This window comes from Notamacropus eugenii, chromosome 4, assembly GCF_028372415.1.
Source record: "Notamacropus eugenii isolate mMacEug1 chromosome 4, mMacEug1.pri_v2, whole genome shotgun sequence".
Classification (NCBI taxonomy): Eukaryota; Metazoa; Chordata; class Mammalia; order Diprotodontia; family Macropodidae; genus Notamacropus; species Notamacropus eugenii.
In genome coordinates, this window is record NC_092875.1 from 30,950,433 (window position 1) to 31,022,521 (window position 72,089).

Here is a 72,089-nt window from a genome sequence, read left to right on the forward strand (position 1 = left end):
GTATATAAAATTATAAAATTATAGAAATATTACAGAAAATTAATGAAATTCTAAACACAAAAATTAATAGTTAGCTGGACCTTTGCTCCAGTCTGTGACCTGACATGAAGTACTGAATGATCAAACATAGCTATCTTGGCTGCTTAGAGCACCAGGCTATGAGGGTTCCCCCAGCAGGCTAGTTAACTTTGTGCACCCATGGAGCGTTCTCATCCTGACCTGCTCTCTTCCAAATGTTGGTAACAAAGAAAGTTGGAGGGGGGAAGGTATTGATGAGTAGTGGAAGGAGTCCTGAATTTGAAATTGAAAGATCAGATCACTGTTTCTACTATTTACTATTTCTGTGACTTTGGGGAGGTCCCTTCCTTTCTCTGAACCTCGGTTTGCTCGCTTGTAAGATCACTGGCTCTTGCAGTCAGCCAGAAGACTGGAGTTCAAGTCCCACTTTTGCAGTCTTAGGGAAGTCAACCTTCTTGAACCTCAAATGAGAGTTTAGACAAGCTTCCTAGGTCCCTTCAAGTTCTGAATCTCCTAGCCATCCAATGACTCTAAGATCTCTAAATTGTCTTCAAGATCCAAACCTATAATCCTGATTATAATAAGGGTGATCAAGGGAACTCCAGATTTGCTGGACCAGAGTACCTCCCATGTTGCACGAGATGAATTCTGACTCCTTACTGAGAGAGGTACACCTTACTGGGATGACTCAGGGAAGGAACTCTTGACTGGTCTCCAGTGATGAGGAGCTATACCAGACCAGTGAATCAAAGGTTCTCCTAATGACCCCCGATATAATGCTGGCTCTTGGATACAGAGAGTGAGTGTATAGTTCACAGAAATCAATTCCCATTATTAGAGGGAGAAAAAAAGCCTGTGCACACAATCCAATCTAATAAAGTTTTGTTAAAAACTTCCTTTGTACCCAATACTGTGCTAAGTTCCAGTGACACCAAGACAAAATGGAGACACTTTCTGCCCTCAAAGAGCTCACATTATACTAATTATATTTAAAATGAAAACAGAAATAGAAATTTTAATACAAAGTCATTTTGTTTGTTTGTTTGTTTTGCTTTGTTTTTCTGGAGGAAGGGAATACTCATGAGAGAAGGGGGAGGGAGAATTAGGAAATGTTTCTTGTAGGAGGTGGAATTAGAATTAAGCCTTGAAATGTAACAGGATTCTAGCTAGCATTTCTATAGCCCTTAAGGTGTGCAAAGCATTCACTTTATCTCATTTGATCCTTAAGGTGTGCAAAGCCTTCACTTTATCTCATTTGATCCTCCTAACTCTGTGAGGCAGATCATCTTATCATCTCTAGTTTACATGAGGAAACAGACGGTTCAGAGAGGTAAAGGGATTTGCCCAGGGTCACACAGCTAGTAAATGTCAGAGGTAGCATTTGACCTCAGGTCTTTCTACCTCCAGTCAATCATTCTATACAGCACACCACCTCCCAATCCAACATTATCCACTCTACTACCTTGATGCTTCTAAGAGGTAGAGATGAAAAGGCAATACTTTCCAGGCATGGAGAGCAGCAAGTTCCTTATGTGTGTGTACACAAAGGCACATAGATGGGAAGTCGTATGTTCTGTATGGAGGAGAGGAATTGGAAGAATTTATAATAATTGATTTAAAGAAGTAAAAAGAATCATTTGTCTGCATTGAGTTAGGGGGACTAATGGGGGAGGGAACCTTGAAACTCCACCTTTCTGTTCTCTGAACTCCAAAAATTCCATTATCCATCCTCCTTCCCTAGGTCCTCCTAAATCTCATATTGTCATTTGTTGAATATCTTATGAGATCCCCTCAGGATTTTGGCTCAAGGGCATTCCCTTCCTCATCCCTCCCTTGAGGAATTTCTTAAATAAATCTTAGGTAGTAATCCTCTCACCTGAGAATTATGGGCTGTGTGTGTGGAAACAGATGGGAAAAGTCAAAATTCCACTCTGGGGTTGAAAAGAATCTCAAAGAAAGGGAAGGGACAGCCCCTCACAGACATCCCCAAGGGAAAAAAGGGGTGTTCAGACTTACTGACTCACCCCAACCTGGCCCCTACTGCTTCGGGTCCTCAGGAAGCTGGAAAGTGGGGCCCAAAAGACAAACAAAGAGATAGAGAAAGAAGAAAAACAAGTTAATTGTATAGTGGGGAAGGGGGAACTATTCTAATTATGTTTGAAAATTGGAAACCCGTCTTGTTCCATCTAAAACCTTCCTTCAAACTACCAAAGTGTTTGCTCAGAGGATGAGAGGCTGGATGGTAATTACCATCTCAGAATCTGGGCTCCAAATAGGCTGGATAATCTCCTTCTCCTATTGTCCAACCCAATCATCAGATTGGGTGTGATGAGTTACTGACCTTCCATGGTCCTTCATTGTTAGCTCACATGGCCTAACAAGCCACTTTCTCTCAATAGACTCTCTGGGGTCCCTCAAAGATAAGGAATAGTGAGGGTTGAAGACAGAACTGAATTAAACCTAGATCTCTGCTAGGATTTCCACAGGGTCATTTTCCTTTAGCATTCCTCTGGATTGACCAAGAAAGAAAAGATTTTCTCTTCCTTAAATAGATGGTGGGATTGGAGGAGAGAGAAAGAGAGAGAGAGAGAGAGAGAGAGAGGATTTATTAAATTCTTACACTGTCTCAGGCACTACACTAAGAATACAAAGACAAGAAAGCAAAACAATCCCTCCTCTCAAGGAACTTATAGAGACTATATGTAAAATGAGGGAGGGAGGTTGCAATGGAAAGAAGGGTACCAGAGAGGTTCAAGGGAAGTGTGAGAAGTATGTTGGTCCCAGAGAGAGTTTTCAGTCTCCCATTCAGTGAAATTTTTTAGTTTGGTTTTTTTTTCATATATTTGGTATTTAGCTTTTTTCTCTGTGTGTAGTAGAAGACTACATGGCCCATGTCTAGGTCCTTTGGGTCCCATGTGTTCTGGTCCACTGGAAGAAATCCAGGAGCAGGTCCCTCCCCATCCATGCTCCATGGGATGGCCCCAGCTACACATATGTCCATAGTGTTTCCCCCTAAATGCAGTCTCTCTGAGGGCTGGATCTATTTCATTTGTCTTTATGGAGAGGGAGCTGCCATCCCCACCAACACCAACTGCCAACCAAATGCCACCAAAGGGCAGTTTAGCCCAAGAACCCTCAGAATAGCAGGTCTGTCTCTTCACCCACCCTCACTACTTCTGTGTCTAAGCAAAGTCTTCATCCCATTGAAACAATTCTCATTGTCTCCTCAACCCCCACAACTACTGAAGACTGGGGAAAGAAAATTCTCTGTATCAAAGTCCTTGGCACTGTCACCTGGTTCCACCGCAGCTGGATGGCCGAGTGTCTAAAGTGTTGTACTTGAAGTCAATAAGCTGAGTTCAAATTCTTCCTGAGACACCAGCTGTGAAATCCTGGAAAAAAATCACTCAACCTTGATTTTCTCATCTGTAAAATGAGAGAGTGGGCCTAAATGGTCTGTAAATTATCTTCCCATTCTTAACTGATGATGCAATGATCATCAGTGGAGGAAACTCAGCATGGAAATTACCATCCCACCATTGACATAGATAAGCAATTCCTCTGCAACTTAGGGTCTTATAAGGCTGTTGGGTGGCCCAGAGAGTTTAAATGCCCTTAAGTGACTTACCCAAGGTCACAAAGCTAATAAGTGTCTGAGGTCACATTTGAACCCAGGATTCCTGAATCCAGGGTCAATGGTTTAACCACTACACCACTGCCTCTCAAGCTAGAGAGGTAAATTAGTGCCAGAATGCTAATAAGATGTATCAGTCAATGAGCATTTATTAAGCACCTACTGCTTCTCAGACACTGTGCTAAACCCTGAAGATACAAAGAAAGCAAAATGTCTCTTGTTCTTAAGGAACTCACAATCTAATGGGGGAGACCACATACAAACAGCTGTGCCCAAACAACTGGGAAAACTGGAGATCATTAGCACAGAGAAGGTACTAGAATTTCAGGGAATTGGGAGAGGTGGGAGCTAAAGGAAGCCAGGAAGTGGAGATAAGGTCTAAGGATGAAAGGGGGGAAGCCAGCGAAAGCTCTCCAAGGAATGCCAAGGAGGCCTGTGTCATTCTATGGCAGAGGACATAGTGGAGGATGAAGGATGCAGGACCCAAGCTCCAAGAAGATTGGGAAGGAAAGGGGGCTAGGTTAGAAAGGACTTTGAACACCAAGCAGAGGATTTTCTCTATGTTCCTGGAAGTGAGAGGGAACCATTGGAGTTTACATGGTCAGCCCTGTGTTTCAGGAAGATCCATTTGCCAGCTGAGTAGAAAGTGGATTGGAGCTGGTAGAGAAAGCAGAGGAATTCCCACAGCTGGGGAGATCCCCTTCTAGTCTTTGTCCCAGAAACAAATAGGGATTCTCCCTAAGAACAAGGAATGTAAGGCTGGAAGGGACCTTTGAATCAGTCATCATTCTGGTGACCAAATATAGGTTCAGAGAGGGGAAGCCATTTGCCCAAGATCACACAGCTAGGATCTGCTGTCCAGGTCCTTGGAGGGGCTTCATATTCGGGGCTCTCTCCATCCCAGCACACTGTCCACCCCAAAGGAGCCCTTCTCCCATGACTCTCCTTTCCTCTCCCCCAAGGTATTTTTTTCTCTTGCTGACCTCAAAGCAAAATTGGACTAATGAGCCCTGGAAGTGGCCAGAGAGAGCAGGGCTGTGAGAAACAAAACCCGGAGATGAGAGATGTTCTTGTTGCATCATTAGGGAGATTGGTTTCCCAGTCAGGGCCTCAGTGCCCCTACAGCCACTGAAGGCGTCTCCGGGGACCCATTCAGAGACTTTAATTTCTCGGGGCCTCCTTAGGCAGGTGGTCGCTGGCAGGTAGTCAATAGAGAACTTCTGGCTGAGGACTAGAGGCTCTTTGGAAATGTCAACTCCAGAGGTCAAAGGGGAAAGCCAGAGAGGTCGCTGGGGTCAGGAGCCATCACGGTGACAGATGACCCTTGCACATGCTCCAGCTTTCTGGGGCCCTCCCTTGTCAGGAAGCCTAGCCAGGGTCTCTTGAGACAGGGACGGCCTCCAGTGAAAGGTTAGCTGAGTGTCTGGCGGGCACCTCTCAACTGGTCTTCATTAGCTGGAGGATTCCTCTCTTCCCCAGCCCTCTGCCCTGTGAGGAGAGGGTGCTGTCTCCATACCTCTCAACTGTTCCTCATTAGGTAGAACAGAGCCCTTTTGTCCTGGATGAAAACGTCTTTGTTCTGCCCGCCCGGCCAAGTAGGGGAGCCAGAAACCTAGGCAGAACAATGCCACACTATGCAGAGGGAACCCTGGGTTGACAAGGATTCTGGGCAGTCTATGTCCCTGCCAGCACTCCCTGGGTTTCCTGTGGGGTATATCTGAGATATCAAAAGTAGTTATCTATCAAATGAGGGGTTGGATAATGTGCTCTCTGAGACACCACCCACCTCTAGTGATCTCTATATGACTTCAGGTCAGTCCCTTAAACTCTCTGGGCCTCAGTTGCCTCATCTGTAGAATGAGGGAAAGGACTGGTTGGTTTCTGAGATCCCTTCTGGATGTAAATCTATGACCTGTGATACCAGAATCCTCTAACAGTCTGTGGCTGTCACGAGAAGAGGTCGCCTATTTGGATACGTGCACAGAGACTGAAATGTAGATGGTGGGCTTGAGACGAGGAATGAAACAGAGTGGAGAGAGTCAGTTTCAAATCAGGAACACAGGACAGGGTTCAAGCCCCTCCTCTGACATGTAACACCTGGTGACTCTGGGTAAGTCATTTATCCTTGAATTTGCTCTAGGCAGCTCTTGAAGACTTTGAGATTCTGAATAGAGCTGGCCTTCATTGATACAAGGGGTTTTCTCATGTGGGAGATCTCTAGACCATTGAAATCACAGGCCCAGGCCTCCTGCCCTACAACCTAGCTCCCCTGTTTTGCTGTGAAACTCAAATGAGAAAATGAATGGGAAGCACCTTGTCAACATTAATGTGTTACAGGGGAAAGGAATGGGGAGGAGACAAACTCATTAAGCACCTACTGTGTGCCTAAGCACTTTACAAATATTCTTTCATTGGATCTTCACAACCTGGGGAGTCCGGTGCTATTATTATACCCATTTTACAGTAGAGGAGACTGAGGCAGACAGAGGTGAAGTGACTTGCCTAGTAAGTGTCTGAGACTGGATTTGAACTCTGGCCTTCCTCACTCCACCCCCACCCCCCAATTCTATCTGCTTTCTACATAAAATGTCAGTGATGAGTGTTGCATTTTATACAGTGGGCAAGTATAGAGGTAGTGTGGCTTAGTGAATAAGGTTCTGAAATAGAGTCAGAAGAGATAAAATCTGAAAGAAAGTTCTAGATTTGTAGTCAGAGGGAAAAGGTAATGGGCATAAGCATTTATATGGCACCTATGGTATGCTAAATCATTGCATTATCTGTTGGTTTTGTTTTGTTTTTTTTTTTTACAAATATTACCTCATTTGATCCCAGAGGACCAGGGTTTGAAGACCAGCTCTGTGTGATCTTGGGCTAGTCTGGCCTTCTTGGTGTTCCTTACAAATGTGAACCTTTGCCCTGGCCTTCCCCCATACCTGTAGTGTGCCCCAGCTCTCCCCCAACAATGGTACTCTGCCCTGGCCATCCTCCATATCCCCCTGGGCCTCAGTTCCTTCCTTTGCAAAATGAGAGGGTAAGACTAGATGGTCTAAGATTAGACCTCCGAGGTTCCTTTCATCTCTCCATTGATGCTGAAGATATGACCCTAGGGTGCTAGAACCTGGAATGCCCTCTCTACATGCCCGTACTTTCTAGAACTCCTGACTTTGCTCAAGTGCCCCATCCTGTATGAGAGCTTGCCTGACGCTTCACGTCCCCCACCAAAATAGCTATGGATTGATTTTGCCTTTTTTTGTTATATGCTTATGCATGTACATAAGATAATATTAATAATAATAATTAACATTTATACGGGACTTTAAGAGTGACAAAGCTTCTTCCATGGTATCTCACAATAACCTTGGGAGGGAGGAGCTTTTATTATTCCCAATTCATAGATGAGGAAAATGGAGATTCATAGAGGTTAAGGACTTGCCCAGAGCTCTAAGTATTTGAAACAGGATTCAAATTCAGATCTTTCCAAGTCTCATTCCCACCCTCTGACTGCCTTACCACTTAATTTGAACTCGTCAGAGAACCTATGTTCTACCACTTATTGTCTGAGCCATCTTGGACATATCACTTCATTTATGCCTCAGTTTTCTCATCTATTAAATGGGGGTTTGGGTGAGTGGGATTGGACTCTGTGAGCTTTAAGATCTCATCAAGCTCTGAAACCCTGATCTTCAATCATTAGCTTCAGGTTCCAACTCCTTGGGCTAATTTTGCAAACCAGGGAAAGAAGTAAATGCAGTGACCCAAGAGAGAACAGCTTTAGAATGTCTGCCTCCAGCTGTTTGGTACAGCTGCAGCCAGATTGGATGGGGATGAGCTCTCCCAAAATGTTCCCGTGTTGGGTTCAGGCTCTGTAGAATGCCAGGGAAAAGTGATTTCAAGAATCAAGAATCATTCTTCTCATTGAAGTCCATTCTAAATATACTTTCCTCGTCCTGCCCAACTGCAGGACCCCAGCTTTCCTGCTTTCCTTTTGCTACTGGGGCAGAATGTTAGGCCAGGTGTATTCTGGTAAACGGTTAACAATTGTATTGCTAGAATTTTTTTTAAATGTACCCAGAATGCTTTTCACTTGAATTTGCATTATATTAGCATTCTCTCTATCACTTCCTCAAGTCTCAACAATCAACAAAACAATAAATAAATCAAGCCTCAATTTGTAGCATTTACCGATTTCTGAGATGTAAATGTTCCCAGGAACAATTTACAATCAGTTCTCAGGAGCTGGTCTAACTAAAGGACAGAAGCTGTCTTTGGCATCCTTAGAGTCTGGCAAAGTGCTCAGCACACAGTTGTGGTTACTGTTCATCCTTTGTTTTCAAAGAAGATCAATGATGTCACAGAGACTGAATCTCAGTCTCTTACTCTCTAAAGTGAAAGGGTTGGACCAGCTGGCCACTGAGATTCCTTTAAACTCTTAAGACTTGATCTCTGAGTGACACACCTCCTAAGGCTTTCGTGTAATATAGCACAACCTTGGATATTATCAGGGCAAAAGTGTCTATTCAACTTCTCTTCTGGTCAAGGGGTTACTTCTGTGCTCGTGGAAATCAGAACATTCATTAACTGATTAATTTAACCAATGTTCATTAAGCACCTATTGTGTTGCACTCCACAGTGCCCTCATGGTAGCTAAAACAAATTGTTCTCATCTGTCATTCTGCTGGGGGAAGTCTTCACATGCTTGGGGTGGACATCCCCCTAACTCGCTGATGGATTTGAGGGCTGGTTTGGCTGGTCTGAAGAGACAGTTTTTCCAAGATGTGGCCTCTGTGCAAGCTACAATTTCTTGGAGCCACAGGTGAAAGTTGAGTAAGGGATTGACCCCAAAGGTGGATGAGCAGCACTGGAAAGAGATCAACAGTCCTTTCATCAGAAGGGCTAGTCCTGAACACTCCAAGTATGTAATGACATCCCCTGGCAGAATGGGCAAATGAGAACAATTTGTTCCAAGTCCACGAAGATGGCTGAAGCAGGCACCATGGAGCACTTAGAGCTTGGGCAGACATAGAAGACACCAAGGTTATCCACTGCACCCCGGGCCAGCAGCAGTCATCTTGACTTTTGGTTTGCCACTGGACCATGACTCTGGAGGAAAGAGAAAGGCTGATGACTTTGCTTGCCTCACTTAAATCCAATTCCCAAGCAAGTCAAGACATCACCTGTGTGCCTTTGGTCCTCTTCGAAAACTGACGAAAACAACATTAAGCACCTGCTGTATACAAATGCACCATGCAAGGCATGAGAATTACAAAGATAAAATGGGAGTCCTTGCCTTTAGGAAGTTTGTACTCTCCTGGGGTGGGAATGGGAAAGGAAGAGTAAGAAATGTCATGAAGAGAAGGGTGAGAACAGTGTCTTTTGTGAAGGTAGCAAAGTAGAACAGAAAAAGAATTTAATCTGGAGTTAGTGGAACTGGGTTTGAATACTGACTTTACATGAGATGATTCCCCTAAAGCCCTTTATCGATCTAAATTTATACAACTATGATTCCCCCACTTCTTAATTCTCTCTATCAGATTACTTTTGCTTTTACTTCTCTATAAACATGTTGATTCTCCTGAATAAAAAATAAGCTCCTTGAGGGCAAGGATTTTTTTTTTTATCTTTGCATTCCCCTGTACCTAGCTCAGTGGCTGGCACATAGTAGGTCTTTAATACATACTTGTTGAATGAAGTTGGATTGAATAAGCATATGACATGAGTACTGAAGTGGGTACCCTCCAAGAAGCACGTGCCAGGGGATGGTTTGGTCAGAGTGACAAGAGGTACAAGAGAGTATTAGTACCTGGAGAATTCAGCCAAGGCTTCCCAGAGAAAGTAGCACCTGGGATGAATTTCAGAAGAAATGACTATTGGTGCCCATTCTTCTGAAGACCACTGAATGGAACCCAACCACTCCAAGAAGGCAGCTGAAAATAGTGAGACTGAGGCTCTCTTGGCTTTTCCCACTTGCACAGAAATGTGAGATCTGAAGGACACAGGCAATCTTTAGATGAAACAGAGCCATATGTGCCCATTGTCACCTTTGTTCAGCATTGGAAATGACAAGCGGAACTCATGAATCAAATTCTCCTTGACTGTCCGGAAGACCATGGATTGAATGGATGTAAATAGACGTCCCCAAGTTGAAATGATTCACGTGATATTCCCCCTTGGGTGGGGGGGAGGTGGGAAAAGGAGAGGAAGAAAGGCAGATAACATGGGAAGATAACAGTCCTATTTTGGGGATGCTCCCTCAGACAGCGTCTGCATTGGTCTTGTGGCGTGACTCCAGCTGCTTCCCTGCGTCTTGCCCAAAGAAAGCTCCTCTTGGAGCCGAGAGTGCCAATGCTAAACAATCTATTTTCAAGCTGTTTGATGATAACAATCGGTCCAGCAGGATGAATGACAGGGGACAAACACAGGAAGGAGCCCCCTGATTAGATAGGGACAGGGTGGCCAGCAGAGTGGAAAACAAGATGCCCAAAGTGATGAATGAGCACTTCTGCAGAGGCTGCCATTCCTTTTGGAGAGCAACTAAGAGAAAAGTGGGGAAATCAGGGAAGGGCATGGTATAGTAAGGGTAGAGAGAGGGCATCATGGAAGGATTCCCCTGCCTCAAGCCATGAAGATAAAGTCATTCAGAAGGGTCAACAAAGGAATCCCCTGAGAATGACTGCATTGTTTCCAGTAAAGCCTGGGCACCTCACCTCTCTGTGCCTCAGTTTCCTCATCTGTTAAATGAGAGGGCTGGACTCTATGTGCCTCTGGGATCCCTTCTAGCTTTAGATCTGGGATCCCATGAAATCACATTCCTTCTCCAAGTCTCAGTTTTGCCTCATCTTTAAAATCAGAGGGTTGAACTCAGCGACCTCCAAGGGCCTTTCACTCCCAGATTCTTTAAGCCCAAAGAGAGTTTGCTCAGTTCTATTCTCCCTGTGCCTACCATGACCCAGCATTGCATTAAGAGATAGAAATATGGAGATAAAAATAAAATACCCCTGCCTTCAAGGAGCTTTCCTTCTATGGAGAAATAACCTGTGCAGCAAGGAAATGCAAATGTGTGTAAATTTATGGTAATGAGTCAGAGGAACTAGATTCAAACTTCAGATTCCCTCTTGCTACCTAGTATCAATTCTGTGGGCCTCAGTTTCCTTATCTGTAATAAAAAGGAGGTTGGAAAAGGTCATTTTGAGCTCCCTTCCACCTCCAAATCACAGTGGTGATTTTCAGAGGGGAAACATTTTAAATATAAGCCTCTTGAGGACAGACACTCTAATTATTTCATTCGCAGTGCCTAATACCCTGTATCGCACGTAATAAACATTTAATAAATGTTTGTTGAATTGAACCACATTATCTCAGAGCCACCCAACAAACCAATAGCTCACAAACAGTGAGTAGAGAAAGGTCAGTATTGGAAATTGGCTTCTGATTTCTGCTTCTAATTTGCTAGGTGACTCCGACACTTCTCTCTGAACTCCAAATTTCTTCCCCTCTAATATGGGAATAATAGTCTCAGCCCTGCCTACTTCACAAGGTGGATGAAATGATGCAGGTAAACTGCTCCATACCTTTGCACAGACTGTGCCCTTTGCCTGGTGTGCCTTCCCTCCTCTCCACTGCCTTTTAGAATCCTTCAAGGCTCAGGTCAGGTGTTGCCTCCTTTCCTGACCTTTCAGATTATCATGGTTCTACCTTCCATATACCTTTGTACATGTTTTCTCCTTATTTTTCTTGTGTACCCTTTGTCCCCACCACCCTTCCCTCAAGATTTCAGGATGGGGGGAGCCTGGAAAGGGTTGGGGGTTGTAGTTATCCTTAGTGCCTGGCATATGGTAAACAATAAATTCTTGCGTAATAGAACTGTATAGGATTATCTTTTCTATGGCAAGACTCCCCAAGAGACCATACCCGTCCACTAGCACATCTTGAAGAGTATAAGGCAGTCAAAGTTCGCAAGACAATAGACTGGACACCAGGAAACTTGGGCCCCTGTCCCAGCTGGGCCCTGAATTTCCTGTGTACTCCGAGAAAGCCTCTTCTTGTCTTCCAACATCCAGAATACTGAACTTTCTGATTTTTGTTCACAGATTATAGAGACGCTGCTAACATCTGACTGCCATCAGAACCCCAGCCTGGGATCAATCAGCAGGCGTTTATCATGCCCCTACTATGTGCTCCGACCAGAGTAGGGTCTGGCAGTGAGAGCTGCCTTTTACATGTGCAAGGTCAAGTCTTTGATTGGAATTTGATTAACCTGGATGAGATCTCCATTTATGCATACAGACATATGTGTATGTACACACGTATGGACCCTATATAACACTCTATATTGGCATATATAAGCACTATATATGAACATAATCCGTAGTTGTTGTCGTTCAGTCATTTCAGTTGTATCTGACTCTCCGTGATCCCATTTGGGGTTTTCTTGACAAAGATACTAGAGTAGTTTGCCATTTCCTTCTCCAGTTCATTTGACAGATGAGGAATCTGAGGCCAACAAGGTTGAATGACTTACCCAGGGTCACACAGCCAGTAAGTGTCCGAGGCTGGATTTGAACCCATGAAGATGAATCTTCCAATTTCAAGGCTCCACGCACTGCACCACCTAGCTGCCCATACATGAGAGCTATAAAGAACATATATAAGGGCTATGTATATCCTATGCTATATAATATACATATATAATATGTTATATATTGCTTTCCCTGTTCAGGGGAACTTGATTGCATTTCTGAGAGGTTAAATTGGTCTAAGATTCAGGTTACAGTGACCTCCAAGAATACAGATATAAAGGGAAGGGTTTTGCAGTTCATGTGTTTAACTTCAGTCCATGATCCCAGGGACTAAAGTGTCCCAGTGACCAAAGTGAGGATGGACAAATGACCATAGAGCTGTGTTACCCTGGACAAGTCACTTAACCTTTCAGTCTTGGTTACCTCAATTGTAAAATGGGAATAATAATCGCCCCTACCTCACGGGGTTGTTAGGAAGATTTAATTATATTGAATCACCTAACATGTAAAAAGTTTGACAAACTGTAAAGTGCTTTATAAATGTTAGTCATTATCATTGTATAATTTAAAGAAAGCCTTAAATGAGTTTCACTGGCCTCAGAGATAAATCCTTCATTTTATAGATTAAAGAACTGAGGTCCCTAGATGGAACATGACCCAAGTCACAGGAAGAGGAGGAAGGGGAGGGAGAAAGACATACAAGGAAAAAACCCCAGTCCCCAGCCTGCATTTTAAGCCCTGCAGTTGTACCAGGTCTCAAAGCCTCAACTGGCCTGTGTGCCTGCTGTCAGGGAGTCTCACCACATGCTCTGCTCAGCATCATGGATGGATTTTTTGATCCAATAGAAACCAGCCTCTTTCCCACTATCTGGCTCCCATAATTATCCTGGCAGATGTTCCAGGTCAATTAGCTCCTGCTCTGGCGCCATAGGAGTGTCCCCAAGAGATCTCAGCGTGCAGCCTAACGCCCTGCTGCCCGGTCTTCCACAATCATCCCAGAAATCATTCTGTTCTCCCTTCAGTACTGACAACAACGTCCTCGCCATACCAACGAGGAGTGGGGTCGACCAGCTTCCCCAAACCACATCGCAGTAAAGGAATCAGAAGGAAGCGAGGGGTTCATCCATCCCATATCCCGAGTTCCCAAGCCAGCTCCAACCAACTTTCATGTTTCTGCCCAGTTTCCTCAACCACAAACCTCTGTGCTTCGCTCACATTTCCACAGGCTTTCTCATCAACAAGGAGCTTTACACACACACACACACAGACACACACACACACACACACACAGACACACACACACATACATACACAGACACACACACAGACACACACACAAACACACACAGACACACACAGACACAGACACACACACACAGACACACACAAACACACACACACAGACACACACACAGACACAGACACAGATACACACACAGACACACACACAAACACACACACAGACACAGACACAGACACACATACACACACACACACACACACACACACTACTTTGAAGTCAATAGATCAAGTGTTATGATTCTCATTTTACAAATGAGGAAACTGAGACTGAAGGAGGGGAGGGAATTTGCTGAGGGTCAGACATCTAGGAAGTGTTGGACCAGGGAAGCTGGGTAATGGTGATTTCCTACACTCCTTCCACTGAGACCACCTAATTGTTCATGATGAATGACATGTCCCCTACCTTAGGAAACAAGGAGTCATCAACAATCTCTTATTAATCACCTACTATATTCTAAGCACCTTGTTAGTCACTGAGCATACAAAGAAAGACAAAAAAAAAAAGCCCCTACCTTCCCAAGGTGGGCAACTGGGGGGTGAGGTACATAGAGCACCAGTACTGAAGTCAGGAAGATTTATCTTTCCAAGTTCAAATCCAACCTCAGGCACTTACTAGCTGTCTGGCCCTGGTCAAGTCACTTTACCCTATTTGCTTCAGTTTCCTCATCTGTAAAATGAGCTGGACAAAGAAATGGCAAACCACTCCAGTATCTTTGAAAAAAAAAACAAATGGTGTCACAGAGCATGACTGAACAACAAAAGTCCTCACAAGAAATTCATGCTATAATGGATCTAGAGTTGGAAGGGACATTAGAGGTCATGTGGTCCAGCCTAGAGTCCCAGGGGTCACCTGGTCTGCCCTAGAGTCCTAGAGGTGATCTGGTTCAGATCCCATATTGTACAGAGAAGAAATCTAAAGTTCAGAAAGGGATACATCTTGCCCAAGGTCATCACGGTAATTAATATTAGAGCCAAGATTCACTCCCAGACCCTCTGACTCCAGGACTAGTGATATTTCCATAGCATCCCACAGAGTCCGAGTGAACTCCAAACAGCCTCACACCAAAGGAATTCATCTGTTCCAAAATATTTAGTAATTGACTTTATGTACAAGAAAGGTCTCATGCTAGGCATTGGAGTTGTTACAGGCATGAATAAGTCATAGTTCCTGCCCTTAGGGAGCTTATAATCTTTTAAGTGAACTAAGCCAGGAATTCAGGAGTGGACTTTGATGCTTTGGTGGTCTTCTGTACATGACTGGCATGTGTCAGATGCCAAAACAGGAAAAATGCTCCCTCCCCTGTTCCCCTCTTTGGAATATGGGCATTAGCAGCCAGGTCTATGTCACGTTTTAACCACAGGGTCATCCTCCTCCCTAGTCCCTACCTTAGACTCTAAGAGCTTTCTTAGAGAATCCCTGTGGGGAGGAGTAAGAATAAGTAAGTGTCGGAGGGTGTGTGACTCAACAACCCATCCTTGGTGTGTTCCTGGAAATGAAGCTGTGGCTCCTTTTAGTCTAAGATCAGAAGGAAAATCCTCTGATGCAGTTTAATCGAGCCTTGTAAAAAGCTTATACAAATAATAACAATGATACTTTTTTTTAAACCCATAAGATTCTCTCTCAGTTTGACTAGCACCCAGATAAGAAAAAGGCTGTTACTTCTAGGGATCAGAGTTCAAATCCTGATTCTTTCTGCAACAGTCTTCTTCCTGCTGTATCCCTGCTGTTTGCAAATAAGATAACAAACAGAGGTTAGCACAATTATATTTAAGCTGACAGCAAAATACGTTCATGTTACTTAAATAAAAAGGAACAAAGCAACCGTACAGAACAGAGCAAACTTTCAAATCAGCGTCTGACTTCAATTAGCCGAGAGAACAGGGAGGGAAGAAGAAGTTACGCGTCTAGCACCCATCGTTCCAAAAGAAAGTCAGCAGCCACGATTCCAGTCTGGACAATGAAACTGGAAGCAGTTGCAGTTCCCAAGACTCTAAAGGTGGCCCACCCTTGTGGCTGCTGCTCCTCAACACCCAGCTCTAATGTCCTCCTTCTGGAGTAATTCCTTCCCTTCTTCACTGGATATGAGCACTGCATTGGATGTGGCGTTGGATGCCACAACCATTCACACCTGCCACTCACACTGTGCAGTCAAAACATTCCTGCTCCAGAGAAACTCCATTCCACTCCTTTCCTGAGCTGGCTCAAAGTGTCGTACCTTCCTACTGTGGGGAAAGAAATAGCGTATCTCTAGGATTAAATTTTGCTAGGCCCTAGAGACTACCTTTGCCTGCAGAGATCTGACTCCAAAAGTCCTTTACAGATGGACACTCCTGAGAGGAGGGAGAGTCTGGTGCAGTGGGAAGAAAAGTGGCATTGGAACACAGATTCTGGGCTCCGAGACCTTTTGCTTAGCACAGAACAGTTCTCCCTGCTTTCCAAGTACTAATGATATAATATGAGGCACATGTACTTAATACAACATTGAATAGGAAGGGAAAAATAAGACATATCTTGTTCAAATGTTCTAGGAAATTTTGAGAGGAGAATGAACAGAGTATTCAATGTATTGAGAAGAGACTTCAGGGGCAGCTATGTGGTGTGGTAGATAGAGCATCAGCCATGGAGTCAGAAGTACCTGAGTTCAAATCTAGCCTTAGACACTTACTAGCTGTGTGACCCTAGGCAAGTCACTTAATCCCAATTACCTCAAAAAAAAAATAGGGCTTGAAGCCTGGTATACCTAATTAAATCCCACTTCTGACACTTGCAAGCTATGTGACTTTGGGTAAGTCCCTTACCTTCTGTGGGACTCAGTTTCTTCAAATTTAACATGAAGATTCTACCTCCAAGGTCTTTTTAAAAACCTTTAACTGGAGGGTCTGTAGGAAGGGAGGGTCTATGATAGAGGTTGGATCTTGATCTGAGCCTTGAAACAGGAAGAGGTAAGAAAGAATTGACCATATTCCAGGCCCAGCAGCCTTTCGGGAGGGGAGAAAGGGAGAGGGAATCACAAGAGAAGCAGGAAGAAAGGACAGTGAGTGGAGAGCAAGTAAGAGTGTCTTCAATAATTGTTTGTTGATTGATTAAAGTGAAAGGTCCCAGGAGGCCATCGTGGGAAGAGGGTTTGAGAGAAGGCACAGAGAAAGAACAATCTTGGAGGTTATACTCTCCCCTTCCCCCCCCAATTTGGCTGGTTCTTTCTCCCTTCTGCTAAGTCACAATTATCCCCCATCTGTGGGCTTTGGACCAACTTCACTTCCTTTAATCGGCCCTTACCCCTCCTTCCTTAAGCTTCTACCATGACATAAATCAGAGACACCCTCAGTTCCACTTGGGAAACAGTATGTTTACTTAAAAGTGCAGTCAGGCCTTCTAATGTCTTCTTACACCCACATCCAAGAACCATTCCTCCAGTTAAAGAGCCATGGAGCTGAAATGCCTTCGATGATATCGGCCGTTAGAAAGCTCATTAATTTTTGTATTCGGTTGGTGCACCTGGAACCAAGCAACAGGAGATTTAAGCAGCTTCATCTGGAGAAAGGGAGAAAGGTCTTTTCAGCAGGCCATTAGGAGCAACAAGTTCTGATAGTTAATAATGATAGATAGTGTTTAAATGTCCCTTTAAGGTTTGCCGAATGTTATCTCATTTGATCCTTTCTCTCCGTCCCATCCCTTTCCTACCCTCCCTAACAATTGTAACACTATTTGCCTTCCCACACTCCTCTTGAGTGCATGTGCGCACACACACACACACACACACACACACACACACACACACACACACACACACACTCCCCTTAGGATGATTTCTACCTGGAGCCTGCTCACTGATTCATGGTTCCCTAGCCAGCATCTCCTTTCTTGAGAAGTCCTACCATTGCTACTGATTTCACTTGTCATTCCATCCCTGGTCTATTCCAATTCCCTACCAGATTCCTTCCCCTCGCTGGGGTTACTCTCTCCTGGTTTTCTAGCTCCCCTTTATGTTTTGTTATCCCCCATTATTACTGTAAACTCCTCAAGAACAGAGATTACCCTGTTTTCCTGTATCTGGATCTCCAGCATTCCCAGGGGTAAATGACAGAGTAGAAAGAGCACTAGACCTGGAATCAGGAAGTCTTGGGTCCAAATGCAGCCTCTGATCCTTGCTGTGTAACCCTGAGCAAATCACTCCCCATCTCCCTTAGTTGGGTTTCTTCACTTACACAATGGGGTTCATAACAGCACCTGCTTCCCAGGGCCCATAATTATGAGGATCAGATGAGAAAATATTTGTAAAGTGATTTACAAACTTTAAAGCTTACTATGGGGTAGCAAGGTGACACAATGGATGGAGCATGAGCCTGCAGTCAGTAGGACCTGAGTTCAAATCTAGCCTTAGATATTACTAATTGTATGACTCTCAGCAAGTCTTTTAATCATGTTTGCCTCAGTTTCCTCATCCATAAAATGGGCTAGAGAAGGAAATGCAAACCATTCCAGCATCTTTGCCCAGAAAATCCCAAATGGGATCACAAAGAATCAGATGGGACTGCAAATGATTGAACAACAGAAGTTCTCTATATAAATGTCAGCTATTATTATTATCTCCCAAGATAGCCTCTTCCATTCTGGGGCAGCTTCATCCATTTATTCAGTCACTTACCAGGCTGTTTGTTGAATATGAAATATGTGCATCCTTCTGGGAAGTTGATAGCAAGTTCTTTCTTAGGTTGAGAGGAATTCTGTCCAGCTTCAGCCTCCCTGGGCCAAAGCTGGTTTTCCCTGAGGGGCCAAGCAAATCAAGTCTTCTCCCTCTTCCTTTAGATGGCCCTTCTTCTATTCAAAGCCCCTGGTGCCATTTGATTCCATTGTCTCTAGCTTTCCCCATTTGCCAATAGTGACATCTTTTCCTGATGTTCTCCATCACTTTCTCTGTCATCTCTGCTTTTGTGATGACTTTGTAGTCAACAAACATTTATTAAACACCAATTATTTGCCAGGCACTATGCTAGATGCAAAAAACAAAAAATAAAACATAAAAATGGAGATAAATAGTCACAAAGAGAATTCTAATTTTTCCTAGTAGGAAAAAAAACTGAAAAATTAATGTGGTCCAATGGAAGGGGAGTGGACCTGGAATCAGAGACATGGATTTAAATTCTGGCTCTCTACTTAGTCCCTGTATGACCTTGGGAAAGTCATTTCAACTCTATGGGCCTTCAATTGCACCCCTGTAAATTACAATTCAACCCAACATGTATCTATTGAGGTTCTAATAGCAAGGCAGTATATATGACGGATAAAGAGCTAGCCCCAAAATCAGTCAAGGATTGCCTCTGATACATATGGATTGAGTGACCATGAACAGATCAGTCTCTCATCGTCCTCTCAGATAACTCTCTAAAACTTCCTAAATTGTAAAGAAGGTGCAATCTACATTCTCACCTGAAATATCACTGAAATCATCAATCCATTCCCTGTTAAGCATCCAGGGAAGGCACGGTGCTAGTCATAGACTAAGGATATGAGCCTAAAAACAAAAGAATCCCTTCCCTCAAGGACCTCACAATCTTTTGAAAGCACTTACACTACATGACCTTGAAGGTCTCTCTTCTAGTTCTGGTTCTAGGATCCTAGTGGTGCTTTCTTGCAAGGAGATAGTCCTGTAATGATTTTTTTTCATTAAACTCTCTCAGGGCTCAGATCCATTTCTCTACGAAAGGCCCATAATATCAAATAAATAGCTTTGCAGCATGTATTCCTGTTATGTGTATGGGTGTCATTAACAGTTCCCATATTTGGGGCGGATGACTTGGCATCCCTTCTCAGTAAAGCCAATGAAAATTCTGTTGAGGAAATAATGAAGATGATTGGAGAAGGGTAGGGTACCAATAGCCTCATGATTGCCAAATCCAATGACCTTTTCTTAGTCCTTATTGGTCATGACCTCTCTGTATCACTTGACATGACTGGGTGATTGTTGCCCTTAACCTCATAGAGGACCAAAATGACATCACTATGTTGGGGTCAATATACAGTGTGTCCAACTGAGGCCAATCCGACCAACATGAGCTCAGAAGGCTCTACCATAGGTCAGGCATGAATAGTCCACAGGAACATTTGAAATGGAGATGGTTCTAAATCTGTACATCTCATGGTTGACTATGCCCTCCTCCCAGACAGCATCTCTTCCTTGGGTTTTTTGTACATCGCTTCCTCCTTGTTCTACTCCTGTCTGGCTGGCTGACCCTTTTCTCTCGCTTCATCATAATTTCATTCCCTATAAATGAATGTACCCTAATACTCTGCCTTGGAACCTCTGCTGTACACTCTCATCATGACCTCAGCAGTTCTCATGGATCAGACTATCCCCTCTATACACAGGACTTCCCGATCTATATTTCTAACCCTCCTAAGGTATAGTCTTTTATCACCAATTGCTTATTGAACACTTCACAAGCATCTCAAATTCAACATATCCAAAACAGAGTTCATCTTTTCCCTCAAACTTTTCCTTCTTCCTAATGTCTGTTTTCAGCTAGGTGGTACAGTACATAGAGTGATGTACCTGGAGTCAGGAAAGTTCATCTTCCTGAATTCAAATCTGGCCTCAGATACTTACTGGCTGTGTGACCTTGGGCAAGTCACTTAGCCCTGTTTGCTCAATTTCCTCATCTGTAAAATGAGGTAGAGAAGGAAATGACAAATCATGCCAATATCTTTGCCAAGAAAACCCTCACAGAGAGTCGGACAGGACTGAAACAACTGAACAATGACAAAGAGTTTTTATATAGTGTTTGTCATTCAATAGGAAGTTAATAAATGCTTATTGATGAGCTAATTAATAGTTCTGCTAGGAACTCTCATGTCAAGTCTACATCTGCCTCTCTGCAACCTTCATCTATTTACTCCTCATTCAGAATCTCAGAAATACAGCATTGAAAGGACCCCAAAGGGCTATCCAGTCCAATCCACATCTCCTTTGCAACAGTCTGTGCTATAACATCCTCAATGAGTGGTCCTCCAATCTAGGAGGTTTCTGAACACCCGTTCTCCTTGGCATAGACAACTGAACCAGGGGAGTCAGAGAGAGAAAAAGGCAGAAAGCATGCAACATAACCATCCCCTAACTCTCCTTCTTTTGTTGCTTGTGTATACTTCCCATTCTTAGAAGATCCCTGAAAACTCACCAATCTTGCAACATTCATCCCTGATGCAGGAAGAAGGCTGCCCTAGGGAAGAGAGAGCACTTGGGTATCTGGGAGAACACCACAGAACAGCAACATTTCTGCAGTGCTACATGCTTTTTACATTTTGAGCTTGGCAATAGGTAGATAGGTATCACAAATGTCATTATCATTCCCATTTTAAAGGTGAGGAAAGTTGAGGCCCAGTGAACTAAATCTGATTGCTAATCACCACAGTTAGTATGCTATTAGTGGTCGTGGTTTAAAGCTACAGAGGGTTTAGGGGAAGGAAAAGTTTCTTAGCATGGGAGATATGGCAAAGTAGGAAGGGTTGCCTACTGGATTCCCATGTTCTGGAATTCTTCAGGTAGAGGATCATAGAGTCATAAGACCATGTATTCAGAAGAGATCTTAGTGCTCATCTTAGTCCAGAGGAGTCAAACTCCACAGCCTCAGAAATCCCAGATTAAAATGTAATTTGAAAACATTTGACAAAATAAAAATACAGTGCAATGCTGGTGTTGTTCAGTGGTCTGATTCTTCATGACCCCATTTGGCGTTTTCTTGGCAGAGATGCTAGAATGGTTTGCCATCTCCAGCTCATTTTAAAGATGAGAAAACTGAGGGAAGTAGGGTTAAGTGACTGGTCCAGGGTCACACAGCTAGGAAGTGTCTGAGGTCAGATTTTAACTCAGGTTTTCCTGACTGCAGGTCCAGCACTCTATCCGTTGTGCCACCTTGCTGCCCACAATACATAGATAATGTTAATTTGTGGTTTTCTAAGTCAAGATGCAGCCTGCAGGCATCTATTTTTATTTGAGTTTTATTTCATTGATTTAATCCATTTGGCCTCATTTGATAAATGAGTAAACTGAGACCCAGAATGGTTAAGTGACTTGCCCAACAGAGATTTCATAGGATCATAGATTTAGAATTGGATGGGGTATCAGACATCATTTTGTCCTACATACATTTTACAGATGAGTAAACTGAGGCCCAAAGATGTTAGATGCCTTGCCAAGGTCACACTGGTAGGAAGAAGTAGATGGAGAATTTGAACTCAGGGCTTATGATGCCATGTTTAGTTCTTTTCCACTCCTCCATGGCTTGTTGATTATGACATGGGAGGATTTGAGACACAGGTTGGACCAGGCAATAATAATAATGATTATTGCCATTCATATAGTTGTGAATCAATGTATATACATTATCTCATAAAATCCTCACAATGATCTTTGGATTATTATTTTGGATTATTATTGTCCCCATTTTATAGATGAGGATGAGGTTAAGTGACTTCACTAGGCTCACACAGCTAGTATGTGTTGGAGGCAAGAATTGATCCCAACTCCCTCCAGACTCCAAGGTTGTCACTCTTTCCACTTCTGCAAGGGAGGTGACCCCTTCAGTCCCTTCAAACCCTGGGATTCAGGGTTGGAAAATGAAGAGTCAGGAATTGAATCCTTTTTTTTGATTCCAGGTCTAATGGTCTCATTTCATGGTATAGGGATGGTACAATGTTACAAGGTTATACTTATAATGTTACAGTGTTATAATAGGAATGGCCCTTGAATCTGAAGACCTGAATTCAAATACTGCCTCGGATGCTTGCTACTTGTATGACCAGAGACAAGCCTCTTCATTTCTCTGGGCCTCAGTTTCCTCATCTGTCCAAGCTGGCTTCTGAGGTCCCTTGCAGGGCAGCCACTAGAGCTGCCCAGAGAGTTAGAACTTAATTCTGACTCTGGCACTGGAGAGCTGTTTGATCTTGGACAAATCACTTCATCTCAGTTTCCAACTTGACAGATTCAGTTCTGTTCATCCAGCATGTATTAAGCACCCACAATGAAGAAGGCACATAGGTAGGATAGTGGATAGAGGGCAGGTGCCAGAGTCAGGAGGGACCTGAGTTCAAATCCAGTCTCAGATACTGGCTCAGACCCTGGACAAGTGACTTAACCCTGTTTGTCTCAGTTTTCTCATCTGTACAATGAGCTATAGAAGGAAATGGCAAACCACTCCAGGATCTTTGTCAGGAAAATCCCAGCTGGGGTCACAAAGTGTTGGGCACAACTGAAAATGACTCAGTGACAACATGTACAAGGCAACCTACTAGGTGTTGGGAAGAAAAAGACAAAACAGAATCAGTTCCTGCCCTGGAGAACCTTACCTACTCCTGAGGGTTTGGGAAGATACCAAGGCCATTAATATGCCATGTCTCCCTCCAAAACTACCTCTTGTCCCTTAGGAATATTTGCTCCATAATCCATAGGATTATAGCTCCAGGACTGGAACCTAATCCAACCCCCATCCATTTCACTTTTGAGAAAACTGAGATCTAGAGATTTTCAGTGACTTGCCCAAAGTCACACAGTTAGGCCACAGAGGCAAGATTTGAACTCAGATCTTCTGGTTTCAGAATCAGTGCTTTTGTTTACTTGGTTTTTCCCCTTTGTGCCGTTACTGCCTCAGTTAATGGCAATCCCAGACAGCAGGGGGAAAGCTATCACTGGCTTGACTACTACACCCCCCCCATCTTTGGGGCTTTGGGATTCAGGTACCAAAGATGAGAGTTGAGGGCTGACAGAGTACATGGCCCTGTATTTCTGGGGCCTGGCATTGGCTACCACCAAAAGTAAGGATCCCTTTATCCCAGTCTGAATCCTGTTGATAGAGGTTATCGCCAGTGTTTGGCTCGGATGTGCCAATCGTTTTATTTCTAGATCCTCAGTTTTCAGAGGAGGAAATACAGCAGCCTGCCATATCTCTCACCCCCTTGATTCAGCTTTCTCTTTTTTTTCTTCTTCTTCCTGGAGGAGAGTAGGGGTTGTCTGTCATGTCAAGTTTGGGGGATTGTTTGAGACAGGATGGAGGTTATTTGCTATCGAGCCTTATTTCACCGAACTCTGTCCCCTGACCTCTCCATGAAGCTCAGAAGCAAAGAATTCCACCTCCCCCCTTTCTGGATGTCCCACCCCTACTAATAAATGCTACCAGCTGCCTGAACCCCGGACAAGACCAAGACACTCATTTTTCAAAACCAGGTCTTGGGCCTGGGTCCCCCTGGGTAATAAATCCACAAGCCCTCAGGTCTGGGGGCCCCCTGGGCAATGAGGAATGTCTTTCCAGGGCCCCTCTTGGTTAGTTCCAGGATGATCCGTGTGTGAGCAGAGGGGAGGGATGGAGCAGGAGGTAACCCAAGCCCACTAAGGAAGCAAGCCTTCATCTCTGGGCCGGGCTTGAAACAGCTGAGGTCATGTGCAGTGCTTTCAGTATTTGTAAATATCTGTTTGGCCTCCAGAGCTCCCTTCCAGGGAAACAGCTAATAAAGCGAGTTGTCGGGGTTTGTTCCCCATGCCAAGACACATTCCAGGATCTGATTACTTCGCTGGTTTATGGTGGAAGAAAAAAAAGAAAAGAAAAAGAGTGGTTTGGGGGCAATGGAAAGGGTGCATTGGGGGGCTGGGGGCAGGAAGCTCCAGCTTCCAGGTGGAGGAGAGGAGACTCTTCGAAAGGTCAGCTACAAATGTAAATGGACACCAAGCCTTCCCTCTGGGCTTCAGTCACCCCTTTGACAGAGGGGGTCCCCCAAAGTTCAGCCCTGCATGCTTAAGTAGTTTTATTATAGTCGCTGCTTTATTATACTGGGTGAGCATTCCCTGTAAACTTGGGAGGATAGAAAGAGAGGAGACGAAGTTTTGCTGGGAAAACCCATCCTCCCATCCCTTGTCTCCAGAACTTTGAATACTAGTCCTCTATGAATGAAGTCAGGCTCCCCCCCAGAAAAGTCTGCATCTAGAGGCAGAGGGCCTGGGTTTGACTCAGGCCTCTGACCCTTTCTGCCTTGGCTGAATCTCTAGCTATCTTTAGGTCTCAGTTGCCCCATCTGCAAAATGAGGGAGGTAGACTAGATGACCTCTGCGTTCTTCTGGCTCCAAAACCTATGATCATCGGGGCAGTCCATTCCCCTTTGGGGTCTCTCTAACCATTGAACAATTCTCCTAATGTCAATAAATTTGTCTCTCCTTAACATCTCCTCCACTGTTCCTAGTTCTGCCCTCTGTGGCCAAGTAGAACAGATAAGATCTCTCTACCAAGTGCCAAATCTTGAGGTATTTAAAGACAGCTATCATCCCCTACCTTCTCGGTCAAAGTAGATAAGGTAGGCACCTTTGTTCTTGCCCAAGAATAGATAACTAGTGGCTGAGCTAAAACTCACATGGAGGTCCCAGATTTCCAGTGATATTCTTTCTGTAAAATCCTCTATCAATCAATCAACATTTATTAAGTGCTTACTATATGCCAGGCACCAGATGGTCCCAGATATTCAGAGTGAGAAGGGACATCAGTAGTCATCTATCTAACCAGTTAACCAAGGTTGAGCTAAATATTTATTCTAGTGACCAAAAGTCCAAAGGTGCTTTGCACATAATAGATTCCACCTCTAAGTTTTAGCACCGTCTGACTTCATGTCAGAAGTGTCCTCCCTCCTCATCTTTGCCTAAGAGAAATCCTTCTTTCCTTCAAAACTAGACTCAAGTATCACCTTCTGCTTAGGGACCCTTAACCTGGAGATCATGAGCTATGAAAGAAAGAAGGAAAGAAAGGAAGGAAGGAAGGAAAAGAAGGAAGATAGAGAGAGAGAGAGAGAGAGAGAGAGACAGAGACAGAGACAGAGACAGAGACAGAGAGACAGAGAGAGAGAGAGACAGAGAGTCTCTCCCATTAGAATAGAAACTTCTTGAGGCTAAATAATCTTTGAATTAACTGCCCATACACAATGTATGGCACATAGTAGGCCCACTGTCTATGTTTATTGAATGGATTCATGGATGGCTGTTGGATGGAAGTGAAGTTTGGGCATCAAGACTTTGTTAACTGAATCACAAAGAAAATAGAAACGATGTGTGCAACGTTCCAAAGTGTACACAGAATTTAAGCTTGTCTGGTTCTCACCACAACTCTGTGAGGTCAGTGCTATTATTTTCCTCATTGCACAGATGAGGAAATTGAGAATTGGAGGAGTTAAGTGATTTGCCCATGAATACACAGCGAGTAAACATAGGAGACAAGATTTAAAGTCTCTCCTGACTTGAGGACCTTCCCTTGTCATATTGCCTTCCTATCTACTAAGCAGCTAAGTGGTGCAGTGGGTGAAGCATTGGCTTTGCACTTTAGGCACTTAATTGGAGTTCCAATCCTGCCTCAAACACTGTGTGGCCTTGGGCATCATTTTCTCCACCTGTATAATGGGGATAATAATAGCACTTACAGTATAATATTCAGTCAACTGAATATTCTTAAGGGGCACTCTAACTTGATGGAGACAGTTATAAAGCATTTACTGCAGAACAGGTACCATACGTAGAGAGATGGCTACTGCAATTCCTTTCCACTCTGAAATTCGATAACCACTAATTCTAAGAGACAGAATATGAGGCTTCCATGGATGTATATATCACCTATATTTTCTGTTCTCCCCCTTAGAGAATCCAAAGAAACATTCTTCTGAATACTCAAGGCAAGAATTCCAAAGGTGAAGGTTGACCCAGAAATATAATGCCCCCATCCTTATAAGCAGGGCCAATTTTGCCAGTTGGGGCTCATCAGAAAGGCCTGCCCCACAGCTGGCCAACCCTCCACCCCCACCCCCCATTCCCCCAGTTTAAGCCTCTTCCTCTGCTGCTGGAGCAGGTCAGCTCTGCTTTGAAGTTTGGAAGGAGTTGTGTATCTGGTATGCTGAAGGGAGGGATGAGATGAGAATCTGCCTGAGCCCTCTTAGTCACGAATGGTGAACCTTTTTTCAGACATCAAGACTGCCTCTGTGTATCAAGCCAGCTAATTGATCCAAAAGATGGCCGTGGCTTGGCTTTCAACCAAAAGAGTTACTTAGATGAGGAGACTGGGAGAACCTCAGAATGTCAGAGCTAGATGCAACATTGGAAATCATTTACCTCCAAGGCCTCTGTATGACAAAGAAAGAAGCAAAGACCCAGCAATCTTCAATGACTTGTTTGAGGTCTCACAGTCAGTGCTAAAGCATAATTCGAATCCGGGTCCTCTGATTATAGATTGGGTTGAATGGCCATGGAAACTGACCAAAATCACTCCTGTTTTGATACTAATGATAATAGCGTTTATACAGCACTTTGGAGTGTACAAGCACTTGACAAATATTAATTATCTCATTTGATCCTGTTGATAACCCTGGGAGGTAGGTGCTATTATTAACCCTACTGAGGCTGAGGAAACCCTATCCTCAGGTGAAGTGATTTGCCCAGGGTCACACAGCCAGCAAGCATCCGCAGATGGATTTGAACTCAGATCTTTGGAGTTCACTCCCAACACTCTATTCACTAGGCCGCCTAACTACCTGAGTAGCAGAGATCCTACAGCCATGAGTGCGTTTTCCTGGGGTAGGAGGGCTAAAAGAGACTGAAGAGACCTAAACAGTAGCAAGTAGTATAGTTGGAAATCCCACTGGACTGGGAACTAGGAAGCCCTGGATTCAAATCTTACTTCTGATGTTTATTAAGCACCTACCACAGGCAGATCACTGTGCTGTTCAGATCCTTGACCCAGCCCTGCTCCCTTGGGAATGAAAAAAGGAAAACTCCAATTGTTCCAGGAAAATTTAGAAAGGACTGTTTCAACATCTCCTCCAAAAGTGTCTGCAAGTGTATTACGCAATGACAAATCAGAGAAACTCTATCCACCCAAGGATCATTTCTCCAGGCAAGCATATCAGCAAAAAAAAAATCACTTGATTTGGGGGTTGAGAGCAGTTTGACCACTGAGGAAAATGGCACCATGGAGAGAGGGCTAGATTTGGGGTCAGGAGAGGTGGCTTTGAATCCTGCTTCTGACATCTTTTACTGCACCAAATTTTCATCAATAAAATTGGGATAAACCAGCCTTGCCTCCAGAAAAGAGAATGTGTTCCCAAGGAGCTCTCTCCCACAAGGGGCTCTGGTTCCAGGTTCACAAAGACTCAAGTTAATCCTGGAGAGTGGTCTTGATCTCAAGTCATAGGGTCAGGTTTTTCTCTCATGCTCTGGTTTGTGGCCCCCACCCTGGAGTAATCCCTGTGGAAATCTCTTAAAACAAAGCTAAAGGATGATTTGGGTATTGTGTCTCCCCAAAAGAGATTAAGACAGTCCCTTCTACAAAAAGTACTCAATGCATTCCCCAGCCGTGCTCTGATTTGTCCTCTCTACTTTCCACCTCTGGAAACCTAATCCAGAAGATTGTCTGAATAGGGTATGCCAATCTATTCTCCCACCCCCTCCACTCTGGATCCAATAACTTTCCAAACCACTACAACGCTATCCACTGGTAATCATTCCCCAATCCCTTTATCTCGCCCTATTGAAATGTAAGCCTGTTGAGGACAAAGATCATCTCCCTTTTATATTACAAATTAACACAGTGTTTGATGCTCAGTTTGACACACTCCCACCCCCTCCATCTCCCACCCCATCCTCACCCTCTACATCACTTCCCCCAGCCCTCCACCTTATAACTTTCCCTTTGGGATGAGCAGGAAAGAAAGGGGGAAAAGAGGAAAAACATTAAGAATTGTGTTTCCTTTCAACAAGGGTTAGGAGAGGTAGGAGAGGTATTTATTTCCTTCACCATCATTCTTCAAGACTCCATTTGGGGTTTTCTTGGCAACGATACTGGAGTGATTTGCCATTTCCTTCTCCAGCTCATTTTACAGATTAGAAAGCTGAGGCAAACAGGATTAATCACTGAACAGGTGCTGCCTCAGTCAAACTGAGACCTGGGAAAAACCTTAGCTTAAAAAGGCCAAGGTCTTCCACTGCATCCTGGGCCATCTCCACTCATCCTGATCTATATCTGGCCACTGGACCCAGATGGTTCCAGAGGAGAAAGTAAGGCTGATGACTTTGCACAGCCCTGCCTCACTTAAATCCAATTCACTTGCATATCAAAGCATCACCTCCCTAGTCTCGGTCTCTTCAAGAACGAAGGAAAAACAGCAGCAGCAGGTGACTTGACCAGGGTCATCATGCTAGTAAGTGTCTCAGGCCAGTTTTGCACTCAAGAAGATGAGTCTTTCTCACTGGCATTCTATCTATTCTATGGCATAGACTATAAACTCATGGGCACACATTAACAAATAAAGGAACACAAAGCAATAACCCCTCACACCTTGTATCCTCTCCTGGAAAGTAAAGACAAAAGAATCCCTGACTAGAGAGCTCAAAGAGGGGATTGCAGGGCAATTAGATGGTAGAATCCCAGGCCTGGAGTAAGGAAGACTCATCTTCCTGAATTCAAATCTGGCCTCAAACACTTACTAGCTGTGTGACCCTGGGCAAGTCACTTAACCTTGCTTGCCTCAGTTTTCTCATCCGTAAAATGAACTGGAGAAGGAAATAGCAAATCATTATTTTTGCAAAAAAAAAAACAAAAACCCACCAAAATGTCACGAAGAGATGGACATGGCCATAATGACTGAATAACAACCTATTTTTGAAGGCTCCCTCCCCTCAGTAGAGAGGTAGGAGGTAATAGCTATGGAACATTACATTATCAGAAGGAGTCACGGCATTATCTGCTTCTACTAAGGATGGCTTCCTGAGACCATGTGAAAACAAATGACGTTGATAAAGCATACTTTTAAATCTAAATTCTAATGAGGGTCGTTACCCATTAATGCTCATTGACCATGCCCATGCTCATGACCCACCTCCTCCAGAGAGTTAAACACTTTGAAAAGTTTCAGGTGCTATCTAAACCTGAGCTACTACTCAAATCTCTCTTCTCCAGGACACACAATCACCCCTATCTCACCCCTTTGTCCCCTCTCTGAGCTCTCTAGGCAGGCACTCTGCATAAGGAAGACAGGAAGTGAAACCATTCAATTCCCTACCTCTGACTTTGACACCTATGAACCTTTCATCACCATTATCCCCACCCAACCTCCCCTTTGGGATGGGCTGGGAAGAAAGAAAGGAGAAAGGAAAGCCTAGGGAATTCTAGGCTAGTGACTGAAAGGGAGGGAACCTTAAAACTCATCTGAGTTATTAAATTGTAGCGATAGAGCTGGAAGGCACTTTAGAGGTCATCTAGAATCATGGATCTAGAACTGGAAGAGACTCTGGAAGCCATCTAGAATAGTGGATCTGGAACTGGAAGAGACTTCAGAGTCCATCTAGAATCATGGATCTGGAACTGAAAGAGACTCCAGAGGCCATCTAGTCCAATCCTCCTCATTTCGCAGATGAGGAAACTGAGGTCTAAGAAAATAAGTGACTTTCCCGAGGTTCACTTGGTTTAGGATTTGAACCTGGGAACCTCTATTATTTTTAATAATAAACAATAATTAATAACACCATTTGTATAGTGGATTTAAGATTGGCAAAGCATTTTCCATATTTTATTTCCGTTGATTCTCACAACAAGGGTTATTATTATACCCATTCTGTAAATGAGGAAACTTAGACTGAGAAAGCTTAAGTGACTTCTTTTATGATCAGGAAACTGAGGAGAAATAAAAAATGATTTACTCAGGCAAAACTAGAATCTGAACCCAGGACTCTTGACTCCACATAGACTACTGGACCACAGAAAGAACAGAGGAGATAAATAGGAGAGGGAGGTGGGGGTGGGGGAAGAGGAGGTCAGGAAAAGGAAAAAGACACAGTCCATATACCCTATAGCATCTCTGTCTCCTCCAAAATGAAGGAACAGAATTAAAATATATAAAAGAACTAGAGGATCACCCCCCCCCCCAATCGCCCCACCCTCATCCCTCATTTCATTGAACTCCCCCCAACCTCCAGGAATATCATGGAAAGAGAATGGCCTGAGAGACAGGAAACCTGGGGTCCAGACCTAATTCTGCTACTGGCCTAAGTCAAGTTCCTTCCCTTCTCTGAGCCTCAGTTTCCTCACATGTAAAACAAGGTGGGGAGGATTAGAAAAATCTCCCAGGCCCCTTCCAGGTACAACATGGTGGGATTCTATCACTAAAAGCTTCCCCCTCTCCCCTCTGGCCTCAGAAACTCTCCCCAGGACCAGTTGTTGGCTGGCTGCCAGGCCAGTGACACCTCTCTAGGTGCTAACTTTCCCATAAAAAGGCGAAATGGCTCTTTGCTTTTCTTTCCAAGCTCATAATTGCCACCTCTCACTAGAGGCCTGGGCTCCAGAGAGCTTTACACCCATTAACTAATTAACTCACACACCGCAACACCCGGCCCTGGTGGCTGTAATTAGCCCCAGTTTTAGATCTAGGAGAGATGCCACACCCAGGGCTGATGGGACTTTGCCTTGAGGCTGTAAAGGGGTGGGGGGAGAGCAAAAGCAAAGATTGTTGGGGATGGAAAGAATCTTCCAGTTCCGGTATAGATACTGCTGGGCATGAAGTCAAAATTCCACCTCTGACATATACCAGCTGTGTGCTCCTGGACTAGTCACTTCAATTTTCTGAGTCTAAGTTTCTCTATCTGTAAAACGAAGGGTGTTGGACCATATGGTCTCTGAGGATGTTGGCAATTCTTTGAGTCTGAGAGGACCTAGATTTAAATCCCACCTTCGAACTTCACTTTCCTCTTCTGTAAAATGAGGGTAACAGTGTGTATTGGAGAGAGCCCAGCATTTGGAAACAAAGGAGCACAGAGGATGATGGATTTTGAGCAGGAAGGCCATCTTGGCCAAGCACCTTGAACATTTTACAGATTAGAAAATTGAGATTCAGAGAAAGGTAGATGGAATAAACTATCCCAGAATCACAGATTCAGAGCTGGAAAAGACCTTATGGGTTCCACTTTCCTCATTTTACAAATGAAGAAACTAAGGCTGAGAAGGACAAAATGATTTGCCACACAGAACAAAGTGTCTGAGGCAGGATTCAAATTCAGATCTTCTCCCTCCAATTCTACCAGGACCCAAACCATGTACCTCCCAAAAGAAGGAAAACATTTATTAAGTACATATTATGGGCTTGGTATGCTGCTAAGCACTGGAAATATGAAGGTGTCTTCCCTAAAAGAGCTTATGTTCTCCCTATATTTTCACTGGCTGTCCCCCATTCCTGGAATTCTCTCCACTTCCCTGGCTTTCTTCAGTCCCCAGCTAAAATACGGAGGAAGCCTTTCCCAATCCCCCCTAACACTATTGCCTTCACTCTGAAATTGCCCCCAATTTATCCTCTGTACAGCATGTTTGTACATATCATATACATGTTATGTATAAACGCTATGAGTTCTTGGATATTTGGAAGAATTTTTTTGGCCTCCTCATATCCCCAGCACTTAGCACATGGTAGGCATTTAATATCAGGATTGTTGACTTAACTTTTTGATTCTAATAGCAGAGATAATGCATTTGGGGAGTTGTGGGTAGGAAAGGATATTTCAGTTTGGAAAGTCACAGGCATGGGAACTGGGGCTAGAAGAGAGTAGACTGCCATGCCTTTCCATTAGCAATAGCTGTATTGATTTAGAAGGGGAATGAGTCAAATCTGGCCTCAGACACTTGACACTAGCTGTGTGACCCTAGGCAAGTCATTTAACCTCAATTGCCTTTAAAAAAAAGAAACCAACAGCAACACAAAGAAGGGGGATGAAGTATGATATAGATGGTAAGCGCAAGATGGCTTTTAGAAAGATATAGAGAAACCAAGGAAATCGTGGTTGGAGTTGCCTAAATAGAGTGAGCCAGGTAAAGCCCTTATCAATATGGAAGAAGAGGGAGATTTAGCTGGGGCTTGAACCCAGTCTTGTGACTTTAGACTCAGCATGCTTCTCATCATTTCACCCTCTTGGGCAGTGGAATGTCTCTACTGATGGACTTGAATATTTTATTAATTTTTTTTTTAATCTCATGTCTTGTCCATCAATAAATAAACATTTATTGAGTACCTGCTAGGTGCCAGGCACTGTGCTAAGGGCTGGAGATATAAAAAGAGGCAAAAGACAGTCCCTGCCCTCAAGGAGCTTATAATCTAACAAGGAGACAGCATGCAAAAGAGAAGGAGAATCATCTTTTCATTTCTCTTCCTTTGCAGATAAGGTCATTATAGTTTCACAGCATTTTATTTCCACTATTTGGTTGTTGAATATATATATATATACACATATACATACACATATATACATATATATGTATATGTATGTAGATATGTATTGTATGTTGGGTTGAGTTGTTGTCCTTGATTCTCAAAGAGGACCAAAATGACATCACCATGAGAAAGTGAAGTTTCAATGTGTCTGACTGTGGCTGATCAGACCAATATGAGCTCAAAATGTTCTACCACAGTCTGTGCGAACATTTGGGGTGGTTATTCCAAATTTGTGCATCCTATGTTTCCTTTGTGCTGTTTCAATTCTGCTTCACTCATAGAACCCAGCACCCTTTCTGATGTGGCCATGCCATGCTGAGCTGTTCTGTGCCTGTGTCTCCTGTGTCCCACAATCAGATCCAAAGTTCTTGAGAGAGACCTTGAGACCTGTGTATATACATACATGTATGTATATACATATATACACACATGCACATATACGTATACATACATGCACACATACCTACACATATATAAATGTATATATGAAGTCATTATGTATATTAATTTCATAATTCTGCTTATTTTATTTGACATCACGTCATAAAAGTCTTTTCTGTCTAATCATAGTCATTGTTTCTTAAGGTATGGATAATATTCCATTAGGTTCATATACCATGATTTGTTCAGTCACCCCCCAACTGATGGTACCTCCCCTCTGAATTTCCAGGAAAAACTGCTATAAATACATTTTACACATGGATCTGTTCCCTCTGTCTTTGATCTCCTTGCAGTAAGTAGTGCTATTGCTGGGCCAAAGGGCACACACAGTTTACTGACTTTTGGGGCATCATTCCAAGGTGCTTTTCCCAGCTCCACCAAGAGTATATCAGCATGTGTCCCGAATAATTGTGGTAATGGCCTGATCTAATCCTGGCTTTGTGGTTCAAACCTCCTCCTTGGCCTTAGAGGAATCATTCTCATGACCCTCTTCACTGCAGTCCCTTGTCCCGAAGGTCATTCCCCTACTGACGGCCATGGTGGACTCAGATAAATGGGGATCTGTGGTTGAAGAAAGGACTGGGAATCTTGGTTAGAATCAGAGGAACAGGGATCAGTAGTAGTAGTAGTAGTAGTAGTAGTAGTAGTAGTAGTAGTAGTAGTAGTAGTAGTAGTAGTAGTAGTAGTAATAGTAGTAGTAATAGTAGTAGTAATATTAATAGCATTTAGAAATGACTAAGCACTTTATGAATGTTATCTCACTTGATCCTCACAACAAGCCTGTAGGGTAGGTACTACTATTATCCCTATTTTACAGTTGAGGAAATTGAGGCAAACAGAGGTTAAATGACTTGTCCAAGGTTACATAGCCAGACATGTCTGAGGTTGGATTTGAACTCAGGTCTTCCTGACTCCAAGCCTGGCACTCTGCACACTATGGTGCCACCTAGCTGCTCCCATCTCTGCTGCTAACCTGCTGGTCTAATCAGGATGATCTGGGCTTAAGTCTCACCTCTGACACATCAGCGGTATAACACTGCACAAGCCTCAGCACCTCAGGCAATTCTCTAAGACTCTTAAGTTTCAGAGAAGGTGCAAACCTACATTGATGGAAGGAGTTTCTTTCCTTGGAGTTCTCTATGCCAGCAAAGGGGCAGCTAAGTGGTACAGTGGATAAAATGCTGGCCCTAGAGTCCGAAAGACCTAAGTTCAAATCTGGTCTCAGACACTCACTAGGAGTGTGACCCTGGGCAAGTCATTTCACCCTGGTTTCCTCAGTTTCCTCATCTGTAAAATGAGCTGGAGAAGGAAATGGCAAACCACTCCAGTATCTCTGCCAAGACAATCCCAAATGGGATCAAGGAGAGTTGGACACAACTGAAATGACTGAACAACAACATGTTGGAGTCGTTATCGGCAAGATCTGTATCTCCCATCTAGTTCAGACAAGCAATTTCCATTAAGTGCTTTGCACACTTGAAAGCACTACGTAAATGCCATTTTTATTAGAATGATAATTATAGCTCTGTTTTCTATGAATATTATACCAATAATTAAATATGCATTGGACCTTGTCTTGATTTTTTAATGAGTGAATGAAAGGAGGAGAGAGAGGCTGGCAACCTTGTGAAGTGGGGAAAGTGTCAAATCAGGGATGGAGTTCTGATTTCCTCACCATCTGTGAGATTCTGGGAAAGTCATTTCTTTTCTTCAGAGATCTCATGAGTTAAATGTGACATTAACTCCTGCCCTGACTGGCTGATAGAGCTGATGAAGATTAAATATATTTGAAAACAATTTGATAAATATCAATGCCCATATACAAATACTAGTCTGATTTTTATTTTCAACCCTGTACATATATTCCAGCCAAATTAGCCAACCAACTGGCAATTCCCTGAACTCCCCATTCCACTTCCTGCCTTTGTGTTTTCTCCCAGGTCATTGCTAATGTCTGAAATGCACTAACCGTAGATTTAAAGCTCAAAAGGAGACTAGAGGTTATAGGAACATATATCTAGAACTAGAAGGGACCATATAGGTCATTAAGACCAACCCAGTCATCTTACAGATGAGGAGATTGAGGCAAGAAGATGTTAAGTGACTTGCCCAGGGTCAAACAGCTAGCAAATGTCTAAAGCACCATTAAAACTCAGGTCTTCCTGACTCCAGGTACAGCATTCTATCCATAAGCTCTATATCCAAGCATATAAAAATGCTCCAAATCACCAATAATTAAAGAAATGCAAATTATGGCGACTCTGCTTTACCATCCGATTGTTGAAGTTGACAAAAAAGGAAAAGAAACACAAAGGTTGGAAGGGCTACAGGAAAACAGGCACATTAATGATCTGGCAGTGAATCTATAAATTGGTACAGCCAATGGAAAGTAACTTGAAACCATGCCCAAAAAGTTAGTATACTGTACATACCCTTTGACCCGGCAATATCTTTACTGGGCCTACGTCACAAGATCAAAGAGAGAGGAAAAGTTCCTATATGCGTAAAAATATTTATAGCAGCTCTTTTTGAAGTGTCAAAGACCTGGAAACTAAGGGAGTATCCATCAGTTAATGAATGACTAAGCAAATTAGGGTATATGATTGTAATGAAATATTATTGTGCTATAAGAAATTATCAAAAGGATGGCTTTGGAAAAGGGAAGAAGGAAGAAAATGAGCATTTACTAAAAGAAATCTGATTTGAATGAACTGATGCAAAGTGAAGAGAGAAGAACCAAGAGAACAATTTGTACTATGAAAACTTTGTAAAAAATAAACAGTTTTGGAAGTCTTTAGAACACTGATCAATGTATTGACCAACCATAACTGAAGAGGATTAGAGCTTGGCAGGGCAGTGTAGAACAGAGAGTCTAGGGACTGAAAGGAATGTCAGAATGGAGGAAGGCTCTTTGAACAATGAAATATCAGAGCTGGAAGGGACCTTAGAATCGATGGGGTGGGGTATTAAGTACATTTGTTGTTCAATCAGTTTATTCTCATCTGAGTCTTCATGACCCCACTTGGGGCTTTCTTGATAAGGATACAAGAGTGGTTTGCCATTTCCTTCTCCAGCTTATTTTACAGATGAGGAAGTTGAGGCAAACAGAGTTAAGTGACTTGCCCAGGGTCACACAGCTAGTTAGTATTTTTGAACACTATTTGAACTCATGAAGATGAGTCTTCCTGACTCCAGGCCTATACCATCTAGCTGGGACACTAAGCACACAGTAGTTAGAAAATGCTTACTGAGTATCTAATAGAGTAAGTGCTTTAAAACGTTTTTGATTAGTTATCCTATCTGATTTTCACAACAGTTCCTGTGATGTGGCTGCTTTTACCATCTCTGTTCCATGGATGAGAAAACAGAGGTTCAGTAAGGCTAAATGATTTGCCCAGGGTCAAACAGCTCTCAAGGACCTGAGGTAGGATTCAAACTTGTCTTTCTGACTAGTGGTGAGAGCTGAGCTCTCTTTAGATCTCAGGCCTAGAGCTCTTCCCTCACACGATGTTGCCTCTGAAGGAAGATCTCAGGTGGTACAGTGCCATGAATACCTCTATCACTACTGGCATTTTAAATTTCTGCAACAACAACAGGAAAAAGAAAGAAGGTAGAGATTAGGATTCTGTGTTTCTGACACCTCTGGGACCAGTGGCTTTCAATGACCCACCTCCCATCCCCACGGAAGCCAAAAGACAGAGCTGATGTTTGGCATGAGCTCCACTATAACAACAAATCTCTCCAGCCACAAGGTGAGACACCACTGTGTGTCTATTTTACAGAATGGGAAACTGAGGTGGAAAGCCATGAGGTAATTTACTGAGGGGTCACACAGTTAGGAAGTGTCTAAGACACTTTCTTGATTCCAGGTTTGACTGTATACCACTATAATAAGAAACCTCTTCAGTGAAAAGGTTGATCACTGTCATTTAAATTGGACCAGAAAACCACAAAAGTAAAAAAAAATGGTAAGGATGTTCCCCTAAAGCAGGCCCATTCCTCACACGGTTCTCTACTCCCTCTGAGCCTGGGTGGTGATTCTCTAGGTCACTCTGAAATAAGGATGAGGGACAGTGGAGAAGGAAAGCATGTCTAGAAATGTGCTCTAAGGCCTCAAAGAATCTCTTTGGGGACATATAATTATAGTCTTTTATGCCAACCCTGATCCAAATGTTCCTCATTTTCCACCTCCCTTAATAACATGAGGGACAACCCTCATGTTCTCGGGGAGATGGAGACCCAGGATTGCATAAAACAGCTGAGTCAGGTTGTGTCCCTAGGCATAGGACCAAATTGGATAGGATGGATCCGTTTATCATGGCCAGCCAATATGGTAAGAGTATGCAACGAGGCCTCAGAAAGGCCTTCCCACTGCCCACAGGCCGTTATGTTGGCCCAAGAAGGGATGGGACAGAATAATTCTTCTGGTTATGCCTAAGTGGAACCAAGAACCCTGGTCCCCACTTTCTTTTCCAAGGGGGCCAGTGGCCCAAATGGCTACTCACTTAGAGGTCCTACTCCCTCAAGTCTAGGGGACCTAGCTGAGTAATCATGACCCCACTTAGCATTTCCTTGCTTGGTAAAATCTAGATTGATTGAATGGAAGAGGAAAAGGCTCACAGAAGTCATTTTGCTCATTTGTCCAGTGGAAAAAAACTAAGACCTAGAGAAATAAGTTGTTTAAGGTCATACAAGCAGTGTCAGCAGGGCAATTTGAATCCACAACTATTGCCTCTAGAACCAATACTCTTTCCATTGAACCACACTGCCTTCCTCAAGATATTCTCTGATGCAGTAGTCTGTTTTGACAGCAGCATAGTATCATGAATAGAATGGTAGATTTGAACCTGGGCTCAAATCCCAACCTATATGCCTGATAGCTATGTGACCCTGAACAATTTACTTAATTTCTCTTGGTCTCTGTTCTTCAGCTTTAAAATGAAGGCAAGGAGGAGGGAGGCTAGCCTCTGAGGTCCCTTCTGGATTTAAATTTATGATTCAAAGCTCAAAAGGGAGTCAGACCTGGTGAGGAATGCTGTGGTTAAAGCTAGGAGGATGGGTGTGAGAGCCTGCTCATTCAGGCCTATTGAACGGGGCCAAGAAGTTGCTTCCTGATCAGTGGGTACAGAATCCCAGAGTCTCAGAACTGGAAAGGATCTCAGAGCAAAGATTCCCTTAATAACATCTCTGACATAGGGTCAGTTTCTGGTTTAAGGTTTCCACGGAAGGGGAACATAGTGGCTCCCAAGACAGCCCATCCTACTTACAGATCATGAAAACTGAGGTCCCAACTAGTCATAGGATCATAGAGCCGGAGGGGACCTCAGAGACCATCTAGCGGAACTGTCCATTATACATTTGAGGAAACTGAGGCCTGTGAAGCTTAAGGGACTTAATCAAGGTTATATAGGAAGTGAACAAAGAAAAGATTGGAATTCAGATCCTCTGACTCCAAGGCCAGTGTCCTTAAAATGTACATAGATATTGTATGTACATATGTGTATATATGTATATATATGCACACATAATTTCACACACATAAATTATGTACATATATTAATATGTACATAAGTATATATCCATATATTTATAAACATATATGTACATATCCGTAACACTTATTTTTTTAAAAGTATGTAATATATTCTACCTTTACTTTCAAAACTGTCCTATTTTCTCCTTTTTTAATTTATTGTTTTTAATTTAATTTTATTATTTATTTATTATTTTTTAATTTATAATTTTATTTAATTTATCATTATTTATTATTTTATGTTTATGTTTCTTTGTTAGTTTATTTAAATTTACTATTTTTAAAATATTTCAATAGCACTTCTTTTTTTTCCTTTTCTTTTGAAGGTAAGAACATTGACAGCTATATTCCCTTCCCCATCAATGAAATAGAGGGGGAAGACCCTTGAAACAAGTAAGTATAATCAAGAAAAGCAAATGAGCTAGCCCCGAGTCCGAAGATCTTAGTTCAAATCTGACCTCAAACACTCACTAGGCGCGGAACCCTGGGCAAGTCACTTAATCCTGTCTACTTCAGTTTCCTTATCTATAATGGGAATGATAATAGCATAGACCTCCCAGGGTTGTTTTGAGGATACAGTAAAATCATATTTGTAAAGTGCTTTGTGAACTTTAAAGCCCCATGGAATGTATCTATAAGAAATCCATCCCGTGACAACATCCAAAAGTGAATGCCTCCTCTCATGTCTGTAGCCCCAACATTCTTTCTTTACTATACACAATCTGATGGTGTGTTGGTCATTTTGTGAATTGGAAACTGTCCTTGAAGTGGAGAAGGAAGAAATCAGACTGAAAGTCCAGGTTGGTAAGATATACCAGAGTAAATAGAAAGTATCGATGGTTACTCAGAATGAATGGTTGAGTGCCTATTAGAGAGTTCTGATCAAGGGAGGTTAGAAAGAGGGAACATAGAATCAGAGAAAGGAGAGAGGATTCAGGGAGGACAGAAGACAGAGACGGGAAGAAGGAGGGACTGAGAAAGATGAATTCTCATGGAATTCTGAAGTACCAGATGTGTCCTGAGCCCTGGTCCAAGAAAAACGACACATGGTCAGATGATGACCTGATTTTTACTACAAAGACTTCCTCAGGGGAAGAGAAGTCAGCTAGACAGATCAGGTCACACCATTTATCTAAATCAAGAGTTTCTGAGATCTTCCTAATTCCTTTTGGGAAATGATCTCCTGGGGAGAATTTGGGGGTGGGGGCCAAGGTACTGGTCATGCATGATCATGATGACACTCACAACGTCAACGGTGCTATGAGAGTAGCTGCGGCCATCATATGCTGGGCATTGTTTATCCACCATCTCCCAGCACCACCACCACTTGTGAGATAAATTTGCATTTATTCTCTTTAAATATATTCTCTTTATAAATCTAAATATATGTGTATGTATAGGTGTGTATGAACACATACACATTCGTACGTATGTACTATAAGTGCATACTATTGATTTATATTAATTTCTAAATTATATATACATGTGCATATATATGTGTGTATATATGTATATATACATATATACACACACACAAACACAGACAGACATAAGGGAAAGGAAAGAATAAAAGAGGGAAAGGAAATTAGCATTTAAATAGCACAGGCATTGTGTTGCTGTTTCATACTATTAATATTTTTTCATTTTCTCCATTCTATCAGGGGAAATATATGCACCTATAAATATCCAGTATTATCTCGATAATTTGGGGGATACACTATTAGTTTGGGGGTGGAACAAGGAAAGGCTTCACATAAGAAGTGGTCTTTATCTGAGCTTTGAAGAAATCTGGAGATTCCAAGCCCAGAGCAAGGTGAGACTACATGAAAGGTATAAGAGGCAACCTCTGAAAAAGCACTGAGATGCCTTCACTAGCTTTGAAGGAGGCTGGAACTGGAAGAAAGTAGAGGGCTTAGGTAAGTCTAGAGGCAAGAGGTGATGTGCAACCCAAGGCACAGGCAAGAACCTACGTGGGCAACAGTGGAGATACCCACCTGTCAAATGCAGAAAGCCCACAGTGAGGAATTGAAGGAGCAACTAGTTTACTATATGACCTTGGGTAAGTCATGTCTTTTTTCTAGGTCTCATTTTTCTCATCTGTAAAATAAGGGGGTAATTGCCAAATCTCCTTCCACATTTAATACTTTGAGAGGCAATAGCTCAGTAGTTAGAGAAGTGGTCTGGAAGTCAGAAAGACCTGGGTTTGAGTCCTACTGCTAACCTTTCCTGGCTATGTGACCTTGGGAAAGTCTTTGACAATAAGTTATCGAGTAGGTACTGACCTGCAGTCATTGGGAGAGGGAGCTTTTTAAACAGATAAAATACTAGGATCCACTGATTTTAAAATTCTATGTAAATGAGGTCAGCCTGGGTAATGTCTAGCCTCAAAGCTAGAGAGACCTGGGTTCAAATCTTGCCTCTTACCTATACTGTTTGTGCGATCTTGGATAAGTCACTCACACACACCTCTGATGTCTGGGCAACTCCCTAGGACTATAAGACCTAATCTGCATTAGTAAAAAGAGTTCCTTTGCTATCCTAATTAAATCATACTGTATTCTGTGTTTCTGTTGGACTCTGACCTTCCATGCGCTAACATTCTTTTCTCTCAATTTTTCTATCCTATGTTGGGCACTCTAAGTTAGGAAAAATAATAAGAAGCTGAAAAGCCCCCAGAAGTGGAGAACTGGAAGGGATGATGGGCATTGAGTCCATGTCACATGGGACCAAGACCTGGGAATCCTTCACTTAAAGAAGAAAAGATTCAGGAGGACACGCTATCTGTCTTAAAATATTTGAATGATTGTCATGTAGAAAAAGAATTAGTCTTGCTTCACTTGACTCCAAAGAGAAGACCGAGGATCAATGGATGGACCCGACCAATGGGACAATTTAGAATAGATGTCAGGAAAAAAACTTTATAACAATTAGAGATATCAGAAAGTAGAAGGAAATGTTTCAGTAGTGGTAGGTTCTCCCTTACCCGAGGTCTTCAACAAAGTCTGGATGACCCCTGCAACACCATCAGTATGCTAGAGTGGTGATTCCTTTTCAATTATAGATTGGCTTTTTTCCTCATCTGTAAACTGATTTAGAGAAGGAAATGGCAAACCACTCCAGTATCTCTGCCAAGAAAACCCCAAATGAGGTCACAAAGTCAGACACGATTGAAATGACTCAACAATAGCAACAGTAGATGGTCATGGAGGTCCCTCAAAATCTAAAATTCTGTGACTGTGTGATGCTCGTAAGTGGCTCCCATGTCTAACGTGTGTTCTAAGGTCTTCCTAGCTCTGACATTCTATGTTCTAAGGTATCTCCCCCATTGACCTTCTAAGGTCTCAAATCTGATATTCTCTGTTCTAAGGTCCCATCCCTCTCTTACATTTCACTGCTCAAAGAGCCCTCTCAAACTCTGCCTTTTTCTGTTCTAAGATTCTTTTAAGCCCTGAGATTCTCTGTTCTGTGTTGCTTCTCCAACTTCTGATGTTCATTGTTCCGAGAGCCCTCCTAGCTGTAACATTCTATGATTCTGTGGTTCTCGTTACAGCGCTAATCACTCCGACTCTGGAGCAAAGAGACACTAATCTGCGTCTCTAAGTCCTGTCCATTGACCCTTTCCCCCCAGCCATCCATCACTCGAAAAGGGGATTTTATTCGACTAGTACGCCAATCACCTCTTCAATTACCTTGGCTGAGGCAGGAGCGGGCAATGGCATCTGATATTCCATTTGATTTAAGATGAATCACACTTAAGAGGGCATCTGAGGTTAAAGAACACTGAATTCTGGGCACATGTATAAATCAACAGCCTTGAGGTTTTCATTATTCACCTTCTAGTGCACTGAGCGATATGACTCATTGGTTCATAAAAGAGATCAAATGGCTTTTTTGCTAATAATTCTTTCCTTGACCCATTCTCTGGCACATTAGGTTTGTAAACAGAGTTTTAATGGCATCCCTTGGACATAATAACACCATGCCTTTATAGCACCTTGGCCGCCTCTCCACTCCTGGCTGTAACTGTGTTTAGGTTTAAGCCTCAACCATTTGTGGGAACTAATGTACTCTGGTGCTTTCAAATCGACTTAAGATTGTAGTTACTCCCTTTGAAAGGACTGAGTCTGTCTCCTTCTGTTTTGGGCTGGATTCTATTTTTGGTCATAGGCCCATGGTGTTTACCCCATCCCTAATCATCATGGAGTTAGTAGCATGGAGAATAGTCAGGGGGAGGGGGAGGAAGGGAGAAGGGTAATGACTCTGCTTATGTATCAGCATTCTCTTTTCCTCATCACCACCCCAGCCCACTCCTGCCCTGGGATAAGCCTTCTGATGAACTCTTTGGTAGACTTGACCCACACCATACTGTGAATGTCTAATGAGCTCCCGGCGCCATTTATTGTTTTATGGGCAAATCAGGATTGTTCATTAACAAATGTAGTCTCTCCCAAGTGAGGACCTTCCGGGCCACAGTTCAGGAAGGAGAGAGAAATGTATGGCATAAAAAAAACCTTCCTGGCTCTAGCAGTGGAAGGGGGTGAGAAGGGTTGGGCAGAAAAGAAACTACAGAGAGCTGCAGGGAAGACCAAAAGATTGGAAAATATTATCTGTCGAGAAATTAACTTCATCAGTGGTATGACAATTAACTATAGAAAGTTAGAATTGGGAGGGTATTGGATCAGACTGTGTCAGCATTGAGAGGGACCTTAGAACAGGGGATGTCAGAGCTGGGAGGGGCCCTAGAATAGGAAATGTCAGAACTATGAGACACCTTAGAGATGATCAATTCCAATTCCATTATTTTATTGAAGAATGTGTGTTCATCCTTCATTGCCAAAGAAGACCATGCCGTCAGAGAAATAATGACATGACTTGCACTTGACTTTGTTTTGAGGCAGGGAGGGCTCCAGCCTCACTTCTCCTCCAGAGCCATCTGAATCCACTGACTAGATATTCATCAGGATGGCTGGAGATGACCCAGGATGAGGCAATTGGGGTTAGGTGACTTGCCTAAGATCACACAGCTAGTGAGTGTCAAGTGTCTGAGGTGAGATATTAACTCTGGTCCTCCTGACTCTTTCACTGGTGCTCTATCCACTGCACCACCTAGCTGCCCCCTATAGAAAAGTAAACAAAGGATCAGAGAAGGCACATAACTTAGCAGAAGTATTCTGCTCCTTCTCAGTCTCCTTTGCTGGATCCTCTCCAGATCATGCTCTATAACTGTAGGTGTCCCACAGGGTTCTGCCCAGGACCCTCTTCTCTTCTCCCTCTATACCACTTCACTTAATGATCTCCTCAGCTCCCATGGATTTCATGACCATCTCTATGATGATGATTCTCAAATCTGCCCCAACTTTCTGCTGCCCTCTGATCTTGAATCTCCAACTACCTTCTGCACATTCGAACTGGATGTCCAGGAGACATATTAAACGCATGGTGTTCAAAGCTAAATTCATGATATTTCCCCCAAGCCCTCCCCCTCCTGCCTTCTCTTCTCTGTTGCTATAAAGAGTAACATCATCCTTCTGGTCATTGAAACTTGTGACCCAGGAGGGTCATGTGAAAAGAAAAGGAGAGAAGACCAATCTGGCAGGCTCCAGAGAGGCCGGAAAGATGAGTGAGGGTGAGGTTGTGAAGGACTTTAAAAGTTGACCAGAGAAATTTCCATTTTATCTTAGAGGTCATAAGAAGCCACTGTAGGTGATTGAGTAAAGGGATTCTCATGGTCAAATCTGTGCTTAAGGAGAATTACTTTGGCAACAGTATAGACAGAGGATGGATTGGAGTCTGACAAACTTGAGGCAGGGAGACCAATTAGGAGTCTGTTACATTCTGTTACTGTCACTCTAGAGGGGAAAGGGTCTTGGAAAACATCTGATCCAATTTACAGATGAGGAAAATGAGTCCTAGAGAGGTCTGATGACTCGGCCAAGATCACACAGCTACTAATGATAGAAGTAGGATCTGAATTAGGTTATTTTATGAGGGGGTGTGGATGGGGGATGGATGTATTGTGGACAGATTGCATGAATATCAGGTCTTTTTTTTTTTAACAGCCACTGAAGAGAGTGTTTCCTTCCCCTCTCCAGCATGCCTACTTCCTACCTCCCTGAGTCCAGCCATGAAGGTCCTTGCAGCAGAACAGGGTCCCCCAAAGCATGGAACCATGAAGCTGGCCACAGTATAGGGATTGCTCTATCCCCAAGATGCTATGGAAGAGTTCCATCAATCTCCAAGGAAATCCTCTCTAGGTGAATCAGTCTGGATGGAAAGAAGAGATATGTAGGCCTCAAAAGGCTGAATCATACCTCCTCAGGGCTGATTGGAATTAATTTCTACCAAATGGTTCCCAGGCAAGTCAGTTGCCCCAAGGAGAAGCAGCCCTTGGGAAGTAGTGAGCCCCAGAGAATGAGATGGAACAGGAAATCATCAGGCTATGAGAGGAAACTCAGCGGAAAAACATAATAACAGAGTTGGAACTCCAACCACAGCTTTCATCTGTGGATCTCAAAGCACTTTCTCACCATCTAATTAATTTCCCAACACCCACTACTCCATTCTCTCCTTATCTCAAGGAGATGTCATTATTGTTATTTTATTAGTAAGAGAATTAAGTGGTTTCAAGGCTGCACCAAAGTCATAAAACTCTTGTGAAGTGAAGCTAAGATGGGAGTCAATTGTCTTCAGTTCAGACCACAAAGTCACTAAAAGGAAAAAAAAATTCATCTGAAAAAAAAAAAATACTTGTTAACTCTCACTATCCCTTACAAAAATGTCATCTGAAAAGGTATGCTGCCAGTGATACTGGGTTATGAGCTCCCCAACAGCAGAACCCCTGCCTCATTCATTCATTCCATCAATCACTCATTCAACCAACATGTACCAAGTCCCAGGGATTAAGCCAGTCACTGTTGGCTATACCCAAATATGAAACATTGCTACCATAGAAACTCTTTCATTCTTATTCATGGTGGGGTGGGGGGAAAGGAAAACATTATATACAAAGTAAATGCCAAAAAAGGGAAGAATTTTTGGTAAATCCAACACCTTCATGTTAAACTTGAGCAAATAGAAGCCCAGAATAAAGAAATAGTTTGTGTAAGATCAAATTGCCAATAAGTATCAGGACCTGTTTTTCAAAAGGCACTCCTCTGACACCAAACTTGATGCCCTTTCCACTCAATTCTATTTCAGTCTCTCTGGTTCTACCTTACAACAGAATAAGATTGATGTGTTTGTGGGTAAAAGAAAGTATGCCTGTCGGTGTGTTAAACCAAAAAGTTAGCACCTTCCCATGGGGGTATTTTTCCTTCTTGGGAGAAATGTTTGAGAAAATTGGAGAGCTTGGGCTAGTGAAGGTCTTTTCAGTACTTTGGCTCAAAGCCATCTTGTTCTTCCTCATTGCTTAATGAAACTGACCAATTGTTCCCTAGAACAGACCATGGATAATTGTCAAGACAGTATAGAAACCTAAAGATCTTAAGAAAAGAGTAATGGAGGAAAGGGTCTTCCGGTCTGGGGATGAGGACAAACCTTCGGATGTGTGTCAGTGCCTGAATAATTTGTGGGAATCTCAGTAGTGTCAGTAGGTCCTCAGTTAATAGCTTGTTTTGTTTTTGATTATCTGAATGAGAAATGATGCAGTGAGGATCGTCCAGTGTGACTTGTATGAATTAGACCTTCTCCTATGGTGAGCATTAGCCCATGATCTGCAGATACTCTTGACTTTCTACCCTCTCCTTTCCTGAATATTCACAGTTGAATCTACTGTATACGTTGTTCTCCGGGTTCTCCTTATTTCACTTTGCATGAGTTCATGTAAGTCTTTTTAGGTTTTTCTGTGCTCTCCTAGTTTTATAGTTGAGGAAACCAGAAATCTGAGAAGTTAAATAATTTGAACAAGCTAGTAAGGGTCAGAAGGGAAGATCCCTCCTAATTTCTTTCTTAGATTCTTTTGAGTATACTACCACGAGCCAGGCCCACAGTGCTTTGTCAATCAGAAAAAAAAAAAAAAAGATTCCAATTGACCTTATCTTGAGTTGAGTTCCTTGAGAATCAGTACCATTTCAATTTTGTCCTTGTATCTCCTTCATTTGGTACAGTGTCTGACACATAGTAGGGAGTAATAAGTTCTCCTTGACTGATTAATAAATTTGCTTTGTGGGTCTAAATAAGAGTGGAGGATCCAAAATCACCTCCACTCCTTTTTTCCCTAATACAGTTATCAGGGAAGAATAAATCTCATTGGAACGGTCATTAGAGGTATGAACTAGGTATTAACAAGACTGGACATCTTAGGGTTAGCTTAATTGGGAAGTTTATTATAATCAGTTGAGATACTTGGTTATGTCCTGTGGATCTTCTATAAAACAACAGATCAGTGAAGAACCCAAAGATTCAAGTGTTTGGGAGCTTAGTGGTGTTAGAGTTCTAGCCAATCCCTTAGAAAAAAGAATTAGGAGTTATTTGGAGCAAAGTGTCTCAGCCTCTAGTTGGGTCTCCTTCTTCTTCTCCTCTACAATCCTAACCTCACTCCACCCCACTCCCATCCAGCAGTAATCCCCCTTGATCTTGCGAATTTGGAAGAGCTGGGGGATTTCATCCCACTCCACCTCCCACTGGCTTGATCTCTTTCCCTGCTACTCATGTGATCCCAGGAGTATTGGATGACAATTTCTGCATTTGGAAAAAAATACAGACTAAGAAAGAGTAGGAGAAAAGGAAATTTCAACTCTCTTCAAGAAGCCTAGTTCCCCTCCACTAAAAAACATAATATCACACAATACAACACAACACGACATGACATGACACAATACAATACACTGTCCCTAAGGGGACCATCTTGAGGACTCAAAAAAGAGCTCCCAGGAGTTGTGAGCTGCTCCTTTGCTATATGTTTTCTCTAAGCCTGAGCCCACTTTCCCCTGTATTCTGCTGGGGTTGCTTGATGGTGTGGTTCTAGACTTAAGTGAGGAGTGTTTTGCAACAACTATAACTGTACAATAAATATCTATCTCTAATCACTAATTAAGTGTGTCTAACCAAAGGATATCAATGAATAATCATAGAGCCAAGCATATCAATGGGAGCTCATTAGAAAGACACCTCTCCCCAAAACCCCTCAAGATTACTCCTCGGACTCTGATTGGGCATACAGTAGCCATACAGACCAGTCAGCCTGCTAGTATAAATGAGGGTTGGGAGAGTGGCTCCAGAGCCTATGAGATACATGCACGCATATATACATGCATATATGTTACATACACACATATACACATATATTTCATGTTCTCCTTTTGGTATACTTGCCTTTGACCCCATGATTGAATGTATGTACCTTTGTGTGTATGTATACATGTATGTATTATGTATATTTTCTGTGTGCATTATTATATATGCATGTGTGTATTGTGTGCATGCACATACCCTTATATGTACAAAATATATAATTTTATGCATGCCCACATACATGTGCCCATACATATATGCATATACACACATACCTGTTGTGTATTGTATATATATGTTGCAATACATTAATATAATATGCTATCATATTATATACTATATAGTAATATAGTATATAACAAAGAATATTATAGTAGTATAATAGGGTATATATTATATATTAATTTATAGCATGTAATAATGTGTGGTATGATTATTGCATGTACACTATATATGTAGTGTATTGTGTGCTATATGTAACACACTGTGCATGTTATATCATGCATTGTACATCGTGTGTTGTAACATGTTTTGTGTTATATAATGTGTTGTGTGTGATATGTTTTACATATGTACACATTGTTCTCCCTAGTCATATGTCAGCCCCTTTAGGTTGAGTTCCTTTGTTTTTGTATCCCTAATATCTAGCACATAGTAGGTGCTAAATAGATGCTTGTTGATTGAGAGAGCCCAGCTTCACCAACAAGCCGATGCTACACTTTCCTCTGAAATCCAGAGTCCATCCAGCATCAGGGAGCATTTGCCTCCCTGCTTGTCACCTCCTGAGTCAGCATATCAGCTGGTGACTGCCAAGTGGACCAGGCTGTAGGGAAACACAGATAGTACTCAATTATGTAGATGGCAAGCATCTCCACGGTAATAACACTTGGCATTTCCCTAGCACCTTTCATCCAGAGAAACTCAAAGAACTTGTCCAAACATTAATTAATCTAACCTCACATCACCCCTGCTATTATTAAACCCACTTTACAGATGAAAAAACAAACATTAAGAGATGATGGTTATGCAATAGTCAATAACCTAATCTCTCACCTCCTCAGGGTTGCTGGCACAGCACTCTCTTGTGATCTGATGGATGGGAATTCTAGAATTTTCAGAGCCAGAAGGGATTATGGGACCATGCAGCCTAAGTCCTACCTGAAACTTCATTTCCTGCAAGGCATCCCTGAAAAGCTGTCATTCAGTCTCTATTTATAGTGACGTCATGGAAGGGGGGAAGTCACTTCCCTTCCAGGGCAGCTCATTCGACTTTGGGCTCTGGCTAATCATTAGGAAGTTTTTCCTGATATCAAATCTAAATTTACTTCTCTGTCCTTGCCCTCATTGCTCCTGTTTCTCCCCTCTGGGGCCAAGCAGATCGGATCTAATCCCTTTTTCCTTGAACAGCAGAAGACAATTGATATGTCCCCCCTCAGTCTCCTCCAGCCCATCCATCCTCATTGACTTTAGCTGATCCCCATGTGTTTTTGCTTTTCTCCAAATGCCCAGAACTTCCCTTGGCATAGAACAAACATTTGTTGGCTGATTGACTGATGTGGATTCATCTCAAGGTTCTTCCCCATCCTGGTTCCTCTCCTCCAGAGAGGAGTTTTCTAATGTTTCAGTGTCCTTCCTAAATATGGTAACCAGAATAAAACATAATACCCAACATGAGGTCTGAAAAGGGCAGAGGAGGAATCCCCAGTGAACACTGAACAGATGATAGTGAATGGGCCCCAAGGAGAGGGTCATAGCATCTTAGACTTGGAGCTGGGAAAGCCCTTAGGAGCCATCTAATCCAACCTTCTCATTTGACAGTTGAGGAAAATGAAGTCCAATCATTTGGGCAACTAGCATTTATCAAGCACCTTCTTTGTGCCAGGCATCATGCCAAGTGTTGGGGATACAAAGAAAGGTAAAAAGTCCTCAAGGAGTTTATGATCTAATGGTTTAAGTGACTTGCCTCAGGTCACACATAGAGTAAGGAGCAGAACTGAAATTAGAACACAGGTTCTCTGACTATCCATCCAAGGTTCTTCCTACTCTACTAACCTGTGGGCTAAAATAAAATTCATCAGGACTGTGGTTTCATCTCTCCTTGGGAGATGCAAACAGATGACTACACTGAGACCAAAGGCATGTGAACAATCTGTACTACAAATGAGTGGACACCCCAGTGTCTAAAACGATAGCAAAAAGTTATGTTGTGTCTTATTTTTAAAGTTGGCGTTTTTAAAAATAAAGTTCTAGTTATTAATTTTTAATAAATAAATGTGATTAAGTTCATTTAGTTTGAAAAATATGTTATTTATGATTACTAAATAAATTTTCACCTTAAAATATAAGCTCCCTCAGAAAAATCTGGGAAGACTTTCACGAACTGATGCTTAGTGAAGTGAGCAGAACCAGGAGAACATTGTGTACTGTAACATTGTTGCAATGATCAGCTATGATAGACAAGGCTTTTCTCTGCAATACAATGATCCAATACAATTCCAAAAAACTCATCTATCCATCTCCAGACAAAGAACTATGGAGTCGGAATGCTGATTGAAGCACATTATTTTCACTTGTTTTTGCTTTTATAATTTTTTTTCCTTTTATTCTGTTTCTTCTTTTACAACATGACTAAGGTGGAAATATGTTTAACATGATTTCACATATATAACCTATATCCAATTGTTTGCCATCTTGAGGAGGGGAGAATGACAGAGAGGAGGGAGACAAATTTGGAACTCAGAATTTTATAAAAAATGAGTGGTGAAAACTATCTTTACATGTACTCGGAAAAAATAAAAATTATATATATATATACATGTGTGTATATGTGTGTATATGTATGGATAATTCTCAGTGCTGACCCTAATGAAAAATACTGTACATATCTATGAATATGATAAACAGTGGTCTTGTATTCAATAAAGAAGTATGTTGGTAAATGTTTAACAACCAGCTTTCTGGAAATACATCATTTTTTTGTTTAATTTGCATTATTAACATTTTCTCCATTGTTCTTTTAAGTCTAGACAGTCAACAAAGCAGTAAATAAAATCTTGATTTGTAGCATTTACTGATTTCCAAGGTCTAAGCCCCAGGGTAATCTAGATGAGGAAGGGGTATTCTGTGGTTTCAACCAATTTCTTCAATACATATTTCATAAGATTATAGACTTACTCTTAGATCTAAGATCCTAGCCATCTTTGGTCTCTAGTGTAGTGTAATCCATAGAGCTGGATTTGGAGACAGACAGACTTAGGTTTGAATCCCACCTCCAGACACTAACTGTGTGACATTGGGCAACAGAAGCCTCAGTATTCCCATCTGTAAAATGGAAGTCAATTACTTCTTAAGTATCTACTATGTGCTAGATGGGGCAGCTAGGTGGCACCATGGATAGAGCCAGTCATGCACCTAGAATTAGGAAGACTCATCCTCTTGAGTTCAAATCTAGCTTTAGACACTAACTGTGTGGCCCCAGGCAAGTCACATAACTCTATTTGCCTTAGTTTCCTTATCTGTAAAATGAGCTGGAGAAGGAAGGGGCAAACCATTCCAGTCTCTCTGCCAAGAAAGAGTCGAACACTACTGAACAACAATATGTGCTAGGTGTCGAAGATACAAAGGAAGAATGAAAGGAGTGTTTGCCCTTACATTCTAATGAGGGAGACAATGTGGACATACGGAAGTATGTACCCATATTTTTGCAACGAAAGGCAGCAGAAGCTGGGGGTAATGAGAAAAGGTCTCCTACTAAAGATTCAGGAAAGCTCAGGATTCCAGGGGCAAAGGTGAGGAAGAAGGAATGATAATCGTACCTGTAGCTCACTCAGAGGATTGTAGTGAAGCTGAAAGGGGTAATCAGGAGCACGCTGGTAAATGTTTAACAACTTACTTTCCCCCCCAAAATGGGTTGCAACATCACACTTTTAGGTTCAAAATACATTGTTAACATTTTCACCATGACTTTCTACAGGCTAAAGAAGCAACAAAATAACAAATCGAGCCCTGCTGTTGTGTTTATTGATTTCAGAGGTGAAAATGCTCTCACTGAAGATTTAACAATGGACTCTAACACATCCCTGGAGGTAATCCAGCTAAGGACTTTGCAAAGCTTGAAGTGCTAGAATAACATCTGCAGGAATTTTTGACAGCTTGTAACTTCTTTATTTGGGATTATTTTCTTTATATAAAAGTAGTAGATGTTTGTGCTGAGGCAGGTGGTGTGGGAGGGAACTTTAACATTCACCTAGTCTAATCCACCTGCAAAAAGTAGTAGTAGTAGTAGTAGTAGTAGTAGTAGTAGTAGTAGTAGTAGTAGTAGTAGTAGAAGAAAAAGAAGAAGAAGAAGAAGAAGAAGAAGAAGAAGAAGAAGAAGAAGAAAAGAAGTGGTAGTAGTAGTAATAATGATAGTAGTGGTAGTAGAAGTAGTAGTAGTAATAATAGTGAAGTAATGGTAGTAGAAGTAGTAACAGTAGTAGTCATAGTAGTAGTAGTAGTAGTAGCAGCAGAAGCAGTCATAGTAGTAACACCAGCTACCTCTCAGTGCTGTAGTGAAGATCAAGTGAATTAACATATGCAAAGCTATCTGCAAATCTTAAAAGGCTGTATAAATGCTAGCTATTGTTTTTGGCTATTATATAATTCAATCCATCTATCCAGAAATGTAAAACTTTAAATAGATTTCTATTTCTATCTCTTATTTTTTCATCATCTCCATCTCCCTATCTTTTCCTGTTCCCCATAATAAAGTATTTTATTTAAAAAGAGAAAGAAGAAAACCCTCTTAGCAAAGCCAATAAATACATGGGAAAAAATTCTGATTTTTTTTTTTGTAAAGTTCCATAACCTTCAGACACTCACCTCGGCAAGGTACTGCAGCTACTGCTACTACTACTACTACTACTACTACTACTACTACTACTACTACTACTACTACTACTACTACTACTACTACTATCTTATATATTATTACTATTCCCACTTTGTAGATGAGGAAACAGACATATAGAGAGGTTAAGTGACTTGTTGAGGGTCACACAGCTAGGAAGCAATGAGGTCACATTTGAATGCAGTCCTTCTGGGTTCTACTCCATCTACCGTGGCTGCCTATGTGCATGTACCAAAGTAAATGACTACTTAGGTTGGTCCAACACTAAAATTTCAACCCTAAAATGCTTCCATTCATGTATGTTGTGAACCCAATGATTAGATGGGGCTGGATGTCTCCCTCTTCTCTTTTCTCTTCATTGATATGAGGATAAGTACTATGGTCCAGTTCTGGATAATTGAAGACAGAAGGTGTTGAACAGAACTTTTTTTTTCAAACATTGTACCCTTCTGCAACCAACAAACCCTAAAACTGGTCACTTCCAGGATGCAGAATGGATGAATATCTCTTTGCATTTCGGAAGTGAAAGTGGCCTTTCTGTCACCAAGAAATTTACCAAGTTGCACAACCTCAGCACCTCATTACCATATTTAAAAGCCTTTAGCAACAAGAATTTAAAATACCAATTGATAAGAAAAGATCTTTGGTCAGCAAATGAAGATGGGATAATCTCCACCTTCCAGCATGTGAAGTCAAGGTTTTTCTCTTTATAACTATAAGTTATAGAGAAAGGATCGCCTTCCCGACACCACCCCCTACTCTCCATCCCCAATTCCTATACTCCCAAACTTTAAATAAGAGTTAAAACACCTTCTAAAACAAATTCTGGCTATGTTTACACATGTTCCTAATCTAGAGTGTGTTTTTCTGTCGTCCCCTGAGATGAAATTTCAGCAAGGGGTAGAGGGTCAACCTTTTTTTCAAAGCTTGCCTCAATTTAGTTTCCCACATCTGTGCCCTAAGGGAAAATACTCATCATTACCTGGCTGAAAAATTGAATAGGTGTGAATTCCAAGCTGATAGCTAGGCATAGTTGTCATTAGCACTTCAAAGAGGTGTGAAAATGCCCGAGGGGAAGTGTTTTCACACCTAGCCCTAATATCTATTCACACATGTTTGTCCTTAGAGAGAAAGCTTGATCCCAGTCATCAGGCTGAAGAATTGAATAGGTGTGAATTTCAAGCTGATAACTACACATAGGTCTCATTAGCATGTCGAAAATGTCAAAGTGCCCATGGAAAGACTTTACTTTGTCTGAAAGCTGTCTGGTGCCATCCAAGGGTTTTCTGGCTGTTGGGAGGCAAGTTTTTCATCCATCCTTTAGAGAACTAAATGAATCCCTACGCCTAAGTAATACCTGAACATAATGTACTGAGACTGTAAGTACATAATGTCCTGTAGATGTACAAACTTACAGATGTGAAACTTACAGCTTTAGGAGGTAGAGGAGGGGAAGGGATTATATATTTTCAAATTGTTTTTTCTTGTTCATTCAGAAATAGACTCTAAGATACTGATGAGTTGATCAATATTTATTGTACACCTTTCCTGAGTGGTGGATCTGGATTGGCAGAGTGTCCAAGGATGGGGAACCTGTGACTTCGAAGCCATATGTGGCCTTCTAGGCTTTCAAATGTTGCCCTTTGACTGAATCCAAACCTTACAGAACAAATTCCCTTAACGAAAGGATTTGTTCTGTAAAACTTGGACTCAGTCAAAAGGCCATACCTACCCAAGGACCTAGAAGGCCACATATGACCTCGAGGTTGCAGGTTCCCTATCCCCTAACTCCACAGGATAACTAGGTGGTACAGTGGATAGAGTATGGGCTTGCATTCAGGAAGACCTGAGTTCAAATTCAGCCTCAGATATTTACTAGCTGTGTGACCCTGGGCAATTCACTTCACCTTGCTCGCCTTAGTTTCCTCATCTGTAAAATGAGTTACAGAAGGAAATGGCAAACACTTCAGTATCTTTGCCAAGAAAACTCTAAATGGGGTCACAAAGAGTCAGACAAGGACTGAAATGACTGAACAAAATACTAACTTCCACTGCTTCCTGCCCCCATTACATAGTAAGTTCCATGAGGGTAAACCCTGTGTTTGTTTCTTGTACCTCCCACCTTCCTTCCTAGTACAGTGTCACCCAATAGATAGATTTATTAAATGAATGAATTAATGGTTCAGAAAGTAGAATTTGCCTCTGTTCTTGTGTTGAAATATCCTCTTTTAAGAATAATTCAGAAAGCAGCTTCATATTTGGGGTCAGAGTAATTCTTCCATTTGACCTTCTGATATCTGACCCCAGAACTTAGCTCAGTAATTGATACAGAATAAGCTCTAAATAAATGTTTGTTCACTAACACTCTCTCTAAACTTCATTTCCTTTTCTTAGCAGCACGCCCCCCATACACACACACAGAGTTTCCATTTGAGCTTGATATCACTAATGTAGTCCAACCCCTTCATTTTACATATAAGGAAACTGAGTCCCAGGAGGTCATAGGATCACAGACCTAAAATTGGAAGGGACCTCAGACCAACCCCCCATTTATAAATGAGTAAACTGAGGCCTAGGAAACTGATCTGTACAACACAAAGGCATTAAGTACTTATTGAGAAAATGTATGTAAAATCCTTTGCAAGTTTTTGAGATCCAAATAAATGAGAATTCTTGATCACAGTTACATCTTCAATATTTCTAAGAGCTATACTTCTCTCATTCTGGGTGTTTCCTTCATTGGAACAAATCACAACAGATTTGATTCAGAGTCACAGAATCCCAGAATTTGTAGGACATCATTGGGCCTAACCTTTAGCTTCTAGCCATATAGGAATGACTTCAACAAAAGTTATAATAAGTGGCCATTCAATCCTCTCTGGAAGACCTCTTGGGAAAAATAATCCGCCATTCCTTGAGATGATTCTCCTTTTGAATGGCACAGATCATCAGGAATAGTTTCCCTGTGAGTCAAGTCTAAATTTATTTCTTGTCAACATCTATTCCTTGCTCTTCGTTATAGCTCTCTTCTGATACCTTACTTCTCTCCATTTATTTTATGATCCAATGTCACTGCGCCTTTGCTATTTCTCCAACACAATACTCCATCTCCCAACTCCAAATGTTTCCACTGGCTGTCCCCCAAGCCTGGAACACTCTCCCTCCTCATCTCTATTTCCTGGCTTCCTGCAAATCTCAGCTAAAATCTCATCACTTTCCACAAAAAGGTTTTCCTGGTTCTCCTTAGTCTTGGTGCTTTCCCTCAGACACTGTTCCCAATTTATCCCATCTGTCTCTTGTTTGGGCATGGTTGTTTGCATCAGATTGTGAGCTCCTTGAGAGCAGGGGTTGTTTTATATTTGTTTTTTGCATCCCAGGGGCTTAGTTCAGTGCCTGCAACGTAATTAGTAGGTGCTTAATAAATGTTGGTTGACTGACTGCCCAATGCAGCCAAACCCAGCAAGGCCTTCAAATACACAATGACCATGCCCTGTCTAAGTATCTTCTTCACTAGGTTGAATGTCCCCAAGTCCTCAAAATGATCTTCCTATGACGTGAGTCCCATAAACATTCTGGTTGTCCTTCTCTAGGTGTTCCTGAACTTGCCAATGTTCTTCTTAAAATATGCTGGCAAGACCTGAACACAAAACCCCAGACACAGGCTGAACAGGGCGGAGTACTGGGGAACTATAATCTTCCATGATCTCAAAACTATACCACTTTTAATGCAGGCTAAGTTGCAACTGATCTCTTTGGACTTCCTTTTCTGATAATTACCTTAACGAGTTTGAGTTTCTGTTAGAGTTGAGGTGACCTCAGATCTGGTGATGAGACTCTCCAAACTTTTCTAGACTGGTCCTCAGGTGCCATCACTGAGCCCCTCCTCAAAGCTTTTCCAATCCAGTAGGATCTCCCTAAATCTGCACTCCATTGGCATAGTCATTAAAAGTTCATAGTCACCTCTCTACCATGATGAGACATCAAAAGAGGACTTGACTGGAGTACTGTGATTAGGACTATTATGGGCTATATCAAAACACTTGGAGCATGCACAGAATGACAACACCTCTCCCCCCAAAAATAAATGGCCCTGATTATCACTATTTCTTATGTAAGTTTAATAGATATAATGTTTACTTAACAGAATTAAAGCTGAAATGACCCAGAAAAGAACTCAATCATCAAAAAATTTGTCTTTCTGGCCATGTGAAAAAAAAGGACAAAAAGGAGGAAAGGAAAGAAGGGAGAAGGGAGGAAAGGAGGAAGGAAGAAAGGAAGGAAGGAAAGAAGGGAGGGAGGGAGGAAAGGAGGCAGAGAGGCAGGAGAGATGGAGGGAGGGATGGATGGGCCAGTGTTGAAGGTCCAAAGCTGAATGGATTAATACTTGCCAGGGACTGGGGGTATTTTTCTACTTGCTGGGTTGTGAGGTGCTGCTCCAAATGGGGAAACACAGGGCAGTGACAGATCAAAGGAAAGAGGAAAAATGGTGGATGTCAAACACACAGTGAAATAGATAAGAATCAAATAGTATGAGCAGGTATGTGAATGAAAAGTCTGGACTAGATGAACAGGGCACATATGAAATTTAGGGAGAGAAGATCTGGTTATGAAACACCCACTCTGCCATTATATGACTTTAGGCACATCTGCCAACCTCTCTGAGTCTCTGTTTCCTTATCTGTAAATTCAGAGGATTAGTCTTGATGACCACTAAGTTTACTTCCAGTTCTAAACCCATCATCTTAACCTCCTTTCTAGTATTAAAATCCTATAAATCTGCCCTGGGAAAGGAGATGTCAGAAATCACATTTTGATCTAAAAATGCAGAAATGTGTCATGAATAGGGAAATTTTCATTTACTACAAATAGCTATATCTATATAGAAGCAGAGAGACGAAGATAGCAGATTATTGTCATTTAAATTATAATCAAATAAATCTAGATTAATCAGTCAGTATAAATCAATAAGCATCTTTAAGAGTCTAGTATATGTCAGGCACTGTACTAAACCAGGGGATACAAAAAGAGGCAGAGGACAATCCCTCCCCACAAGGACTTCAAAATCCAATGGCAGAGAAACAAGCAAACAAATATGTACAATCTATATATGCCAGATAATAAGAAATAATTAACAGAGGGCACTGGAATTAGGAGGGATTGGGAAAGGCTTCTAGGAAAAGATGAGATTTTAGTTGGGGCTTAAAGGAAGCCAGGAAGGTTAGCAGTCAGAGAGCAGGAGGGAGACAGACAGCTAGGGAAAATATCTGGAGCCAAGAGATGGTGTCTTACTCATGGAACATCATGTATGTGCCCAGGGAGTAAGGTATAAGAAGACTGGAAAGGTACCAGGGGGACAGATTAGGAAGGGATTTGAATGCCAAACAGAGCACTTTCGTATTTACTCCTGGAATAGGGAGCAACTAGAGTTTATTGATACATTACTACAACACAGTCAACCTTAACTGAAATTGTGAATTGAGTAACAAAAATCATAAAAGATGAAAATCATCAATGCTGGAGGGACTGTGAAGAGATACTAACTAATACGCTGTTGGTCTTAAGATAGAATTATGCAAGAAAAGTCACTATGCTGTAGGTCTTAGTGATTCTTTTGCAGGTCATATAATCCCAAGGTGATCAGACAGAGAAGGAAAGGGTAAAAAAATGTCCCATGGATACCAAAAGACAAATAATAGAACTTTCTGTGATAGCAAAGAGCTAGAAATAAACTGGGTACTTGATAATTGGGGGAATTTCTGAACAAACTGTGGTATACAGAATATTATTGCAACATAAGAAATGGTGAATGTGAGAGATGAGGAAACATGGAAACCCATACATGATGTGATAAACTACAGAGAAAGCAGAGCCAAGGGTACAAACCAATAATAGCTAATCATAATAACTAAATTTTACAAAGCACTTTAAAGTTAAAGGAAGTAAGGAAGGAAGGGTGGAAGGAAGGAAGGAAAGAGGGAGGGAAGGAAGGAAGAAAAGAAGGAAGGGAGGGAGGAGGGAAGGAAGGGAGGAAGGGATAAAAGGATGGAGGGAAGGAAGGAAGGAAGGAAAGAAGTAGGGCCAGGAAGAGGTAATATTGGGAAGTAATGGTATGAAAAGGAAAAAATATCAATATAACTATTTTAAGAACAATAAAACTTGATAGACTATATGCTCCTTGAGGGGAGAGACTATTTCAGTATTTTCTTTGCATCTCTATCCCTTAGCATAGTGTCTAGCACATAGAAGTATAAGATATATTTAATAAATGAGTGTTTGTTGACTAATTTTTGTTAATATCATGAAAATGCAGTGGGTGGGAGAAGAGGGCTGGAAGATGTACACATAAAATGGTTTAAGGTTTTTCAATCCTATCTGATTCTTTGTGATAACTCTCCGGGTTTTCTTGGCAAAGATCCTGGAGCAGTTTGCCATTTCTTTCTCCAGCTCATTTGACAATTGAGAAAAGTGAGACAAATGGTGAAATTACTTGCCCAAGGTCACTCAGCTAGAAAGTGTCTGAGGCTGAATTTGAACTCATGTCTTCCTGACTCCAGACCCAATGTTCTATCCATTGTGCACACCCAGGTGACCCACAAATAAAATGGCAGATGGTTACCAAATAAGGTTAGGGTCTACTTGAAAATAAAGAAAGGAAAGTCAAGCAAAGGGCCCTTGAGAAGGGGAGTATATATTGTATGAGACTCAAAATGGCAGAAGTGGTTTCCAAAGAGCCAAGATGACAATATACTTAACATTAAAGCAACCAACACAAATGGCCAAAGAAAGGCTGATACACAGAGTTCAGCAAACAACCTTTCATGGAGTGAGTAATTAATATGTGAAACGGAGAACTCCCTCAGGAAGCAGGGAAAGTTGTAACCCTGTGCACTTTTTGAGGAAGAGTTAGACAGGTACTTATGGGAAATAAATGATGTACTCTTGGGTACAGAGACAGGTCTCCTGGAGATGGATCGCACGGGCTTATGCTTCCTGCAAATGTTACACTTGAACATAGCCAGGACGGGGAATGTTAAAAATAGCTCAATAAACTATTTGAGGGGAGGAGTGGTCATCTTTCTGCATCCACAGCAGGATCATGGCAGGATGACCATTGGCCATTGGATCTACCAGTCAGCTGGTCTCATCTCCCATTCAGATCAGGCTCCATCCTGTCATTCACCTGGACAATATGAGTCAGGTTTCTATTCCAGTCCACAGGCTATTTTTCACTATCCCTGCATTACTCAGACTTCAAAATCTGTTGGGAAGCCTTGCGGATAGATTCCTACTAAATGCTTGTATCCAGTTTGCATCACCACATCTTTAGAGAAGAGGCAAAATTGAGAGCTGATCAAGGCTCTGGACTTGTGGTCAAAAGACCTGAGTTCAAATCCTGACTGTCCACTTATTAGCCATGTGACCCTGGGCAAGGTACAAACTCCTTGGACCTCAGTTTCCCCAACTGCAAAATGAGGGGGTTGAACTAGATGATCTGTGAGGTTCTTTCCTGTTCTAAATCTCTAAATTTTATATACTGCTGTTCAGTCATTTTTCAGTTGTGTCTGACTCTCTATGATCCCATTTGAGGTTTTCTTAGCAGAGATACTGGAGTGATTTGCCATTTCATTCTCCAGCTCATTTTATAGAGGAGGAATCTGAGGGAAACAGGGAAAAGTGACTTGCCTAAGGGATTTGAACTCAAGAAGATGAGTCTTCCTGACTCTAGGCCTGAGGTTTTATCCACTGCAACACACACACACACACACACACACACACGCACAAATTGTAGGCTTATTTGGTCTTTAAACAATTCTGGGAGGTAAATGATATTCTCCCCATTTTACAGATGAGGGGCAGCTAGGTGGTGCAGTAGATAGAGCACCAGTGCAGGAGTCAGGAGGACCTGAGTTCATATCTCAGCTCAGACACTTGACACTCACTAGCTGTATGACCTTGGGCAAATCACTTAACTCCAATTGCCTCATCCTGGGTCATCTCCAGTCATCCTGATGAATATCTGGTCACTGGATTCAGATGGCTCTAGAGGAGAAGTGAGGCTGGTGACCTGCACAGCCCTCCCTCACTCAAAACAGAGTCAAGTGCAAGTCATGTCATTATTTCTCTGATGTCATGGTCTTGTTTGACAACGAAGGATGAACACACACAGAGATGAGAAAATTGAGGCTGAAAGAGGGGTGAAATGACTTGCCCAGGGTCACAGAGTTATTAACTATATGAGACAGGATTTGAACTCATTTTCCTGAATCGAAGTCCAGTGTTCTAATTGTCTCATGTGTGTGTGTATGTGTTCATCACAGAGAGAGAGAGAGAGAGAGAGAGAGAGAGAGAGAGAGAGAGAGAGAGAGAGAGAGAGAGAGAGAGAGAATCTGGACTGGACCTGTGATTTCACTGAGATAGAGAAATCCAGTGAGAAAATTCCTACTACCAATGCAAGTCAGCAACTCTCTTGTGACTCATCAAATAATCAATCAGTAAGGATTTATTAAGTTTCTGCTATATGTGGGGCACTGTTTTAGATCCTGGAAAAACAAAGACAAAATGAAAGAAAAAGCTGCTATCCTCCAATAGTTGATAATCCAAGATGTCTAGTCTTATGGAGCTTCCTGGGTTAAAGGGTTTCAGCTGGGATATGTCAGAGGAAGGGAAGTCTTCCTGACTCCAAGGTTAGCTCTCTGCCCACTCCCCCGTTGATGTCCGAGCATTTGAATGAGGCTGAAATGGAATTCAGGGAAAGCAGGAGAAGGGATGGTTAGACAGAAAGAAGTAAGCTGTTGTTTTCATGATAATTAAGTAAAACCGTCAGCAGTAGATTGTAAACAACTTGAAGGCAGGAAAGGTTTCCTTTTTGTCCTTATATCCTCAGGGACTGGTACGTTTCCAAGCAACTAGCACCTTGCCTGACAAGACCATCTTTAAGGCAGGGGTTCTTAACATTTTTTTTTTTGGTGTATTATGGACCCTGTTGGTCATCTGGCGAAGCCTATAGACCCCTTCTGGGACAAGGGAAGGGAATTAGCATTTAATAACTTTAAATATGCATACATGTATATGAATATGTATGTGGATGTGTTCAATGCATATGTATATGTACATTGCATACAATATATATATGTGCATGCATATACACAAATACATATGTATGTGTATGTTCATATGTATATTGTATGTGCATTTTTATTCATGTATATGCATATGTATACACATACATGTATATAAAATCTCATCTGATCTCAGAATATTGTCAATGCTTAAAATAAAATACATAAGATTAAAAAAGAAATAAATTATATTAAAATAGTTTTATATATACATATGTACATATATACGTGTGTGTGTGTGTGTAGTTCACAGACCCCAGGCTAAGAATCCCTGTTTGTTGAATTGAACAGAATTGAATTTACAAACATGTTCTGAACATTTCCTGTGTGACTAGCACTATAGCGGGCATGGGGGATGTAAAGAAGCACACGATTCTTACCTTTAAAAGGAAGGGTATGAAGCTTAGTCAGGGAGCCTAGGCACAGTAAAATAGACAGTCAGATGGAACAGTGGATAGCGCAATGGATTTTGAGTCGGAAAAATCTGAGTTCAAATCTTGTCTCAGACACCTACTAGCTATGTGAAACTGTGGAAGTCAATGAATCCTTGCCTCAGTTTCCTCATCTGTAAAATGAGGATAATGGTGGCCCCTACTTTAGAGCGTTATTGTAAGGACCAAATGAAAGTATATTTGTAAAGCTCTTTGATAACCACAAGGCACAATATAGATGATAGCTATTGATGTAATGAATATAACATGTACATTCATGTGTACAGATGTGCATGTGCACATGTTGTGTGCATACAAAAAGTCAGAAGATATGAAGCCCTGGAATGAACCATGACAAAAGACAGTGGAGTCTCCATCCCTGGAGTTGCCCCAGGAAGAGAGCAGACATCTGCAATGCTTTAGATGGCTTGGACATCCACCAGGCCAAAGGCCAGGGTTAGATCATAAGATGGTTGGCAGTTCCATTCCAGCTCTAGGATTCTACCAAAGTTGGAGTGGACCAGAATTAAGAACATGAGAGCTCCTTGGTCTCAGACAGTAAAATATGCTATCGGAGTTTCCAGGCAGCCAGCTCTCCGCTCCCCCATGCTCTTCTCTGGTCTTTGGACCGCACGTGTTTTGCACATGGAACCCTATTGACGTCACTGGGAATTCTAAGCATGGAACCAATGAAAGACTCCGGAATAGAAATTTGCAGTGGGAAGTGTCCAAGGAGAGGAGATTTTGTTGGGAGTGATGTACATTGTGTACCCAGAGTGATATACATTGTGTGCCTGTAAAGATGTGGGGAGACTCCATCCATAGGTGGAGTGTTCATGGGTCCCCTTGGCATGTTTGAAGAATCAGGATGGGTCAAGAGCATGGCTGACCCAACAGAGCCTAGTCCGTTGGTAATCATGGTTCTTTTCATGCCATCAGCAGCCAGCGGCCCAGCCTGCTTCCCCCCTCACCAGAGCCCCATGCCCTCTACTCCCTCCCCCCCATCAGACTCCACAGACAAAAACAAAAGGCCCATTACGAAGTTATTAGCCTCAGCTCGCATATCCTGCGGAGTGAGACAACTGCCAACCCCACTTGGGCTTAAAATGTTTAACAGATTTGCCCGGGTCTCATTTCTGTCACTGTGTTTATAGAAAGAGAGGGCCGGTGGGGAGAGAAGTTGGGAAAGGCAGTGGAGCTGGGGGAGGGGGAGAGCATGGAGGGGGGCCAAAAAAAAATGCCCAACTCCTTCAAAGAGTAACATTCCTCCTTGTGGTTTGAAAAGACTTCCTCCTTCCCCAGCCATCCTGTAATCACTCTCCAGTGTTCACCAGAGCAGTGTTTACATCCAACGCCATTACCAGGAGGGGAGACAGGAGAAATGAAGGCCTCTTGACGATACTCTCAGAGGCCCCATTATCTTCTCCCTCCCCCTTCACCAGCTTTCATCAAACGCCTCCAGTCTATGAAGGGGTAAAAGCCTTTAATGGGATTTTGAAGATCTTAAAAGCCGGGCGGTTTGTTTAAAAAGGAAAAATACCAGCTCTAGAGTGGATTCTGCCTCCCTCGGTCCCCACCTCTCAAAAAACATTTTTTTTTTTTTAAATAGCCCAAACCTAGCTCTGTGCTTTCCCTCTGCCTGCCAAATAGAGCAGAGGAATTGGAGTTTGAGTTGGATGGGCGATAAGACCACACATAGCTTGGATTGGCCAGCTTTCTGTTCCCATGAACTGGAGAAGGAGTCCATCCACACAGGATAACCAGGCAGACCTGCCAGCACTCTCGATCGGCCTGCTCAGCTCATGGTGTCTAGGAAGCATCTCCCAGCCTCCCCAGCCTCCAAAGTGACAACAACGACCTCAGACACGGAATGGGCAGGAGCTAAGGGGTGTGTGTGTGTGTGTGTGTGTGTGTGTGTGTGTGTGTGTGTGTGAAAGAGAGAGAGAGACAGAGACAGAGAGAAAAGAGGAGGGAAGGAGAGGAAAGAAGAATGAAGAGAGGAGAGGAAAGGAGAGGGGAGGAGAGGGGAGAGGAGGGGAGGGGAGGGGAGATCATAGTCAAAACTGGACATACTAGGCATTGGCAGAGTCTCACATATGGCTGCCTAGTTTTCTTCCTTCCCTGTGTCTAAGAAAACCCCAGTTATATAAAGTGCCCAAAATTTGGTTGCTGCTGAGATAGATGTGGGCTTTCCAAAGGAAGGACTCTGCTTAGTTTTTGTGCTCCATATATGATTGTCCAGCAAGATACACAGGGTCAGTCTAGGGAGTTTAATGGAGTGTAGTATTGTCTTGGGGAGGAGTGATACACTGCTGATGGGCTTCTCAGGGAGGAGATAATTCAAAAGAGGTGTTGTATGGAGGACATACACTCCTTAAAAGCTGGGACTATCCTGGTTTTATCTCTGTATCACCTTGGAAATACTCATACACACATATTATAAAGTGTATATATGATATACATAAATGTGCATATATACATATATAATAACGCAATATAAGTCAATTCTCATTATTAGTATCAATTATCATCATCACCATCTTTGGTATACTTGAGAGACCTTGGGGGTCAGCAGAATTTGATGACAGACTGGGAATGGGCAGACCACTAAATCCAACACCTCTGTTATAACCTGAAAAGTCCATTGGAGTATTTAATCATGGCAGTTCCTGGCTAAAATCACTGGAGAAGTTGCACACTACCCCCCTTCTCCAAACACCACCAAAACTCTTACTTCCAGGACCTCCCCAGCCTCTCCCTTCCAAGAAGTGATTAAATTTCCATGGGGTCCAAGCAGGAAGCCGAGCAGCCAGGCAGCAACAACTCAAAAGGCACCCTGATCATCCTCTCCTTTGGCCAAGGTCATTGCTTTCTGCCAAGTGCATGAGGTCTGGTCCCATCTTTGCCCAAAGAGTCTTTGTCTCCCCAGGAGGTCTCTGTTGCACCTGATTCTAAACATTCCAAAGTCTCTTCATAATTGGACCAAGCTGTTGCCTGTAGGGATAGGAGACTGTAGACAGTTACCAAATTTTAGTTCCAGGATGAATCTAGTTGTCATTTTTTTTCTTAAATCAGTATAGTAAATCTCAGAATCTAGCTGGAATGACGACCTGGAGCATCGGGCTCTGTTCCTCTGGCAATGATCCTTTGAATCCAAACAAAAGGGCCCCACTCTTCTCCCAGCTCCTTGGGTGCCAAATGCTAAAAGTCTAGGCAAGGAGATGGGGTTCTGGCCTCCTGTGAGACAGGGAGGGGATGGATTTCCACATCCCAACTTGGATTACACTTAGCATTTTTGAGCTCCCAACAATAGTGCCTGCCAACAAGTGGAGAAAAGGTGACATCTTGTCTGGGGTGTCCAACTCAGGAGGCTGGAGGACGGCCTGATAGAATGGAAAAAAGAAAGAAAAAGCAAGACTTTATTTTTAAACATGGCGCATAGAGGTTCCATGGGGACCAGAGTTACTCCAACCCTGCTGCACTGTACGTTGCCATGCTTGGTGATTGCCTTTTAAAGAAAGAAGGAGCATTACTTGCCAATCAAGAAGACTAGTACCATGGGCAGCTAGGTGGGGCAATGTTCAGAGAGCTAAGCCTGGAGTCAGAAATACCTGAATTCAAATCCTGTCTCAGACTCTTGCTAGCTGTGGGACCCTGGGCAAGATGATTAGTCTCATCCTGCATTTTGAGTTATCAGTCCTCTGACAGATGGAAAACACCATTCTGTGTCTCTGGTCCTCCAGAATTAAACTGGGTCACTGCATAAATTAGTGTTCTAAAGTCTTTCAAAATTGTTAATCTTTTGTTGTATGCCTTGTTCTGCTTTTGCTCTTTTTGCATTGTCTCATACACATCTTTCCAGGTTTCTCTGAAACCACCTCCTTCATAATTTCTTATAGCATAATATTCCATTATATTCATATACCTTATTTTATTCAGTCAACACCCCACCGCCCACTTTGAACCCTCAGGGATGGGAGCAGCCTTGGAGCCCTAGAAAAGAAAGCCATTTTCACAAGAAAATCCTACTCAAACAAAGGGATTCAGAACATCTTTTGCAAAAGGATGTAGTTTCCAGTTCTTTGTCACCACAAAAAGAGCTATCATTTTTATACATATAGGTCCTTCCCCTCCATCTTTGATCTCTTTGTGGTATAAGCCTAGTAGTAGCATTTCTGGGTCAAAGGGAATAACACACAGTTTACTGATCTCTTTGGACATAGTTCCAAGCTGCTTTCCTGAATGTCTGGACAAATTTACAGCTCCACCAATAAAGCACTAGCATACCTCTTTTCTTTATACAATCCCTCTACTATTTGCCATTTTCCTCTTTTGCCATCTTTCCCAATATAATGGGTATGAGGTGTAACCTCAGCATTGCTTTAATTTATATTATTCTATTAGTGGTTATGTACTTTCAACCATTTCCAATTGTATCTGACTCTTTGGTGACCCCATTTGGGGCTTTCTTGGCAAAGATACTGGAGTGGTTTGCCATTTCCTTCTCCAGCTCACTTTACAGATGAGAAACCTGAGGCAAACAGCATTGAGCGACTTGTTCAGGGTCACACAACTAGGAAGTGCCTGAGGTCAGACTTGAACTTCTGGTCTGCCTGGCTCTAGGCTTAGAGCTCTTTCCACTGGGCCAACTAGCTACCTAGGTACTTTCTACAGAGGGTGAAATTAAGTCTGTCTCATGCCTGATATCCATGTAGTACCCCTTCTTTTTAAATTAATGAAGAATATATTTATATAGAGTTTACTTTTTTATGGATTGATAGATTCAAATAAGATGTCTTGATCTGAATTCATTGGGCCAGGGCCCAAACCCTTATTCTTTCAGAATATTGCACGAGTGCCTAAGCAGGAGTTAGGGACCATCAAACAAACATAGACATGCCTAAGCTCCATTTTGAAGATTAAACTCTGAGATTGGAGCAGAAACCAAAGACAGAAATTTCCATGGGGTCATAGAGTTAGATCAAGAAGGGACTTCTGAGGTTATCTAGTCTAACCTGTTCATTTTCCAGATGCAGAAACTGAGACCCAGAAAAATAAACTGATTTGTCCAATGTCACAGAGCTAGTAAGTGACTAAGGGAGGATTTGAACTAGGTCCAAAGTTAGTGGCCCATCTGCTGTAGCCAATGTAGGTCTCTAAGGATCTGGTTGGATGTGTGTGAGTCCAGAGTCCTTTGGAGACAGTGGACAGGTAGATAGGGGAGGTAAAGCACCATCAAGATGTCAGCTGTTATCACGATGACCATCATGGGTCTTTATTGTCTCCTCCAGCCTCCTCCAGAGATTGTTCTTTCCATTTGTTTTTCAGCTGATTATATCATGTGGGCATCTCAGTAGCCTCTGGTTGCCTTTCCAGGATTTAATAAGAAGAGACAAACTGTGTCATTGAATTCTTTATGTTTACCTCATTAACTATCCATTTATGTAAAAGACGTTTGGAATACCTTGGCACATTTGTTTGAGCAAGACTTTCTGGTAAGAAAGGGCTTTCTTTTCCAGGGTTCCAGGGCTACTCCCATTCCAGTGGACTCCTCTGCTCCACCTTCTGTTTACTGTGGCTGGGACACCTTCCCTATTTTCTTCCACTGGTGTTCGTCCACAAGAGTAATTCAATCACCTTTCTGCCCCAATTCTTTGCTAAAGGTGCTGGTTTCTCCTTCTGTTCCACCAAAACTCTTAGAGATTCCTCTCCTTTTTTTAAAGATGAGGAAATTGAGGCCCCACAAGATAAGCTGACTCTCCCAAGGTCATATAGATAGTAAGAGAGTCAGAATTCCAACTCAGATTCTCTGATTCCAGATCTAGTTCCCTTTCCACCTTAGAGGTTATCTACTTTAACTCTCCTAATTGACAGGTAAGGATACTGAGGCTTATAAAGATTCAGTGATTTGCCCAACATTCTCTGACTCCACATCTATCTTTATGGAATAAACTCATAGTTATTTAGCACCTGAAGGATTGCAAAGAGCTTCATGTGCCTTATCTCGACAGAGTTTCATAACCACACCATGCTTGGCAAAGCCCAGTCTTTGCCTTCAGAGAAGTGACTATCATCTCTTTCTCCTTCTTGGGAGGAGAAAGTGAGGAGAGGAAGGGGAAATTGTTCTCTGGCTGCTTGTCATAGGACCATTAAGTTAGAACTCTTAAGATCTTTAAAGCCCAATGTTCTAAAAATGATTAACTGATGTGCCCAAACTCATATCAGTAGCTTGAAGTAACAGCCAGCATTTGACCTTGAGTCAGGGCTCATCCTACAATGTGGTGATGACTCTCCTACAGTTCCCTTCTTATTGAACCTTGGTATTCAATAATTTCTATAGACTTGTATTTCTTCCTGCCCAGATTCCCTCTTCTGTAATACATAAACTCCTTTGAGGACAAAGGCTCTATTGATTTTGCTGTTGGTCTTTGGATTCCAACACCTAGTACAAGAACTTACACATAGTAGGGATTTAATAAATGTTTGCTGAATTTATTTTAATTGGCCTTGTGACCTAGGTTAGGAAAAAGAAGAGTTGGCTTAAGTCTTTCCAGTTTAGAAGAATATAATGTTAGAAGTAGAAGAACCATAGAACCTAAAATGTCAGCATGGGAAGGACATTTAGAACCTAAAATATAGGAGGGCCCAGAATCTCAGGGCTGGGAGGAAACTTAGAACACAGAATATCAGAGCTGGGAGGGGACTTAGAACAGGAGATGTCAAAGCTGAGAGGGTCCTTAGAACAGGGGATGGCAGGGCTGGGAGGGACCTTAGAACATGGAATGTTAGGGCTGGGAGGGGCCTCAGAATAGAAGATGTCAGGGCTGGGAGGGATCTTAGGACAGGGGATATGTCAGAGCTGAGAGGGACCTTAGAACAGAGAATGTCAGGGCTGGGAGTAGCCTCAGAATAGGAGATATCAGGGCTGGGAGGGATCTTAGAACGGGGGATGTCAGAGCTGGGAGGGGTCTTACAACAGGGAATGTTGGGGATGGAAAGGCATTAAAAGGCAAAATTTTAGCATAAGAGCAACTTTAGAACATAGAATGTTATATTTAGGGGGAAATCTTCAAAGATTTATATAAATCTTCAAAGTATAATCCACTCATTATCCAGGTAAGGAAGCTGAAGGAAAAGGAAAAGGAAAAGGAAAGGTGAGGAAAGAGATTCTGGACAGAGATAGGAGGAAGCCAAGGCATAATTGTGACTTTAAAATTCCCACTCAAGGTCACCCCATGTGTTTTCTCAAAAAATAAATATGAAAATCATGACAGTCTTTGAGCTGGACTGAAAGATACAGTCATCCCAACCATTCTATTACAGCAAAAAAGCACCAACTCTCAGAATGGGATAAGTCCTACGATCCAGTGGTGCAATGGATAGAGTGCTGGATCCGGAGTCAGGAAGACTCATCTTCCTGAGTTCAAATCTGGCCTCAGACACTAACTAGGCACTAACACACTGACCAAGTCACTTAACCCTGTTTGCCTCAGTTTCCTCATCTGTAAAATAAGCTGGAGAAGGAAATGGCAAACCACTCCATTATCTTTGCCAAGAAATGACCCCAAATGGGGTCATGGAGAGTCCCACATGACCAAAAAAAAAAAAAAAGACTAATCCAGTGACCCTGGCCCTCCTTGCTTTTCCTAGCATAAAATATTCCATTTCTGACTCTGGATATTTGCACCGTCTATGTCCCATACCTGGAATGCTCTCCTTCATCATCTCTGTCTTTTGGTTTCCCTGACTTCCTTCAAGTTTTCCCTAAAATCCCATCTTGTGCAAGAAGCATTTCCTGATCCTCTTCTCTTGATTATTAACCATTTATCCTCTACTTCTTGCTAATTTGCATGTTCTCTCCTCCCTTAGAGACTGAGTTCCTAAAGAGCAGGGACTATTTTTTTTTGTCTTTTATCCTCTGTGCTTATGACAATGCTTGGCACATAGTAGGTGCATAATAAATGCTTGTTGCTTGACTGACCTTCATTCGGATTGACTGACCTTCATTCGTTACTCCTAGTTCTGGGGCCAAGCAAAACAAGACTCATTTTTTGTTTCATGTAATGACATTTCAAATACTTGAAGGTAGCTGTCATGTCCCCTCTAGTCCAAGGAAAGGAATAAGCATTTACACACCACCTACTGTGTGCTAGGCACAGCACTTAGCACTCTACAAATATTATCTCATTTAAGATCCTATCATATGATCTTGATGCCCTTCTGGATCCTAGATGCCCCTCTCCAGACTCTCCCCAACTTAATAATATGCACCCTTCCTAAAAAGTGACCTGCTCAGAACTGAGTCCAGTATCCAAGGTGTGGAATGTCCAACTCAGAGCTACATTTCCATGTTCTCTATAACAGGTTTTCTAAGAGAGGTGAGAAAATGGAAAGAAGAATGAATGACTCACTTCATCTCCCTTTATTGGCTCTAACTCCTAAAAACCAAATCCAGGCTGCCTTGGATTTAATGAATTGATATACTGCCATCTTCCCAAATTAAACATCACTGCAAACAGGAAAACACAGTAAGTCACCACAGTCCTGTGTTCTTAGAATCACAAGAGCATAAAGTCAGAGCTGGAAGGTACATCTGATCCAATCCTCTCCTATGCTACATAGAGAGAAACTGAGGCCCAAGGAAGCGAGGTGATATCATGCAGGTACAAAGGGGAAGAGCCAGATTTCAATCCCACATTCCTTTACACCCAAACCAGAGTTCTTTCCATTGTATTTGTTCCTTCTAAGGAAAAGCAGGCAAGCTGGCTAGAAATCTTTGCCTGAAGCCAAAGAATCCGGGAGTGTTCCCAGAATCCTCCTATTCCCATCTCCAGACCTGTCTCTGAAACTACTGTCTGAGTGTTCAAACCATTCAATCATTTAGGACTCTTGGTCCCCGTTTAGTATCTTAGGGGACTCCCTTTTCTTTCTAAGGAAACATGGGATTTCAGTGCCTTAAGTGGTCAATAAGTCACATTAATAATGACAAATGAATTAATCTGTTCCTATTCATTTAGTCTAGTTATCATCATTAGTGGTTACATGGCATTTGTTGAAGATCCCAGAACTGGAAAGAATAGGGACCCGCCTGGTATTGTTCTTCTGACTTTATCAGTAACTTTGTTGCCATGTTGCTCCACAGTTCATCTATTTTCTCCTAATAGCACTAATAGAAGGATGTCATTTTCCCAGAGTCTGTTCCCTTCTCCTGTCTTGTGTCTCTTTCCTCCAGGGTCTATGTTCTCTTAAGTCAAAGAGCTAATATTTCACGGGAGTGTGGGGAGCTTTTTGTCTCTGTTCCAGGGAATTGCTATTCCCTATAAGTTGTCATGAAGCCAAATGCTGGGGTGGGGGTGGGGGAGAGAGGGGAGGAAGGGGAGGAAAGTTGTTTTGCAAGAGAGATGTAAATGAATTGTTATAAGGGATGGCTCTATGGGAAGAGAAGGGGAAGGATAGGGAGGGAAGTTTTCTAAAAAATAAAAGATATTAATGACAATGTTTAAAGAGAGGGCTCCCCGCACGCAACCCTCCTACCACCACCATTTCCCCAATTTTCTCCTAACATCAAGTCACCCAGTGGTTTTCTTCAATATATTTTAATGGTGAGAAGGAGTGTGTGAAGGAATACAGGAGAAATTTAGGTTATTATAAAAAAATACTCTAAAATTATATACATAGATTATATGTATACAGATGGATATATATGCTATATAGA

The 72,089-nt window shown here is 42.2% G+C and overlaps 1 long non-coding RNA gene across 2 annotated transcripts; it reads right to left on the minus strand.

The window, feature by feature from the left end:
• Window positions 1–16,824: 16,824 nt before the first annotated feature.
• LOC140498068 (uncharacterized) lies at window positions 16,825–41,772 on the minus strand. Of its 2 annotated transcripts, none has more exons than XR_011964994.1 (3): window positions 41,689–41,772; window positions 18,117–18,461; window positions 16,825–16,966 (listed from the first exon to the last, which is right to left on the minus strand). It is a non-coding gene; the product is annotated as an uncharacterized lncRNA (long non-coding RNA). The 2 variants fall into 2 exon arrangements; XR_011964995.1 differs by lacking the exon at window positions 41,689–41,772 and adding an exon at window positions 19,041–19,320.
• Between the last annotated feature and the right edge of the window lie 30,317 nt (window positions 41,773–72,089).